At 29.8% G+C, this 60,116-nt stretch overlaps 1 protein-coding gene across 2 annotated transcripts; it reads left to right on the top strand.

Annotated features, from left to right (window-relative positions):
* Positions 1-14,860: 14,860 nt before the first annotated feature.
* Positions 14,861-45,362, top strand: LOC103580465 (T-box transcription factor TBX20). 2 transcript variants are annotated; one of them, XM_014440268.2, is made up of 6 exons: positions 14,861-16,043; positions 24,922-25,177; positions 28,217-28,490; positions 31,095-31,259; positions 43,637-43,713; positions 44,055-45,362. In XM_014440268.2, exons 1-6 carry the CDS (start codon positions 15,563-15,565, stop codon positions 44,653-44,655), a joined length of 1,854 nt encoding a protein of 617 aa, XP_014295754.1. In that variant the 5' UTR covers positions 14,861-15,562; the 3' UTR covers positions 44,656-45,362. The 2 variants fall into 2 exon arrangements, with proteins under 2 accessions (XP_014295754.1, XP_014295753.1); XM_014440267.2 differs by having other exon boundaries at positions 44,043-45,362.
* The last annotated feature ends 14,754 nt before the right edge of the window (positions 45,363-60,116 follow it).

Below are 60,116 nucleotides of genomic sequence, written 5' to 3'. Positions count from 1 at the left end.
GCGGCAATATAATGACGTATCTGAAGCGTCGGTAGGAGGAGCGATCACCAGGTTCTGTTGCTGCGTTATATCTTGCGCTCGGCTGTATGCTGTGTGTAAGATGCCGCTCAACTCGATCGCGGAACGCACGATTACACGCTATTGAGAACTAATTCAAATCAATTTACTTTGGCTGCTGCTCTCTATACTTCATCATCCATCCATCCAACAAACCAACCATCCATCCATCCATCTACCCACATATACATTTATATAAATATATCCAACTCAGTACACTGTACATCCAATTCGATTTTAAATTCAACTCAATTTCCCAATAATTAATTTAATTGTATAAAAATATGTTTATAATTTTATTATTTAAATTCAATATTCAGTCAATTAATAGAAATTTATTCTCTTTCGCAAGTTTAAAAAATGTATATATATATATATATATATATATATATATATATATATATATATACGATGTAAAAAAAGTGGTGTTAAAAATAGACTCAATTTAACACCACGCTGTAAAAAATATTTACATCGGCGGTGGTGTTATTTTCACACCGCTTTCGGTGTTGAAATTTAACACCGAGAACTTTAACACCTACACCGCTTGGACACCCTGATTTATTTTTTACAGTATATATAAATATATATATATATTTTGAAAAGACTGGTGTTAAAAATTGATTCAATTTAACACTACGTGGTGTTAAAATGAAACAACACCGGTGTAGGTGGTGTAATTTGATGGTGTTAAAATACCAGAGTTAAATCGGTGTAAAAAAAATTTCCCATATAGAAATTAGAAAAAAAAAATATATATTAAGGGAGGAATGGGCAAAACTGGGTACTTAAAGAAATACCAAGTATTCGAAGGCTCAAATTCACTGAATCTTTTTTTTTTAATGACATTCAAAGTGAATAGAAAAAATTTTTAGTTACCGTCAAAAAAAAAAAAAAGTTTTTCATTTTTGCAGGCAAAATGGGGTACCCCCTAAAAAAGGTAAAAAAAATTCTGGATTTTAAATGAATTTGATCGTTAAACTTTTTTGCACGAAATTTGCATAATGAAAAATTATTTTTTACATGATTATTGGCTACAAAAAAAAAATTTTCAATAGTTTTTATCATAAAACAAGTCATTAACATTTTTTCACTGACAATTAATTTTTGAAAAAGTTTAACAAAAAAGTTCCAAATAACGCTCAGTTATATTTACAAAAGTGAGTTTGGAATGTTTAAAAGCTATTTGAAATAAATATTTTTTTTTTTTTACAAAATTTTGGGGTACTTCGTTTTGCCCCCCCCCCCTTCGCTACATATAAAAATATGCAAAAATTTAATGAGTATTATCTGGAGGGAATTTCAATTTTGCTGCACTTATTCAAATAATTTTTTCTGTTATCCGTAATTTATATGAAAATTATACAGTTTTACTCTTACCATTTCAATCACCAATAATTTAATTAATTAATAAAATTATGGGTTAATAACTGCAGTGATCGAACAAGTAGAAATATTCACAAAGTTAAATATTTTACCACCTAAAAATATTTGAACACCAGTAAATTTTTTTAACACTGCTTTCGGTGTTAAAATTTAACACCGAAAATTTTAACACCTACACCGCCTGGCCTTACCCCGATTTTTTTTTTACAGTGTATATATATCGGTGTAGATAAATGTCTTTAGAGAATAAACTTAATCCAATTGATTAAAATCAAAGCTAGTTTGAGGGAGTTATATATTTTTAGGGGGATAAAATTCGTAGCACACGACAATTCAAGGGGTGAAACGTCAACGGATGACCCTTCTTTGTCTCGCTGATATTTTGGTAACAGTTAAATTCTTCACGGAGATTGAGATCCTGGGTAACGTGAGAGAGAAAGTCCCTTAAATATATATATTGAGATAGTCACGTATATATATGCATAGATGTATATAATATAGTTCAGTAATGTGTATAGAAACTGTGGCTATTTACTCCCTCTTATGCACCTCAACCCCCATATTATTTAGTTGGATGCGCGCGCCAAAGCCGTAAATCAAGGATTTAAAGCGGAAGCGTGTAATTCACAGGAGTTTTGACCGTAAAATGGTTAATCCTTTGTGACGTTAAATCAGCAATTGTCAAAACAAAAAATTTTTTATGCTTCATTAAATGAATATTTATAAGTATATACATACTTATATTTTTTATTTGTATTTTTATTGATTGAAATTATTTTTTTAAAAAATATTAATCGGTTACTCGGGAGACCGGGGGTGAAAATCAGATATCGGGTGGAAAATAAGGATGAAAATGATAAAAAGTTGAGATGAGAGTTTTGTAATATTTTTTAGTATTGATCGAGTTTGTTTGTATGGTGGCGCAGGTGACGCTTTTAAAACTTTTTCTGAATTGTCAATTTTACTTCCCGCTTATATATATAATATATGGTATTATAAAAATTCAGTATTAAAAAAGCTAAACTTGAGAGGAGGATTGCTTTAAAGTTTTTTTATTTTTAGATGTACGTTTGTATAAATCATCCGGGGTGGAAAAAAATTACTGGGCTTTATGCGAAAAGTGTCTTGTGAAAATTTCGATATATTTAAATTTCCCGGTTGAATTATTCTACAAAGAAATTTTTATTATCAAATAATAATAAAAAATTTATTGTTTGAAGAAAAAAAGGTTTTTAAATTGAAAATTATTCAAATTCTACTCCTTCATTGAACATTTATAAAATTAAAGTTGAAACTTTTTACAAATAAGTCATTTTTTAATTAACAGAATTTTTAGTCCTGAGAAAAAAAATTTAATGATTTTTTTTTCTCCTTTAATTTTTTATTTTTTCTTTTGAAAAAATTTTAACGAGTCTAAAATTTTTATTGAAAAAAATTTCGAAAATGTTAAAAAATTATTTAAATTTCGTGTGCAAAAATTCATCGAGTATCATTTTGCCCCGCCTTTTTTTATTAAAAATTATTTAGTTAATAAAATATGTTGAGTGTTTTTTAAAAAAACAATGAAATATGAATAATTTCTCAGAATACGGCGAGCGAATAATCAGTGACGATTAGCGAATTATCAACTGTTATACGTTTCGTAATTTATATAAATTACTTTCACCAGCTCTTATCATTACGCTTAACATTGTCAATACATATAATCTTCTCGCCATTAAATATTATCTTAGTAACTCTACTTGTGATTAAGTTTACATAAATTAAATCGGTTAACCAATCCAGTGAAACCAAATATTTATCGTCACTGTACACCATATCTCGTCAGCCATATTGTAAAATCGAAAAAATATAATAAAAATAAATAGCTGAAGTAAATTTATTATAACTTAAATATTGCTAAATAAATGAAGTAAATGCAAATATGAAATTTTAAAAAAATTTTCAATAACCTCAACAGTAACTCAATATGGATGTGAATAATGGGTCATATGATTATAAGCCTCAACTAAATCGACTTTAATAATAAGATTAGTGAGTCGAGAGAACTCAGATGTTGTTCAGATTTGAACCCCACAGGACATTTGGTATGCTGGTCGACATGACAACATGCTGCGTTATCAGAATAGCCTAGTATAGCCTTTACAACCAATATCAGGGCTAATGCGACGCGTTAACATTCGTGAGGGCGCGTCGAGCGTCGCATACTCGCAAGCTGTGACCGGACTGTTTGCTTTCTCGCATGCCACTACAATACACACAGATACAAATAAAAGGGAATCCTATAGCCCAAAGATGAACATATGTAATATATGTATGTATATGATACTATACAAGACTCTATTAGATATATCGACACATATATGGTTTGTCTACCTTGACATTGCCAGTGTATTCTATTTGTTCTACTGTACTCCTACTGTACGAACTTGCATCTCTGTTGTTGAATTTCTGCCTAGAGGCCTCATCACAAATGTGCTTGTCTTTCAGTTCACTCATATCACATATGTTGCGCAGAATCGGGGGGGATTTCAAGCTGTTTTGAAGTATATCTCAATCTCTATTGTTCTATTGCTCAATTTTGTTATATCATGTGGTGATCTATGTGTACATAAATATATATATATATATATATATATATATATATATATGATTGTCGATTGACTTTTTCGAGTGTCTAATTTCTTTGGGGTACAATGGGTGTCTTGAAAATCATGGTTCAGTCGTAATAGATATTTTTTTATTATTTATTTATTGATAGATTATTTGCAATAAAATAAAATTAATGTTACATATTATAAAAAATCGGGAGTAAATACAGAGTGATTACGAATTTTATTTAAATCCGAAAAATCACTCGGAAGTCCGGAGTTTGAAAAAAAAATTATTCCGCATGCAGAGTAAGAAGAGAGTTTGTTTTTCCAGAGTAAGAAGGGAGTTTGTTTTTCCAGAGTGATTTTGGAGGGAACTAGATTTTATTTAAATCCATATTCACTCTGATTCGGAGTTTTAGTATCAAAAGAAACTATCTTTTCGAGTGAATTTCACTCTAAACCGGAGTTTTGATATTAATTTCCCTTCGGAGTAAATTTAACTCTGAGGGGAGTAAATAAATAAACAGTCATCCGTTCCATATTTACTCCGAATTGAATCCATGTTCACTCAGCAAATTTTTTACAGTGTATAGAAATTTGGGTATTCGGTACTTGGACTAAATAAATAATCAAATTTTCTAAATATGCAATATTTCGTTTGCTATTTTTCAATTTCTTCAGACAATGATTTGAAAAAAAATTGCCGGGATTATTTCGAAAAATTCTGAATCCTGTTAAATATTTATCTTATTTTTAAAGAACATTAGAGTAATACCCGCAAAACTTGTAGTGTTTTTAATTAAATTTTTGAATTTTATTTGTCATTTAAAACACAAAAATTTTTATGATCACTTTTCTCAAATTTATTTTTAAGTCAAAAATTTAGAGAACGTCTTTATCAAAATTTAAATAAAAAATTGCTTCAATTTCTGTACCAACTTTTTTAATCAGCGCATTGTCAGCGAACAAAATTTTGATTAATTCAGAAAATTTTTGAATAAAATTAATTACAATGAATTAACTATTTCATCGAAAGCAAAAATATTTAAAAAATTAACAAAAGTCAATTTATTTAAACAAAAACGCGTACAGTAATATCGATTCATTTTTAAGTATTAAAAAAATAAAAATAAATAATTATAGTTCAATGAACACTTTAAGGAAATATTAAGTCATATATATGAAGAATATCCATATATAAGAGAGAACGATGATCATCAGTAGTGGATAAGAAGGAGGAGCACAAAGAAGGGAAAATAAGTGATGAAGAAGTTGAAGCTCAGCAAAAAGATATTTAGTGGCTCAGGAAATCTATATCTTCTACTGTTCATTTTATTTTTTGTTATTATTATTATCATTACTATATTCTTAATATTTTTTTTAGCATTTGATCATCTCTCTTCTCTCGCGGAGTCTTTCGTTGGCTCTTTTCGCCGTGACTTTAGCTCACCGCCCTGTAATCATTGGGAGTCAGTGGCGGCGGCCGCTAATTATGTTTCATAACACTTCTTACCCCTACCAATATCTACTCCCTTAAGGGCACCTCATCATTTATTTACATCATATTTATCCCGGGGGATACCGTGGCGTGTTCCCAACTGCACTTTCAAGCTACATAAGTATTTTCTATACAGATTATATTCTTTTCTTCACTTATACTCCTTCCTTACATACTATAGTCCAGTATATTTATCTATATAGATATATATACAAAGCTATACCATTTTTCGAGACGACTTGTTAGCAAAAACACTGAAACATGCTTCGAAATTTATAGAAAATCGATTAACAAAAAATGCTATTATCCTATCGTTAAATATTTTCTCATAGATAATAAAAATACCGGAAGTTTATATTGATTAGAAATTGCTAATTTTTATAGTTTTTAAATTTTTTTCACTGACTTAACGTGATTTTGAAAAAATTCAACGATTTATCTTTTGCTTATGAATTTTTTATTATCAAAGTAAAACTTTGTATTAAAATGGATATATTATATATTAAAACCCAATATTTTAGTAATTCAAAATATGTCATTTAAAATTTACTTCGATTTCATACGGATTAATTCACATTTTCTCGTCTTGCTTTTTGATATAATTGTTTTTAAATATTTAAGTAATTCAATTTTAATTAATATTCTTTAATAAATATTTACATATTTTACACTATAATTAATAATATAAAATCACTAATTTCCACATTTTCTCAAGACTTTTTTTCTATACTTGATCTGTACAAAAAATTCATTTATTTATTTAAATTAATTTGTTCTTAATCAATTGCGTCAATAATTATAACTAAATTTAATTAGTTAATCGTCTACATTTCTTCAACAAATGGCAATTATATTTAAGTACATCTAAACACTTATTTAGAGATGTCATAAAGAAAAAATTACAAATTAATTGCTATTAATTATTAAGAATTTTTTTTTAGAATTTTTAGAAATTAACATTTGTACCTACATGATTATTTTTTTGTAAATATTAAAATTGTTTTAAACCCGGTATGACCATACTTTGGACAAAAAATTTTCAAATTTCGAAAATGTCTAAGATTTTACTAGAAAGCCCATAAAATGTTTCGGCTCGAAGGACCAAAAATATTTTCAAATTTTATAGATTATAAAAAAAAACAATAAAAATAGTGTAGGGACCTATTATCAGTCAAGTTATCACTAATTTACCTAAAAAATTTGGTTTTCTTATAATTTTTTAGCCTGTACAAGTAAAATGCGAATACTTCAGACCTTCAGGATTTTTTATAAATTCATTGTGAATAATTTAGAAGAAAAAAACGGAAAAATTATCAATTTTCGAATGTTCCACTATAAAAAAAAATGTTAACTACGACTCTAAAAATTGACTGCAATTTTTTTGTCCATTAAAATAATATAGTTGTGTTAAAATTCGCCAAACATGGATATGAGTGTACTAGAGATTGTTTACCGAAATTCAATTAGGAGCGAAGGATCAACACAGCTCGATTAATTCAACGGCACACGTTAGATTCCAAAAAGGAGTTACTGTGTGTTGTTAGTCTTGAATGTGTAATACTCCTTCTATATCTATATATATAGATATACAATTGTGGTTGGAGACGTGGGAGCCACGACGGATTTCAGGGATTACCAAAGTAGTGCCGAAGTAACTGGGCTCGAGTTTCGAGTGCCAACTGTGATGTTCTCGTCTCCCTCAAACCGTCAACTATATATACTCACTTTATTTCACAAAGTTTCCGTTTAGGCCAGTAAATTTGTGGCACTTTTGCGGCCAAACAATTAAGTGGTCTTAAGTGCGAACCGCCCTTGTCCTTTTACTTCCTACCAGCTTTCGGTTAATTCCTTTTTTCCTACTTCTCTCAATAAAATATTTTTTTCCAAGCTAAACTTCCAAATTAACGACCATTAATAATATAATTAATCGCTCTAATTTATTTAATCACTTTTTTTATAAGCCAAAAAAAAAAACTAAATAAATAAATCTAAATAATTGTACGTTTGATGCTGAAGAGAAACGGCTTTTCTGATATTTTTGTCAATAAATCTATGATTGTTCACAAACGTGCAGCTCGTAAAATTAGCGGTAGACTTGCAGGTATATTTATAATTCTGTATGAAACACTGGAATAACAGTGTGATGGAAAGAGTGTGAGCGATTTACTGCGATTTTATTCACGCGGCCTCAAACACTCCCAACTCTCTCGTACTCGGTAACGATCGATCCATCATTAGAGTTTTGACGGGTTCGTTTGGTAAGTCGATCTCTCGAAGTACATATTTTTTATTTTTTTTTTAATATATATATAGAAACTCTTATGTACACTACAAACTATTGTTTTATTTTTTTTATTTTTTATCTGGACAATGTCACTATTGATATTTTTAAGCAGCAGTATTTGAGTATTTATTATCGAAATTAAATTTATAAAATACAATAAGTCAACTTCATGAAAAATATTAAATGAAAAATTGAATACATTATTTTTTATTTAAAAAAAAAAATCGAATTTACTTAAATTTTGCTTTTATGTCAATTTGAAGTATAGAGAAAAAAATCATTTTTTGGCGCAAGAAATATGTTGCACTAGGGGAGAGAGGGGCAAAATGGGCCCCCAAAATTTAAGGAGCCCATTTTGCCTCCAAATAATTCGGGACACTCAAAATTTTAAGTCCCTCCCCCCTCCCTCTATTAGGGGAGAGTGAGGCAAAATGGGCTGACATTTATATGACATATAAGCCCTCATTTCTTAAGGGCTCCATTTTTTCCCCCTTTCCCTACATGCAGAGAAATTTTTAGTAAAAATTTGATACTGTGAGAACATGTGGTTCATATATAAATTTTTTCCATGCAAACTATAAAATATACTCTTCAATAGCATTTAAAAGAAGTGCGATTTTTACTAAGAATATAGTAAAAATTTTGTTACTGGCTAGATGTCACAGTACCAAATTTTAGGGATAATTTTTACTCAAAAATTTTCTGCATGTGTGAATTGAAGTCAAAAATTTTCTCGCTCTAAGAAATTGTATGTTTTTAATTTAAAATATTTTACGTACGAAAAATTTCTTGGGACAAAAAAACATTTTTTTGGGGGTGAGTAAAAATTCTTTGCGTCAAGAAATCTTTTTTTTTGCGTACCAATTATTTTATTTTCGTACTCGTTTGCTCTAATTCCTAAAAATAAATTGAAACTGAAAAAAAAAATTTCAAACAAAATAAAAAGTAAAATCTTTTGATCATATGTGTGACTAACTTGGTCCATTTAAAATAAGATTGAAGCTTGTTCTCGGACATCTGGAGCTCACCGAAAGTGTGTCTTGAAAGCGAACTTATAATATCACCTACTAGTTATGTATATAATAATAATTTTATAATATCAGATAAACTAAAACTACTCTTTGGACTACTATACGACGCAAAATTTTAAAGCTTTGCACCCTCTCTTTCTCAATAACATCCTAAAACATATCCAACCTCTTGTCTGGTATATTATATTATTATTTCGCTATAGTACAAAGCGGCCGCCATCAAAGGTTTCAGTATGTTTGGACTGTTGGTCTGTCACGCGAGCCTGTTTAGCTCACCGCTTTGCTCGTTTAGTCTCATTTCTTACTTCTTTTTATCCCATTACAAAATATATATCTAAACGAGACTGTTGGCACGCGTGTCGATTCCTCATTTCCTCTATATTTGTTTCGTCTCTCGTTTATTCACTTGCGACGTTAAAATCAACCCCTCGAGGGTTTTATATTTATAAATGCCCAGGCGTTTACCTGATCCACCACCTTTCACTCTGTTACACATTCAAACAGACGTCAATCATTTCTTCAATAAGCTGTATTCATTGTTACACCTATTCCGTATATATACATCACTGTTATTTTGTTATTACGCTAAAAGATAAATCCTAAGTGATTTTTTGCGTGTGCCAAAAAATTATTAAATGTAATTTGTCATAATTTTTTAACGTGATTTGTTGGTCACATTCAACTTCATTTTTACAATAGTATATTTATTTCTATACCATATAATTCATTATCGATAATAATAGGATTCATTTTCAGACCTCAATATTTTATTATAGTCTAATGTATCGTTATTCAAATTATAATTAAATATAAAGAAAACAGGGCACACACCATTTCAAAAAAGTTTGGAAAATTTTTTTGCTAAATTTTGCTCATAGGACACTATTCAAATTATAGGATGTCACTGATGTAGTCCAAGCGAGACACTAAAAGACACGGTAGTGTTAAAGGGTTAGTAATTTATAAAAATAATAAATTACATGAAAGATCGTAAGCTTATGAGTGCACTGAAAAAAAAATTAAAGTTTGTTAATACAATATTTTCGTTGTAAATCTATAATAGTGTATTACACACCTAGTGAGGAAAGTAGGGCATTATAACACATGTGTGTAATTGCTTGTCCCAACCCAAGGACGGTGGCAAACTCGATGATTGCGGGAGGTCCTATTTTATGTATACTATGCTAATAGAGGGATTTCCTACTATTTAAAAATGATTTCTTAATGTTCAAGAAATCATGTCTTAACAAATAATTTCTTGAATACTAAGAAATCTTTTTAAATGCTAAGAAATCTTTCTATCAATGTATTTTTCATCAGATCTGTACTTGAAAGTTTGAATTTTGGCCTCTGCTTGTGAGAACAATGGCGCATGCGCTAATTTTCATCTTTTGTTTTCTCATAGGAGAAAAAAACGACTTTTTTCCTGCAAACAGAACAGGAATTTTAATTTTCGGTACAGGTATGGTGAAAATTTACTATTTTCTCCTAGTGTGGGGCAGGGGAGAAAACAAGATAATTTTAGGTAGTGAGGCTGACTGCTCGAGCCGAAGGCCAAGGCTGCCATCGCATGAAATTTGAAATCACTATCAGAATAGAAAGTCAAAAAAGTTGCAGGTGAGCTTGAAAAAAAAAACTATTAATTATTTTCTAACCTTAAAAATATTGAAACTGCATTTATTGGGTATTTGATGATTATAAAAATGAGGAAAATTAATTATTATTAATCTTTTAAAATTAAATATTTAAACTTACAAATTCATAGTTTTTCTAAAAGAAGCTTCCAAAGTGCCGCGTCAGAATAAATTTCAAATGATTCAATTGTCTAGCCTGAAAAATATTTTATTAAAATTCACGATTGATATCAAGCTTATAGAAAAAACGATCTTGGCGACTCATTCTTACAAATTTTATTTCATCTATTATTTTATTGAAATATAAATTTCTTTTTTTCTTATAGAACATCAAAGCCACAAGATAGTAGGTGCAGCAGTTATGGATAAGTGCCGCGTAACCGCGCGGCGATTTGTCCGGATCAGCGTCAAGCTAAGCAGATTATCCGAGTCCCCTTCTAAACGAGGTAGCGTGCAGTGACATCAAAGAAGAATACAGCATTCGACACGGGAGTTTGGTTTGTCTGGTCCATCGGGAGCTGTATTTGTAAATGAGTAAGTGTATTATCGCTTTAAAAAAAAATATATATATACATATATATATATATATAAGTATACACATACTCGCAGTTGTAGTGTACAGTATTGTCTGTTAGGTATTTCACAGCTATTTGTCTATTGTATGTATAATACGTATACATTTCTATATATATGTGTACGTATGTATAGGTAAAAAAAAATCCCACGAGTTCACTCCCTTATTCGTTGTATTATATACCGTAAACGACATCAGATCATCGGATATCGTTCACTCTTCTCATCGATATAAATCCCCTTCTACGAATTGTCCTCGTTCAATCTTGACACTTGAGAAAAAGAAACAAGTGTGTTCACAAGAAGTCAAAAGCAATCAAGATGAATCTAAGTTTTTCTGACGTCAAAAAGAAAAGACCAGTTAACTCATATATACATATATATAAAAATTCTGTAACCGTCACAAAGTCGATTCTTATCCTATACTCTATCCAGATTATATTAATACATATGTATACTTATATATACATAACGCACATACATCATATCTATTTGAAAAACAAATATTTTTTTTTCTTTAAAATTAAGTATATAAGTGGATGTATGATGATGAACTACTGCTGTGATATAAGTATCTAGTTCTTATGTTGAATGAGAAAAACCCTTTTAAGATTAACCTTCACCGTATGGGACCATATTGAATGTTTTTTTTTTTTTTCCACTTAATTTTATTTATTTACAACAAAATTGAGTCTTCCATTCACCGAAAATTTCAAAATAAAATAATATACATACACATATATTTTTAAAAATAAATTCCGTCAATAATTCATATGATTGACGTACAATTTTTTTTTTTTTAAATCGGAATTTATTAAATTTTTCACAATAAATTTAAAAAATTAATCATAATCATGGCGCAAAAATCAACAAAAAAATTTCAAAAACCGTGACCTGGATTCGAACCCGTAACCTCTATGTTGCATCACAATTCGACCTAAAAAAAACCTTTTACTTTTATTAATTTAATGAATTATTTTCGCGCAAACTTTTAAATAAGTATACTTTTTAAAATCCACTATTAGCTCTAATAAAGATGAAAATATTTAAGCTCGAGAGCTAAAAATTTTTATAAAAACAACTCGTATAAATTTTAAAAGCCTCTAATTAACTTAAGAAACTAACTCGTAAAAGTTATCCGAGATCCGAGACTTACTCAGGCGTTTCTTAACGGTTGTATGAAAATTCAAAAATATATATAACACATACATATATATACAAGTATATTAATCATACATCTCAAGTTTAGCGTGAATTAACGTCAAAGATGAACCGGTTGGTCGCACTTCCGGTCGTTTACTATTTCTACAGTAGTAACTTATTTAGATTCCTTATATTTTTTATATACCTACATATCAACATTTTTTTTCGGGTTTATTATAACGCCATTTGAACCACATTTATTACCATTACTGTTGCAAATTATGATCAGGTAGGATGTGACTATTAACGTGAGCAGACGCGGCGTAAGATATGTTTTTAATACGACGCTCCGGAGACCACTTCAAAGCGACGTGACATAAACAGACACTGAAACTACGCTATATCTTTATGTATATACTTTAAGCCAACTCGCTGATGTGCAGACAGCAGTCTCCATCTTCTCCATATATATTTATCTGTCATATCTTCTGTGTGATGATGCTGTTGCCCCGAGCTGGCTCTTCTCGATTCGCGTAAAGGAAATTTCTAGTTCACGTGTCTATAATAATAATTGTCAGCAGTGCGATGTTACCTCCTTGAGATACCAGGCATCAGACATCCAACAAATATTACTGTCATAAAAAAAATTTTTTATTCAAATAGTTTTAAAATTGATCACTTACTAGGAAACTAATAATTGTCTACTTAAAAATAACATACAAATTGCTGATAGTTGTAACTATTAAGTAGACTATTTGCTGGCAATTTATCAAATATACATCTTTTACTTTGTTGCCTCATGACTTCCTCATTACAGTTAATTATGGGCTTAAATTGGAGTATTAGATATTTTGGATGAATGAAGGAAAATGTAAATAGAGATTTAATATTCTGTCTGGGCTGGTGAATAATGAATATATTGGTGGAGCCTTTTGACTAAGAAACAAAGAAAGGAACAAAAGAAGTTTGGTTGAATAAAATGAAAATTACGATGAGAACGAGAGAGGTTTTTTTGTTGAGATGAGAGCTGGGCATTTACAATTTTAGCCCCTCGAGAATATGCAGTAATAACGATGAGAACAATAAAAACCTTGGAGAAGTCTTTGTGAGGAAGTGTAATGTTGGGCGCCAGTATCAGAACATGCGCAGAGCGAGCTAGTTTACAAATATATATAATATATTATAGGAGGATGAACAAAGGCGTTGGAAAACCAGGATAAAAGACCTGGAATAATAATGGCAACGTAATCGCACAGTGGTCGTTGCTACTTGAACTGATAGGTGTCGACTGTCATATAAAACCTGGGGAGGGGGTGAAGAGAAACACGAGATATTTAGTATTAAAAAACGTGATACTAAAAAATATATATGAAACACAAGTACAGAAAAGTATTGTCTCTTGTGAATTTGTATTTTCTCAGTACTTTTTTCTGACATTCTGTGGCTGTCCCCACCCACATTATCTGTATTATAAAAAGAAAAACCCCTATCGTCTATCCACTACTACTTTACATCGTCCATCTTTCTCCCACTACTGGTACTCGTTAATACAATATCGTACTCCACCCACCCAATGTCAGCCGCCCCCGCTGTCCGCCTGCACGTTCATCCCGTCTCCGCCCATTCTCACACTCCAAAGAGCGCGAGACTCATCCGCGGACTGCGTTTAAAGTCCGACGGTAAAACAATAAATTGCTACCTCTTACAAACGCGGTGGATCGTGAATTGCGAGATGTTTCTTTTGCTCTGGTGTGTAACACCATGGAGTAAGAGCGAGATGACATTCTGCCGAGGGCTAGTATAAAGTAAGGGGAAAGCGGTCTGCTCCGCTGTCAGCAATTGCCCCCCCACTACGATAACCGAGGTAGCAGCTCCCAGTGGTAGCTCCCTCTTCAGCACATCCCTTTGGTAAGAAAAAATGGCAGCTGCCCGGTCTCGCTTAGGTTTAGATGGCGCGTACGAGACCATAATATTGAGTATATAACATCACTCCCTTTTCCTCTCTTTCCCTTGTACGCTCTCTCGGTTCTTTTTTAGGTTTTTTAAAAGAGAGAGAATCTCTTGTACTCCCGTGCATCACACTTATAACTGTGGCTCACACCACGGGCTTCATCTGACGACTACGACGACGAGGAATACGACGACGCGGAGACTAAGAAGAGAAAGGTGATGTGTATATAAAAAAAAAGGTGTTGCCTCGGTGTATATAGCCAGTAACCAGTGGTGTGAGGGAGATAGAAAAAGAGACGAGGGTCGCCACCCGTGAACGTTCGCACGTACACGCCGTGCCTTGCAACGGGGTGGCATTGGTTTTGGTGGTGGTAAACGACGACTACGACGACGATGAAGATAATGGGTTTGTGTTGAAGAAAGATAGTGCCAGCAAAAGAGAATGTACTGGAGGCGTTGTGACAGGCTGCGGATCAAGCAATAACGACCGCTTGCTCACAGAAATATCTTTTTTGTGGGCGTGCCTTGATGTGCAGGAACCACGGGGGCGGAGCCAGACCCCGACACGCCCCTCGGGTTAGTACGCGGGTAATACGTTCTCATTGATGTCGTCGAGTAGCTTTAAGAGTGGGAAAGAAGGGTAGGACGCGGGGGGCGGTTGTGAATGCGAGCCATCCCGTCGCGGCGCAGGTCAGTCTGTCAGGCAACCGGTCTGTTACTCGGTCCAAACCGATCGTCTGTCCGCGCGTTCACGGTTCGATCCACCCCATTCACACTCACGATTTTTCAAAAACATCTTGGTCTTTCTGCTACTTGATGTCTGACCGGTGTGATAGATACACATGCACACATCCACACATACTTACACACACATACATCCATGTGTTCATAACGCGGTTACATCCTTTTGATCATCTCACTTTGTCTCAGTAACTCGTGGAGTACAACTGCGGCATCAGTGCTTAAGAGTAACGTTCAAGTGCTAACGTGGATCAATTGTCAGTTTGTGTTTTTTTTTTAAATATTCTATTAACAATCGGGGATGTTGAGCTTCTGGGTGGTGATCGGTAATCATAAACGATCTCCATTGTTTTGTTTGTGTTTATGACCCAACAGACCGTCAATTACTATCAACAATTTGATATCAGATTACAAGCAGCAGCTACTGTTGCTCCAATATCGAGTGTCTTTAAATTGGAAATATTTCCGGGACCAGCATATGTTTAGTGGAAGTGTATGACTACTCTGCTTTTCATATTTATTAATTTATTTATTTATTGAATACTTTGGGACGGGAGCAGCAAAGCTGGACAGGATTGGATGAGGTTGTGACGGTACTGATTAAAGTAAAACTTGTTGGTTAATATAATAATAACCAGTGTGGCTGGGTTTGACGGAAGTGGGTGTAGGTAATGTTGCTGGAGTCGCGAGGTCTTGCTGCAAGGAAGAGAAACGGACTGACCCTGACTACGTACGGCGGGGTGGGTGCCGGCAGCGAGAAGGACGAGGAGGACACATCACAGTCACTTCTCGGGGGTGGCGCCGACGGCGGGAAAATGCCGCGATGCGGCGAGTCCGAGGTGACCACTGCTGTATCAGCAACACCTGGAGTTATTCCTGACAGATGTACAACAAGAAGCGACGACGGTGCCGAGGGTGATGACAGCTCTAGTCCATCACCAAACAGCAGCCTTCTTAATAATTTAAATAATAATAATAGTAGTAGTAGTAGTAATTGTAATTCAAATCGACAATGCGCCACGGACTTCAGTATAGCAGCCATAATGGCGCGGGATTCACGGCAACAGCAACAACAGGCCCATCAGCATCAGCAACAACAGTCCAGGCATTCACTCCAACAGTCCATTGGCAGTGGGAAATTACATCAGCTCGGTAAGTTATTTCTCTTTCTCGTTAAAAAAAAGCTGAGTTATGTGTCACCACAAAATAATCCTCAGAGAATAATCCATCATTAACCACAGGCATATAAAATATGACATTTCCTGATGCCATTCTTGACAGAGAAATTAGTTCAGAATATTTCAATTTTGAGTTTGTTCCAACAGAGCTGTGAATACCTGAATTGTAAAACAGTAATAAGGGAAACTATATAACTTTGAAAAGTTATATATCAAATAGAACTGTAGCTTAAAGCTGCAAATAGCTTCTTCATCGTCCACTTGTCTTCGAGACATATATTCAAACCACACATGATGTAAAATGACAGCGCTAATGAACCGTCTTGGTGTATAACGTATATATAAGAAACTTGTGCCAAAGAGGCTACGTGCCAACCCGCATCTCTGTCTTATTAAACTCCACTAGCTGTTCCTTAATATTCATTATTTTTATTTTACTCTTCTTTGGTCTTTTTCGGCCACACACTATCCGCTGAACACCGATAGTTAACTGATTACACACTACCACAGCTATCACATACGATAATAACGGCAGTATATATTGGCGACGAAGAATATGCGGGAATGAAAATTGCTTCTGTTAAATCAGTAATAGTTAAAAGCTATTATCTTTATTGCTAAATATATAACTACCTACATAGCATAGAACATAGAACACTTATACACACACATCTATCAGACACTATCAACGACAATCTATTGGAATTAATGTTGACAGCACACTTATCATATTAATCGCTAATAGACTTATTTTCTGTCTTTATAAATTACAATAAAATATCATAAATTACTAAATGAAATCAACGACTTAATTATTTTCTAAACTTAACGAAACGTCGTACAGATGAGCTGGAAAAAGACATCTGGTGGACAAGCTAACAAGTTGGGAAACAGCTCGATGTGTTTTTTTTATCTCTCACTATCGGAAGACGTTATCGTTAATGTTAATAGCAAATCTCAAAGTCTAGCTGATGATTTTATTATCGACTACCGTGCTGCCATTAAAGTACATATGAGTTATTTTAAATAAATACACATATGTACTGCCATATTTGTTAGCCGAGTATCTGCAAACCAGAAATTACAAGAGTATTAATATTTATATTCAATAGCAATAAGATATATATGTACTTGTAATAAGCAATGCAGTATTTAACTTTTATAGCAGTATCCAGCTAAGTACCGCCTTACTCTCTGTAAAAACGGTATTGCATATCAGAATAATGGCAAGGGCAAATTACAGAATAGAAAACTGCCACGTGGATGGTTGGCTATTATACTACTCGTTTTCCGTTCGCGTTTCTATATAATTTAAACTCGATAACCTTCTATTCCTTTTCGCGGATCGCCATCATGACTAAGTGCAGCACGCGAACTTGCTTACAACTTCTTGATATACCCAGTTATCAGTTACTCAATAAATATATAAGACCATAATACACACAACAGTTGAACGGAAAAACAGTATCATTGTTTCAGTGATGGATGTCAATGATGAAAATGACTCGTTTCTTGACTTTTGTATCAACTGTTTCTCATAGCAATCACTATTAACCGGCAATTAGGTGCATGCGTCTATAAAACATACAAATGATTTGGTCAATGATGATGATGATGATGAGGATACTTGTGCTGGTGGTCTTCCTGTACACACAGACTCGACAAATGACTCTTATGAAACACAATTGTGTGTATGACATACATTATTTTTGAATGAATTATTATTAGCTGATGCACTTGTGACCTGGACAATAGTACTCCAAGCATCATCAACACTTTTTTTAAATAAAACGCTGAGTCATCTGTAGGCTGTACTCTCGACGTTTAAAATTTAAAGTCATTCTCTGGAGGCCAGCAGTTTCAAGCAGGTTTATTTGTCGTTACATGGCACTGCATTGAACATAGAATACATCCAATTTTTATCGGGCTTTGGAATGCAAGAATATGGAATTTATTGAAGACTGGCCGAAGTAGCCGTCATCGTCCTGGCAAAATCCAGCAGGAATCCCATCGATCATTTAGCCATGTTTAGAAAAAATATAAAGCAATTTAGCTGGTTTAGCAGATGAAACTCTTGGCAAGTTTCCTTGAGTTTCCTTCAGTTTAACAGTTGGAGTTTTGGCAACCAGCTGAAGAATTGAAATCCACGTTAGATTGGTTGTTGGGTAAACAGATTTACTGTAGTAGTGTCTAGAATAATCTGAGAGCCAGTTGAGTGTCCAGCATCAGAGACGATGGCTTGATGCCACGTGACTCTGCGGTCTTGGCTAAGCTGCTAGGGTGTTTTATTACTTTGGTCCACCGGCGGTCAATCATTCTTACGACCACACCATCTGTTTTAAGTCTAATCATGAGCAACTCTTCAGTCGACTAGTCCACTAATCTTTTTAATTCCGTCAACTTTATTACTTGTTGCAGTTTTATTAATCAAGAATATGCTTCTCTAGATTCTTTACTGCTCATCATATTCACTTACTATATTTACAGCATACTTGTAGCCTTCTTTAATATTTTTTTCTTTCGGCACTCCTGCTATTCAGTTGCATCTTTCATGATGACATTCTTATGCGCCTTCTGAATCTTGTCGTAAATAACAGCCCACGCATTTTCACACAGTACCTTTTTACTCTTCTTCGTCTTCTTCTACTTATGCTACGACTGTTATTTATTCATCTCTCATTCTAAATAAGTTGGTTTAGTTGGCCATCTTTGTCATCATCTTAACTCTTTTCATAGTCATTTTTTATTTTTCGGATTTTGTCCTTTACTTTTCGTCAGTCGTTTAACACTAGCGTTGACGTTGTTGAATAAAAATACATTGAACATATATCTGTGTATACATAATATTTATAGAAGATATAGACCACACACGAGTAAGAAAATGAAGAAGCAATCTAAGGATAGACACTTCTCTCGCCAATTAAGAGATACTTCAGTGTTGCAAATTTAGAATCAACTTTTGTTTTATTGGAATACTCTGTCACTATTTACATTCAGTGGTTCACTTTTTTTACCATTCTTTCCTCCATAGACTAAGACAATTTTGCACACCTCGAACGCAGAAATTTTGATACCTTTTTCTCACAAAAAATTTATGGAAATACTATACATCGCACTGTAAAAAAAATATGGAATTGGGTTGAAAATTGGGGTTGAATTCGAAGTAATCACAGATTTAATTTAAATTCGCATTCACTCTGCAAATTGTTTATGGTGCATGACTTTTTCCAAAAACTGAATATTTGTGAAATATTTGGATTTGAAAATTGACTAGGGTCACATAGACTCCATGTGATCGGTAAGATTTAAAATTTGTAGATTTTGTCACTAAATCTTGAATATTAATTAACTTGGGCAGAAAGTGGGCAAAATGGATCACTCGAAAATTTGATAAAAATTTTTTTATTTTCCAAAGTTGTTTTCAATTGTCATTTATGACTTTTACAATCATTTTTGTATATTTTTGAGTATCCAAAATTTTTTTGAATACAATACCAATTGTACTGCATTTCTGTTTTTTTAATTTTCTTTTTATTGGGTAGTCCATTTTTGCCCACCCATGGAACATTTTTTTTCATGACAACTGAAAATTTGGTTCAATTGCTTCGAATGGAGATGAAAAAGGTTATACCGTATTCAAATGCACAAAAATCCATTATTTCCATAGCGGTTTCATTTTCCCCGCCCTTTCCATATGTGATACAGTAAAAGCATTCATTTTTCAGAATATGTTCTCGTTGAATTTTATTGAAAATCACTTCAACAAGTGATATAATTTTTTTCCAAAATTAGGTCTTTCCACCGTTACCTATTTTTTTTTTTTTAATTTTCACCATGAAATTCTTGGCATGTCTATTATATATTTTTCATCGGTAATTTTTAAAAAGAAATTTTGAAAGTAAAAAATCAACATATGCTACTGTGGAGACAATTGGTCACGCGTATGTGTAAAAGAAATTTTTCTTGGGTTGTATCCATCGTCGATGGATGTCACCAAGTAGATGGCACGTGTGACACATAAGTTATGTATGCAACATATGGGACATTTTAAATTTGTACTACGGAAAATGAATTTAAGTATATAATAATATATTAAATTCAATGCCAGAAGTCCTTAATATATATCCATTGCCATACTTATATATTTATGTATAATAAAAATAATAATGTATGAGAGTAAGACAAAGTGGACCGACGGCTGCTTGACCTATTGCTTCTTGGCATAGCCAATCATTTAATGGATATTATTTACGTAACGGCGGAATACTTTGCATTGATAAAATAATATACATATATATATATATATATATATTCATGTTAAAATTGTCATATGTAGACATATGTGTATATAAAGCTGTGTTTCATCGAGAAAACCAGATGGGAGTTAATGTGGAAATAATTTATATTTAATTAATATGCTTTAGTTTTAATTTTGATAAAAATATTGAGAAATTTCGTTTTTTTTTTTTTTTTTTCGTAATGTTTGAGTAAATGTGATGAAAAAAAAATTAATATTAGTTACAATATTTGAACTTTAACAAGAATAAACTTTATGTTTAACATTATTATCAAAAATTAATTATTAATTTACAAATAACATTAATTCACGAAAGATAAATCTCGGAATTGAGGTCAAATTTCGGAGCCATTGTGAATATTTTACTTAATGTTTAAATTACGGATAAAGTTATGGAATTAAATAAAAATTGATAAGAAATAATTTTATAGAGAATTTAATTTGCTACAAGAAGGTATTCATTATATTTGGACGTACAATCGATATTTGGCCTGTAAAATATATTTTAATATGAAAAAACTATATTTATAAAAAATAATATATAATTTACTTGAATTTAAATTTTAATTGCAGATTAAGTTATGGATATAGGCGAAAATTTATCAGGAACATTTTTATAGAAAATTAAATTTGCTAAAAAAAAGTACTCATTGCATTTGGACGTACAATCGATATTTAATTAATAAAAGTCATTTAAATACTAAATAATCTATTTTTGACATATATATATATTAAAAATTTATGAAAATAAATAATTTTTTGGAATTGAACCAAATTGAAAATTTTTTGAAAAAAGCGCAAATGTGATGTATATTTTCTACACAGAAAAAAAGTCTTTCTTGTCTGAAGAAAATCTTTTCTCACCCCAAGAAAATTTACGACACTGAAGTTTGCTGACGTTCAATAACTTTAGGATTTTTTTCAAAATAATAAATTAAAAAAAAAATAATAATTTTAAAAATTGCGCCTCTAGATTTTTTAATTTTCTACATATGCATATTTTTAGTTTTTTTTTTTTTTGTTTTTTTTTTTTTTTTTTCAAATCGAATTATTGAAAAAAAAATCCGAAAATCACAAAATATTTTTCTAATCAATTAAACATTTTCTTGGGGCGAGTAAAAATTTTTTACGTCATAAAATCCTTTTTTTTTGCGTAATAGTAAATATAGTACATGTTGTAAAATAAAATTACAAAGTATATAATTTATAAAATTATTTAAATTTAAAATCGATGCAAGTATGTAATTTATTTCTCATTATTTAGCAACGTGCGTTAGATAGTGACGTTAAAAAATAGCTGCTAAAGAGGGGGTGTTTAAAAAAAAATATATTTTAAAATCACGTGAATTTTTAACGATTCATTTGTATGCATATATTTGTATATATATGTGCATGTATATTAAAATCATTAAAACATGTTCATTGAATGGAGTCATGTTGCTTTACGCGTAAACTTATTATAGGTAAGTTAACGATAATAAAAGCACGCATAATAACCGGTGTTAGTTAAGCCGCAGTGCGGCATATCTCGTCTCAATAACTCTCTCTTATTATTTCCCTATAGTTTTCTAAGGCTCAGGTGCAGTGTTATTAATTTACCGTCAAAGTATTGAGATGTTAAATTTATTTTATGTCTTAAGTGTAGTCAGTCGTCCTTTTTTTTCTAAATAAAGTTATTTTTATGTAAAAAAATATTTATCTTTTTTTAAGAAAAATATTTATGTAATTATAAATCTACTTGATATTGAAAATATTTAATTAAAATTTTTAATAATTAAATTTTAATTACTGCGAGTCGATATTGAAGGAAGTTTTCATTTTAGACGTGAATTTAATTGAAAAAAATTTTTTATGTAATTTATGGGAATTTTTTGAGAAAAATTATGGGAGTAAATAAATTTTTTATATGAATTTTAATGTTCTTTTTCAAATTTGACCCACTGGAAAAAAATGTGCTTCGAAGCAATGTTCAATTCTCTTATCAAAGTCGCCAACTCACCCTAGTCAAAAATTATTTCGAATTTAGACCTCAAATGAAAGATTTTCCATTGCAATGACTCTGAATTTCGAATGGAAGACGTTTCGGTTGCGCGAATTGACATCACATTTTTTTTTCTCAGTGCTTAAAAAATTATTTTGTATCGGTTATAAAATATAAAAATAAGGAAACTTGCGACTATGAATTAAAACAAAGTAAGAAAATATTCAAATTTGAAATTTAACCCGCTGCAAAAAATTTCTGATGAATGCGGATTAAATCTGGAGTAAATTCCAAGTGTGAAGTAAATTTTACTCTGAGGGAATTAAATAAATAAAAAGATCCGCTCCATATTCACCAGGAATTTGACCCGCAATTTTTTTTCAATCCAAATATAGTAACTGTTAGTAAAATTTCTAAACCGCATTCGAGTGAAACTCACCCTCGAACTCTCTAAACAAGAATAAGTGAAAATAAGTGAATATTCACTAATTCCAAGTGCAAACCTAACCTCTAATTTCAAAAAGTGGTTCGGTTGGCGCCCAGAATTAGTGAATATTCACTTCTTTCACTTATTCATGTTTAGAGAGGAGGCTTACACCCTTCTTGTTCCAAAATGCAAGAAACAATTAAGCGACTATTTAAATAAACAATATAAGTAAATAAAATAAAAACAGTAATTAAAATGCACAATAAAGCAGATTAAAAATGAAAGTTTTTTACAATACGTCAATCAGAAAAGTACTTAGAATAAATTTACCAATTAAGCTCGTTTACTCGTCGCGGCTCGACGACTTTAAACTAATGAGAGTAAAACAACAACTGTCGTAAAGTAAAAGCCACAGCGTAAATGAATAATTAAATGTTTTTATCTGAAAACACCGCACCAGAGCTATTACACTCCGAATACAACACTTTTTTCGCAACAAACTATCTACCAGTAACTGTTAGGCGTAGGTGTTATTACATCTTTTGCCAGCTTACTGTCTCTCCTCAATATTTCTTTCTCACCTCAACCCAATATCCGTACTCAGTGCTCCATAACTAAACATTATCTTCTTCTTGTCTCTCCTCTCTCCTCTCTGTTACTCTCTTACTCTTACTCACTAATATTTCTCTCGTTCACTCGTATCGCGCCGAGCAATTAGTCCCGGCGAGCCTAATTGCGTTCGAAGCGCTTTGAAGGTGGTTGAAAAAAAAATAAAAAAAAAAAAGTAACCGAGTCCATCGAAACATCACATCGAGAGTGAGAAAGAATTTGAAAGACTTAACTCTTTTAGATCCCATCTTTCTCTCTTATTTTTTTTTTTTCATCTCTTCGAACGGTAGCCTTCAATTCGATTCGCATTTGCTCGTATATTTCCTTTCAAATTTTTTTTATTACTTTATTATTATTTTTTATTTTATTTTTAATCTTTTATATATTATTTTCTTTTGCTACTTATACTTAAATTACCGTACGGTAATTTAAGAAGATTATTCTCAAGTAGTTATATTAAATAAATTATGTTATATATATATATACATATACATATATGTATGTTAGATATATATGAGAGACACTAATTAGGAGTGAGCCGTTGATATGTAACTGAGGCATGAATGAAATCTGGGTGTGTGTTTACTTGGCGCGTGTGACACACACGACGTCATATGTATATGTATATATATATATATATGAATGTACTATTTCTGATGATAAAACGGATGGCTTCAGTGGAGAGTAGAGGGTTAGGAAGCTTGGGGCATATTTGTGTGAATGAAAAAAAGATGTCAAGTTAATAAAAACAAATAAAAATATATGAAAACAAATAAAAAAAAAATGTTATAAAAATTGGGGTCTTATTGCAACGGCTTGACGACATGTGGGTGGATATGTGAGAGACCACACTCTCTTAGTATTTTTTTTTTTGCTCTTACATCAGTTTGAGTCTTAATGTTTTTTACACACTCATCTCGCGCCGACAATGTTTTTTTTTGTCGGTTCATTATCGCGGCTGGGTCGCGCATGGTCGCATTCAAAATATTGCTCATAAAATTTAAACCCAAAAAGAGGGAAGCTTTAGTTTTTAAAGTAAAAAATTTTTTAGGGTAAATATTGCTGCTTTTAATTATTTTTGGTGATAATTTATATAAATATCAAAATTTTGTTATTTTTTAGCCAGTTTATATATATTTTTATAACTGTGTAAATTTACCCGATTTATTTCTTAAGATGTCCGTCTTGCCCATTTTTCATAAAATTTCATATCTGACAAATTTTTACTTTTTTTTTTTTGTAATAAAAAATTTATCCTATTTGTGGAAATTTTTTATATTTTAAGTGTTAAAATTATTCTAAATTTATATAAGTAATCAAAAAATATTTTTACCCACAAATTTGTGGGAAATTGGGCAAAATGGCCATCCTAAAATATCCATCCATCAATATAAATTTTTTTTTAATATTTTGTCATGATTTTTAGTCAATTCATTTTTAGACGGATCAAAAAATTCTAGTTGACCATTTTACCCCTTTCTGCCCTGTAGTTAATTAGCCGACTATTAATTAATTTGTATTTATTTATTTTTTTACAGAAAGAGAAGCAAGTGGATCAGGAATAAGTAGTATACCTCCCCCTTCCCAAGATTCCGTGGACATAGACGACGAAGTAGAAACCGACGATGCCGGAAGTACCAGCGGAAAAACGGCATCACCTTCGACCAACCCTCTTCTGCAAGAACACTCGAATTGCGAAGAGCTGAGGCACGTCGTCTGTCATCTGGAAACAAAAGAACTCTGGGACAAATTCAACGAACTCGGAACTGAGATGATAATAACTAAAACCGGCAGGTAATCAATCTTTTAACCCTTTTATCAAATTAAAATGCCAATAAGTAAGTCCTTCTAATATATCTATATAAATGAACTAAAATAAATAAATATAATTTCTTTATCCAAACCGTAACGAACCCGAAGCAATAAAATATATCACGTAGATCGATTAAGTTATATCAACCCTTTAGTCCCAAGGGTCAATTGTTCCCCAGATTTTACTAATCGCAAGCACCAGTAGATTTGGTATATAGTAGATACTACATCAATGTCTCTACTCAGCCGATGTCAACGTCAACAAGCGGCGACTCTTTCTCATTAACAGCCTTGATCCGTGAATTTCTCTCTTTCCCTTCTCCTTTAACACTATCCAGCTGAGCGACCAGAAACAACTACACCAGAGACTCTCCTCCTATCCACAGGGGTCGAGATAAAGAGCAAACTGTTTGCTAGATACTACACACAAGTTAAAACCCATCTGAAAATTCAATCACGACCATACACTTTTATTAGTCTGCTCTATCATTTTTATTTATTTAAATTAAATAAATTATTTTATTAAGGTCTTGGGGGTTCTGAACACTTATTGTGATCTAGACACTAATCAATTATAACTACAATTTTGAGATTCTAACTGACAAAGTTCACTTGTACTTTATAAATTAATTAATTAATTATAATTAAACTACCAGAAATTTTAAGAACATTATCTATGTGATCCTGGGTCAAAAAAGTAACTTGATTTTGACTTATTTAATTTGATTTCGGCTAGACTTACTTTTTTTAGCTTCAATATGACTTTTCTAACTTAAAAATTTAAGTAAAATTCAAGACGAGATTTTAATTTGACTTCGTTAGCGTAAATCAGTAGTAAGTAAGAGAACTTAGTTAAAAGCAAGTCGAAACAAAATGTGCTTTCATATTTTAAAATCTTTTCTATGTATTAAAAAAAGTACTTAAACTTGACATCCTTTTGTCTTGTAAGACTTGCTTTGTTCAATACTGAAAATCACTTCAAAATTAAGTAATTTTCTGACCCGGGTCCTAGTTGATAAAAGAAAGCTGATTTGACTGAAATAACATCAATTTGTTGTGTATTTTGATTTAAGCTGATTTGACTGAAATAGCATCAATTTGTTGTGTATTTTGATTTAAGTCAAGTTTGAATCAGTCATAAATATAAAATGTATACAGCAAAAAAGCTGCTAGACCAGCTTTTACTCAATTAATTTTTTAACACATAAAATTGTTATTCTATTCCAAAATAACACTTTTTAAATTTTACTCTCAAATTAACACACAAAATATGTTAAAAATACTGTCAACCATCACAAAAATATTTTTTGAAAATTTTTACTTTTAACACATACATGTGTAATTCTTTCTACACTCACTTCGTATATTAAAATAACTCATAAATAAGTGTAAGCCGTTCGTTTAACACACAATATGTCTTACTTTTGACGAATACTTTTTCGCTATGATAAATATGATTATAAATGGTGATTCGTAAGTAATAACTGATGTAATTAATCATAAACAAAGTAATAAAATATTAGGATGAGTCACCTAACAATAAAGAGCTTTGTAGTTTCGACAGTAACATGAAAAAATCCTTGAAAATTGATAAAATTTTTACAGACAAACGAATGCACAGAACTCTTTATGGTAAAAACTGTCGCGTACACTTTCGATTCTAGAACATCGATATTCTAGATCTATGGGTCTGTGGATATGGTGCTGAAACCGAGGGTCAACTCTTGTTTTTTAACAGTGTACATAATATCGTATACTACAGTAATATAATAATTATAAAAAAATGTATGTAGCATAGTAATGAAGACTAGCAATGTGAACTCGAGTAAAAACTACAAGCGTAAGCGCAAGTCGACGCGCGCCTAATTGTCCGGTAAACTTTTCCTCAAGAGTTAGCATCGACTAGCTGAAGGAATACTCAGGAGTCAAGAAAGACAATAAGAAGAACAAGAAGAAGATGATCAAGACACAAAAAGTAAAAGAAAGACAAAGAAAGTTACTTCACCCGGTTGAACACTTACTCGGGCGTCAGTAATTAGATCTACGTCCCAAGTTTCTATCTTTTCACCCGTCAACTTAAACCTTCATTAGCTGAACAATATAACAAAATTTATTTCCTTTTCCAGAGCTTAATCTCCGGACTGAACATTTTTTATTTAACCAAAGAAAGATCTAAGTGTTGATTTAAAAATAATCCGTTAATAAAAAGGATTAACTATTTACGAAATCTTTGACACATCAATCTTAATTGCAGATTAATCTCATATATATTTATTTGTCACTGTTGTCGCGTTAAATTAATTAACAAAGAACAGTTTGATAAATAAAAATAATTATTCACATATGTAGTGAGGATGCATTTATTGGATGAATGCACTTATAAATATAAATATAAATATATACATATAACGATTGAGTATAAGAAATAAGAAGGACAGAAAAGAGGGACGAAGACGAACGAAAAGATAAGATCGGCGGGTTGTCCACCATATATACATTTTTAGTGGTCAACCAGCAGGAGTCCAGACACGGTATTAATGTTATTTTCATTCCTTGGAGGCAAAACATTTACGTTTTAAATTGTATACCCACATATTTATAAATACGTGTGTATAACTAGCCACCAGAAGTCATAAGTGGGCAAGCGGTGGCGAGAAGTCTGATTGTGATCATGTATTAAAAAAATATTTCTTTTTTTACACAATAATATGTTTGTCGTGATGTAGGTGTGGTTAATGTCAGCCAATTGATTACGGCACACGTGTGCTACATTGTCGCTTTTATATATGTATATATGTATATATATGTGTTAAAACTTTTGCTGTTTTAGTAACAAGTTAACCAGTAGTCCTTAGCAGCAAGATCTTATCAGCGCTTATGTTTCAATGTCTTTGAACAATTAGTCATTGGTAGATCGGGGTTAGTTGGTTTGATTCCGAGGGATTTATCATATTATTGTACTGTGGATATGAGATATGCGTGTAACGGTAAAGTATATGGTTTGATTTAATTTTGTTGCAGGAGGATGTTTCCGACTTGTCGGGTGTCTTTCAACGGGCTGAGGCCTGACGGACGATATGCTGTGCTGATGGACATTGTGCCGGTTGATAAAAAAAGGTATAGATACGCCTACCATAGAAGTTCGTGGTTGGTGGCTGGAAAAGCAGACCCTCCAGCACCGGCGAGACTTTATGTACATCCAGATTCACCCTTTACTGGTGAACAATTGAGAAAACAAATTGTGTCCTTTGAAAAAGTTAAACTTACTAACAACGAAATGGATCGACATGGACATGTAAGTTTTATATTTACTAATTAACTGAATACCATATTTTTTTGGGGCTTTTTAGTTTTGACAACATTGAAATATTGTATAGTATTCCATAAATAAAATCTGATCATAAATTGAAAACGGTATTTTCTACTTATGGAATAGTAATTTTTCATGTATGCCGGAAGTAAAAGCTGCGGGATCCATTTTAATAGTTTTGATTTAATTCTCACTATTTTGAGATCCGTTTTTTTCTATGAACTATTTTTATATTTGACATATATGAAGAAAATCATCAAGGATTTAATGATTTCATCATATTTTTTATTAATTTATTTAAAGCCTTCAGTTCGCGCTAAAAATTTTTAAATTTTATTTGTGGAAATTTCATATTTGGTCTATTATAGAATAAGTTTAGAAAGTAAGCAAGGAAAAAAAATTAACTTTTGTAAAAAAAATATTTTCTTAAGTAGTAAATGATTGAAAATTATTATATTATTAATTTCAAATTTAAATTGAAGAATAATTTTTTTGACGGAAGAAAACTGAAATCTTGAAATTTTTGCACTGAAAAAATATTTGATTGAAAACTTGCAGTATCAAAATTTGATAATTTCTATTTAAAAATTTGCGTTACATTTTTAGAAATGATTAAATTAATATCGGTTTTATAAATCAGACAGTCTGGAGAGTGTCAAAATTGGATTCATTAAATTAATAATGTTAACAAGTGAGGCATTTAATATTCTCATCACATTGATAATACTCTAAAATTTAGTATCGTCTGCCCGTTAAATCATCCGATATAAATTGTCCAACTCGGATTAATAAATTGTTAAAGATCCACTTAAATATTTACGAGCTTATTTTCGGAGCATTGTCTCATATATACATACATAAATGTATATTCTCAATTTTACAATACTCCATTATTCACCGAAACGTTTAAACAATTTCCAATAATAAATTTTATTACTAAATCATAAAATTCTTTTTCATTTTCCATTTTAAGAATTGCCGATTTAATTTTAAAAATATTATCACAAAATTTTAATTTATCATACTATTTTGACATCTTAACCAATAAACTATCTTTATAACAACATATACGTTAACTTAAAGAAAATAATAATGACAAAGAGAAAATATTTATTGTTTGGAAATTTTCTAAAATATTCTCAAAGAGAAATCTTTTTTTAGTGTAATTGAATAAACATTTTGTTTGATTTAGCAGACGTTTATTCCTCGTTCATATATATATATATATATATATATATATATATATATATATATATATATATATATGTATGTATGTATGTATGTATGTATGTATGTATTAGGGATACGAATAAAAGCAACCTTAAGTAAACTGAAAATCCCCATGAAAGAAATTTATAAAAAAAAATATATATATATATATATATATATATATATATATATATAAACATGTATAAAATATGTATAAAAAATATATTTTTAATATTTAACTTTTGGCCAATTTTTGTATAGACTTTATATATTTTAAATATATTTAATATATTCCCGTATGAAAAAACAATATATGGTTAAAATATATAAAACCATATATGTTTGCACCAAAAAAATATATGATATATTATAAAAAATCATATAGCGATTTTAGCCGGTTTAATATAAAATTATATACAGTAGCAAATATATGTATTCCATATATGTAACTTATATGTTTTTTATATTAAGCCATGTATACATCTACGTTTACCTTATTATATATTGTATAGATATATTTTTTTTTATAATCAAAAAATATAAAATTTTTATATGAAATGAAATATATGGTAGCATATAATTTATATTATATATGGCACCATATATTTTATTTGTTATATTTAAGCGTATATTTAATTCAGTGTATGTATATGTATATGGGCATATTATATATTCGCTTCAAATTAACTAATTTCGATAATTTTATCTGCAATTTAAAGAGTATATTGAAATTTAGATCTAATTTAATTGGAGTTGGTCATACGAATAAGAAACTTTTTTATTCCATACACAATATAAATATATGTTTTGTATATGATCAGAATATATTTTTCAAATATGATAGAAATATATATTTTTATGTATGATAAAAATATAGTTTTCGTATATGACAAGAATATATATTTTCATATATAATAAAAATATATTTTTTGTATATGATTGACATATATATTTTATATATGCTAAACATATACGAACTCGTATATGATAAATATTATATTTGTTAATATAAAAAAAATATATAAGAAAATATAGTTAAATTGGCCACATGTATTTTCTGATATTTATCATATATTTTGACCCTATATATTATTTTCATAAGGGTATATTAGAATATATAAAAAAAATATATTAAATATATTTTTTATAATTTTAAATATATGTATATATATAAATATATTTTTTTTATACTAAAAATATATATTTTTTATATTTTAACATATATTATTCTTAAAAATTTTTCCATGGGGGTAAAGCAAAAATAAAAATAATAAATTTGTTAAAAAGAGGGTAGTTTATTTGTTGAGGTTTAATAGCAATGCGTTTATCGCATTATTAAAGCATCAATGTAAATTAAAGATGATTTTTGAAATTAAACAGCTGGTATTAAATTCAATGCACAAGTACCAGCCACGTATACACCTGGTGAAGCGACCGGACTCAGGTGCCAAGGACCCAATAGAGGATCTTGAACGCGAGCCACACAAGACCTTCGTATTCCCGGAGGCCATTTTCACCGCCGTCACCGCCTATCAGAATCAGCTCGTAAGTCTCATTTTTATTTACACGCTATTCATTTTTATTTTTATTTCACATGTCTCTTGTCTCTTTGCTACCGTGTCTTTTATTATATTTTTATTTTCTCTCGTCCTTAATTTTTATTTTATTCCGTCTGTTAAAACTCCTGGAAGTTTATTAACTGCTTCCTTATAAATCCACAACTTGCATCAATAAATACTCAAAGGACATGTGCATATTTATGTGGCTTTTTGACGCATATACTAAAGCTATAAAGATATAATTGTTGATTATCAACTTATAATTAATGAGCTTTTAAAAAAATTTTTTTTATTTATTTATTTACCGGGATGTAACCAATCAAATTACCCATAGTTCGGTTTCATAAATTTTATACTTTATATATATCAGGATCAACACATTATTCTCAAAAAAAAAATTTATACTCACGTCTGACACTTGGAATTAATCGAAACATCAAAACCCAAAAATCAATTGTTTGCGTAATTTATAAATACATTTAATTATTGAAAATTAAATACATGCTGTATCTTAAAGTCAAACTTCTCTACTTACTCCAGCATTCTTTTAACCCATACACATACCTATAGCCTTCACACAAGATGAAACGAGAGAATTAATTCGCCTCGGTCACTCCAGGCAAGACGTTGACGAAAGAGTTATATGCTCCTGCTTGAATTTTTATTAAATATATTTTTGATCCTTCATTTAATATATATTTCTCTTTTCATACATACATTCCCATACACAGACATATCACTTATATATATGTAACACATTTATATTCTTTGGTCATTTTTAATTCCTCTTCCGACTCCGAGACGTTTAAATTGATTTTTTGCGATAATCTTTAAATGCATGCGATTTATCTTTTACGGTTTGTTATTTATTATAATTATTACCATTATTATTATTATTTAAACGATAAATAATTTTTTATTACTCATTATCATTCAAAAATTGTAAACTTACTATTTTATTTATTCATATTTTCCATATATATATATATATATATATATATATATATATATATATATATATATATATATATATATATATATATATACCGAAAAAAAAAAATTTCCCGTTGCAAAAAATTTCTTGTGTAAAGAAATCTTTTTTTTTTTCATGATCCTGAAGTTAGCAGGCAACTGATAATTTTCGGACTATGTTTTTCAACAAATCAATTAAGAAAGAAAAAAAAAACAAAAAATATGGACATGTAGAAAATTTAAAAAGCTACAGGTGCAATTTTTTCAAAATTTTTTTTTTTATAATTTGGCAATTTTCAAAAAATTCAAAGATTAGACATCGGGTATTTTCGGTATCATTTTTTTTTCTATGTGTATATTTATGCATACATATATATTTATATAAATATAAATGTATATCATATTTTTTAAAGTCCTTCCGTCTCTATATATGTAGTTTTTTTTTTTTTTAAACTTAGACAGCAGGGCTCCAAATTACCATATTTCATGATGGTCGTTTAGAATGGTAGCATCTTGGGTGGTCTGATGCACATCACTAATGTTGCATTCTCAGCGACGTATGTCATATTTATTAAAAAATATGTTAAGAATGTAATACCCAGCAAACACATGCTGGGTAATTTTCATTCGAAAATTCCAAGTTATTAATTTTATAAAGGATTTACTTTATACTCTTATCTAAAACCGTACACATACCTATAGACATATGTATATATAAGTATAAATATCTAAATATATAAGAACATAAATAAAAAATAATAAATTTACGACTTTTCATTCAACGCGATAAAAAAAAAAAAAAAATAGGTGAAAATATATTGAAAATACGAATGGTCTAACGGGTGGTCTTACTTCCTCTGACGTGAGTTTCGTGACTTTATACGACGACAACAGCCCTAGCTGTTGATGATGATGATGAGGTGCGAAGAGATGCCTCAGCAATTACCCAGGGTTTCTTGGTTGGACTTACTCATTCTCGCGCCACTTTCTTCCTCACTTTTCACGTCTGTTCACTACTCCTTACTGTCATTATCGTCTTCTTACTCTCTTTAATATTCAGTTTATCTTATTTATAACTATCCATACAACTATTAATAATATCTTACACCAACAGAAAAAATAACGTTTAGAATCATCGTTTTTTTTTTTCCTAAAAAAATTATGCTACTGAAAATTTTCAATTTTATATATTTTTGGTTTAAAATGCAAAGGTTTCATTCGAAATTATTTTTCTAATCGAAGAAAATTTGCAGTCAGTTTTTCATTTTCTATTTTTTTTTTTTTTTGAAATTGTGTTAACAAATTTCGATTTTTTTTTTGTTAACGGATCAAAACATCATTTTGCTACACGCGCGTTAATAGAAATGTTAAAATTCAAAATTATTTCAAACATTCTATTATAATTATTAAAATTTGAAGTTTTTTTTTTCTGCGCAATAGCAGTTTTTTCACTCATATTTTTATGTATGAAAAAAAAATTAGTTATTATTTACCCAGAAAGGGGACAAAAATCCGCAATCGCGCCGAATTCACCCCCGATTTTTTACAGTGTGAGTTTTTTTCGGTAAAAAATAAGTTAAAGAAATTAATAAGATATATGTATATACTATTGAAATAGTCTATGATTAATTATTTGACTTACGTTCAGTGAAAATCTTTAATAAAAAAACCGAAAATTGATTGAAAAAATAAAAAATATATAAAAATAAATATTGAAGTATTAAAAAGACAAATGACATTTTCCAACATATGTGAGCGTTGTTTGTCAACCTAAATAACTGGCTAGACGTCTGTCAAAGTCAACATATCCGCGTCTGAAAAATATTTTAGTTAATGACATTTACACTTAACAATCTGCCTAATTCATTTTAAAATTATTTACTTGGTATTTTTTACAATAGTCCATAAATATATACAAATTACTAAATTCTCCATACATCTATATATATTTATATGTATATATAAATACCTAAAATAGATTGATGGAATAATCCTCTCAGAATTTTGACATGATCGCCGGCAGCAATTCGCACGTCGGCATTTCTTATGTCTGTTCACTCGCCGAAACGATCAAGTGCCCAGTCGTTTAACAGGATATTTTTTTTTTCTTTCATTCCACTTCCCTTGAGCTACTCATATATAGAATAGAAAGAGAGTGCAGAGTGTAAGGAGACAAGAGACTGAGTCCTAAAAAAAAATGAAAAACCCATAAGAATAAAATATAAAAATAAATAAATAAAAAAAAAAAAAAAAAAAAAAACAAAAAGAGAAAGGTTCGTTGCAGTAACTTTTTGCTTCCTTCCTCTACTCATGTTCAACACACGCACACACATTTACTGAATCTCATAACGACCTTTTGCGACCGACAATAATCCTTCTTTCTTGCTCGCGCCACGTCATAATTCATAACTTAACTGCTCTCTCCTTCTGGACCATATTTTAAACTTACAATACTTAACTCTTTATATTCATTCCCCATATTATTGTTAATATTACAAAGCTCCTTATTGTTAGCTTACCCATCCAGAGTATTTTATTATTTTATTCACAATTAATTACATCGGTTATTATTTACGAATTGCAATTATGAAAAAAAATTGAAAATTGATAATCAATAAAATTTTTAAAAATCATTTATCTAAAGATATTTTTATGTCTGGCTGTTAAAAATTTTTTCAATTTTTTGATGATAATTGTCGAGGAAATTTTATAAAATTTAATGGATGTCAATTTGTTAATACAGAATTTACCAGACATCTAATAGTTTTTGAATTTTAAAAATAATGATAAATAATAAAAATAAAAATATTTCATAAAATTGCACATGTAGTTTTTTTAATTCTCTACAAGTTCATATTTTTAGTTTTTTTTTTTTTTGCAATTTATGTGTTGAATAAAAAATTCGAAAATTTTCAATTGTCTGTTGATTTCCAAATCACGATAAAATACATTGCAGTTTAAATTTTTATGATATTTATGACTTGGAAATTTGAAGTTCTGTAAAAATAAAGTATATAAATAAATTAAGTTATAATGACATTTATATATATTTTAAATTTATGACTGATTTGAACTCGTTAATGATCTCAATTAATTTGCTTTAAATTTAAAGGAAAATTTTTAATAGTGCGTGTTTTTAGTTACGTCATAATGCATATAAATATATATATATATATATATATACATATACTAAGTTATCATGATATAAAAATCTATCAAAAATAGATTTCGTAAGACTTCGCAATTTAGTTGAATCTGAAAAGTTAAATTACAGAGTAGAGATTTTCAAGTGGTGATTGTTGAGATAACCAATGGTTGATGGACAAATGGTCTTAAGTAGACACTCACATATATATAGATATATAGGTATGCATAGCATTAAAGATGACAAAGAGGCGCTACAGGTGATTCATTTTGTGCAACCACAAGGCGATTCGCCAAAAAGTATCAATTTAAAATGTTGACTAAGGAGACATTGGCCACCAGCCAAGTTATCTCTAATTGCCCGACCACTATTTTGGAAAAGAAATTAACTTTATTAAATAAATTATACACGTATATATTTGTTAATTTAATTTTATGTTTCGCTTTATAAATTATCAATAAGTAATTCAGTAAATCTTGATAAGTTTCATTAATTAAATTTAAATAATCGTCATACATTTTTCTAATAATAGTCGAGGTCTAGGTTCCATTTTTTGATCAAATTATTTATTCAACCCTAGTCGCGTTTTGCCCGACTTTTCCCTACATAATTACAGTAAAATTAATCGGGTATATATCTTTAAAAAATAATAATTAATATTTGGTTCATGACTTGTTTGTACAGAAAACGATTATCTTGGGACGGAAATTAGCATTTCTATTGGATATCAATCGAAAGTAGAAAGCTGTCACCCGTTCTCTTTAAAAAATTATAAAGCATAAAAAATCTGGGGCGCATTAGCAAACCTTAGGTAGTAATACATAACTTGTGGTACGTCACCGGTGCGTGTTGGCGCACGTGAAAAGGGGACTTAAAGGAGGAGCCGATGGTTTTAGTGGCTGCAGGCGTCGGCGGTCCAACGAAAGAAAACATAAATAATCGAGTTCAAATGAGACAGGAGGCACTTTTTGAACCACACAAGAAGGCTACCCCGTATTAACCGATATACACAAGAAAAAGAGTATTAAACTTCTGATACATCGACTTTACACACAACAGCACTACACGTATCATAAAGCGTAACACTAAAATATCATATATATATATAGTCAGCATCTTTATCCGAATGCTCAGCTGTAACGTATTTCTGTTACCTCCCTCATTCATAAACTCAACTAATTCGACAGCTAATCACACGTCATCTATTTCCGTCATTGCGCCCCCACATTAGAACATACTTTAAAGTTCATATGTAAATAATGACTAAAGAGTAATTTAAGACTAAAAAAAAAAATAGAAAAAAATGTTAACAAGTATATATGCGCTACATAAAACGCAGTATCATTGCTATATTAGTAGTCATATATAGGGGTGGGAGGGACAAAACGGAGTAAATCTTTTTTTTTTTAATGATACCAAAGTTAATAGAAAAAGTTTGCGGGCAAAATGGGGGGGGGGGGGAATGGGTCCCCTAATTTCCATAAAGAAAAATTACATTTTACATAATAAAACAAAAGTCATTTAATATTTTTCGACTAACACTCAATTTTTGAAAAAATTTTTTAAAAACTTTAATAAAAAAATATTCAAAATAATGCCCAATTATATTTACAAAAGTAATTTTTGAATGTTTAAAAAGCAGAGAAAATAAATCAATTTTTTTTTTTTTATCAAATTTTAGGGGTATCCCGTTTTACCCCTTCATCACCTATATGTATATATGTAAATTACTCCTGACATAAGAAAAATTTTTTATTACAAATTCGAAAATTTTCCGAGGACTAGAAAAATTTTTTTCAAGAAAATTTTTGTTTTCAATTTTTGATGCAAAAAATTTCTTGGGGTGAGTAAAAATTTTTTGCGCCAAAAAAAAAACTTTTTTTTTTGTACACACACATACACATAAATATTTATTATAATATGAATGAAACAAAAAAAATTAATATGACGTTTTTAAAGATTTACTTAAAATGCACTAACTTGAGCACATATATTAAGATACTCTATAGCTTTTATAGGTTTTATTTGTATTATTGTGGCCACCGTGGTTGAAAACTCAGAAACGACTTATGCCGGTGGCCGTTGGAAACTTACTCCCTCAATGAGCGTATCTCTATTAAATCTATTATTAGAAACCTCACTAGTGCAATTCTCTTTATTCTACTCTCTGTTCTAGTACTGTTACTATTATTATTATTATACATATGTATGTGTGCATATTTATATGTATATGTAAATGTTTAGCAAGTTTACGAGGCATATCCCTTGCATTTAATTTCAATTAAATCACACAACTTCATTTACATTATTATTTTGCAGGAAACATTTCACTTTTTACGTTTGCTTTCATTTATTTTTACGAGCTAAAGCTGCGATAAAAATTATTTTGTTAAATATGAGGGTATTTTGAAAATAATTGTGAAATTGGGTTAAGTAAATTAGTTATTTTAATAAAAATGTGCAATAAATATCAATAAATTCATCATAATTTTATCAGTATTTTTCATATTTTTTAAAACATAAATTTCGGCCTTATAATTTTTTTAAAAATTTAAATCTACAATATCACTAGATCTAATAAATCTATTCCGATCTTAGTCACAGACCTAAAAAAATTTTCAAATTTTTTACTATAAATTCATCAAATTTTTTTTCAAATCAAAATTTTGATTTTTTACAATTTGATAATTTTGAAAGCATTTTCAAAATTTAATACTTATATCAATAATATATAAATAGACCCGTGTAAAAAAAGTTTAAAAAACGTTGACGTTTCCAGGCTTCAAAACGTGACCCAATGACAGACTTTTTTTGAATTTCTGAAAATGCAATGAAAAAAAAAATAAATGACACAATACTATTCAAATTAACATTTTTAGACTCTTTTATAAGCTATTTTCGACTGTCCATAAAAATTGCCAAGTTTCATATTTTTTTTTCAGTGCAAAATATGTTCAGAAAATCTTAATAATATCAGGATATTCCTTGATTTTTTTCCTTAATTTTCAAAAGTTCGTTCAAAAAAAGCTCGTCGTAACATTTTGAGGCGTAGAATAGTCACCTTTTATCAACATTTTTTTTCCCAGGTACAATCTAGAAATATGTGTACTTAGCAATATTATCGTAACCATAAAAAGTATTCATAATAACGACCTATTTTTTTTTTTTTTTTTTTGACAGTAAACGGAGAGAAAATTATGGTAACTGTTCCTAGTACGTTTATGAAATGTCATCCCATACCGTTATGGTAATGATTACTTGGGATTATGGGATATAGACCCATACTTTTTGGGAAAAGTTTCCATAAGTATGGGAACAATTCCTATCATTATGGTAACAGTTCCCATATCGCATGTGAAAGAATCACGGTAATGATTACCATACTCATAGGAATAGCTCCCATAAGCAAATAGTAATCGATCCTATGACCACATTATAATGGTTCCTAAGTGTATATGGGAATAAGCCCTATATATTATGGTAACCATTCCCATAATATTATTGTAAACATAACCATCATATTATGCTAATGGTTACCATAATATTATGGTAATCATTTCCATAATGTATGGAAATTATTACCATAATATTATGGTAACCATTACCATAATATTATGGTAACCATTATCATAGTTACACGGTAACGATTACCATGATTCCATAGGAATGATTACCATAATATATATGGGTGCCGTTCCTATAATCAACATTTGAAAAAAACCGATTACCATGCAGTATGGGAACCATTCCCATAATATATTGTAACTGTTACCATAATATTCTCTCCGTATACAAGATTGAAAGGGTGTGTAAATCTACTAAAATATTTTTTTATATCTTACATATTTTGAATCTTCACATCCATATATATCTTTTTTTACCATAAATCTATGCACTCACATCTTGCAATCATCAAAGACAAGAGCATTTAGTTTAAAAGTACAGTCTGAGTTTCTGACTGTTGGCGGTCCAGTTTAAAGTTGTGTTTTAAACGTCTTAACTCATGGTTACATTTCGCTGTTCGATCGTAAATGCCCAAAAGTTGTTATATGCGTATGGTGTGTGGTTCTTCGTCTTTATCAAATGTCATTGTCGCCGTCGAGGTGCCCACGTGAATATAATTTCCGATGGTTTTCATGCGTAAATAATAATATAAATACATATATGTATATTTAAGTATTAACATACATTTATTATTATAAACTATATACATCCATACATTTAAAAGTTATAAACTCGTGGATAGGAGTCGTACGGCAAGTGGGCCAGATGTGTTGGCTAATGATGTCAGCGGAATCGTAACTAAAACCTCCGGCGGTATACTGAATTTTGTGTGCTTTACTTCGGGTCTTTGAAGGAAAGAGTCTTATTACCCAGATCCAGACGACTACGACTACAACGTTGAGGGTAAAATGCTGCACGTGCTCAGTTTATATTCCTAGTCTACTCTATAGAATGAGAGAGACTGAGAAAGTGATATAGGTTTAGTGAAGCCGCGAAACCAGAGGGTAATTGGACCACCCATAAAATGCATTTCTCTTCCTCATTTACCACATTTTCCTTCCGACACATTTCTAACACCATCAAGACCAACACGACGGAAAAAGGAAATTAAGCAGCTTAAAGAAGCGTACTTAGTTAAAATAACAAATTCTCGTGTGATTGGAAAATTTTTAGATACTTTGTCGTGATAATTTTTACTTCTGTTTTTATAAGAAACTGTTACTAATTTTGATCTGGACCATGTGTTTTAACATTCAAGTTTATCCAAAAGGATGTCAATTTGGTAGGATATTAATTTAACTGTAGAGTTTTTAAAACTGATGGCGAAAAGTCACGCCATCTAGTAGATATTTTTGTACTAAATGACACTTGGAAAATTTGGAAATTAGTAATGATTATTTCGATTACTTGCGTATATATTTTATGTCATATATTGAATTTTTTTATGATTTAGATTTTTTTCACCAGAAAAAAATTTCAGCGGAAATTTGAAAAAAATAAAAAATTTCAATTGCGGTTTTATTCAACTGATTTTTAATCGCAATTTTTTTTTTCTTCAATAATATTTTCAAAATTTTTATCCAAATATTGATAAATATTATAAATTGGCATTTTAAGAAACATTTGAAGAAATTCTTTTATATGTATGATGGAGTTTTTTCATGTGAGAACACGTGGCCATCTAGCGGACATTTAATAACTAAACAACAGGTCATGCAAAAAATTTTATAGATATTTTAAATTTCCCGCTATGAAAATTGAAAATTTTCAAAAAAATGTGTTGTTGGTTAGTGTTCGATTTTCATAAACCTGAGTTTGAAAAGAGCGGGGTTTTGGGGTTCGCTCACACAGTCAACCGTTTTTCAGATTTTTTTTTTTTCAATTTATTCTAAATTATGATCAGAAACTTAAAAAAAAAATATAATAATAAAATTACGATTTGTTAAAACTTTAATGAGAAATTAGTAAATTAAAAATGTTATAAAATTTATTTCCCGAAAAGGCCGTTAAGATTAACTTGAAACTAAGGACAAGATCCGTCTACAATATAATATCTTATAGAAGAGAAGCTGTCAAAAGAGACATGCCACCGTATTCCGCCTCAGGTTTTATTTATCCATCTTGACACTTCTGGATGATTACATCAGAGTAAATGATTAATGAAACCCGAGCAGAGGTGAACACACATCTCAAGATCACACAATTAGTCAAACATGTCTCCATATCTGGATAATCTTAAAATAACTAATTATATGGATGTATCAGTTTTATCTTAGCTCAAGTTTAAAACACTTACCATGTCCTTTATTTCCTAACACCACAAATTCTAATCCTACAGTGTTAAAAATTTTGGTGTAAAAATGGCCCCCGATAACTTTACACGGCCATGTGATGTGAAATAATGGTGTAAAAAGTCCTTGGTGTAATTTTAATACGGTGTAATTGACTTTAAGTACACCACCCTGAATTACTTGGACACTGTAAGAAGAGTGGTGTTAAAAATGAACTCAATTTAACACCACGTGGTGTTAAAATGAATAAACACTGGCGTAGGTGGTGTAATTCGATGGTGTTAAATTGGTGTAAACAAAAAAATCACGTATAGAAATTAGAAAAAAATATTTTCAACACCGAAATAATGGTGTAAAAAGTTCTCGGTGTAATTTTAATACGGTGTAATCTACTTTTGTTGCACCATCTCGTATTACTTGTACACTGTAAATAGAGTAGTGTTAAAAATGGACTCAATTTAACATCCCGTGGTGTTAAAATAAAATAACACTGGTGTAATTTCGTGGTGTTAAAAAACCGGTCGTAAAAAAATTCAGGTATAGAAATTAGAAAAAAATATTTTTAACATCGAAAAATATATTAACACCGGGAAATTTTTTAACACCTACACCGTCGGACTTACACCGTTTTTTTCACAGCGTAATAATTTTGATTAAGGAGCAACAAAAAACAATACCACCTAAATTTACGACAATATTTGGTGTAGTTTCTACACCAAAATCTTTACACCACATTTACACTACACTGAGTTGAAAAATTTGATAGCATATTTCATATTAATATCAGATATCTCTATAAAAAACCATTAAAAAATAATTTTAATGTAAATTGAATGTCCCCAAGACGGGACAATTCAATCTGTCAGTGGTGCTTACGAATTAACACGTGTCTCGCCCACGCATTATGTTTACTAACACAAGCACACATGAGTACAGTGAGCCTCTGGCGGCCGGTTTAGTGACTCAAGGCCACCTGTACATCCGCCGTGCGTGTCGGGTGGGCTTGTGGGGTAACGCGAAACACCGTGGGGTCCCTTGTCGTGCTCTATAGACTTAGGGTAAGTTCGCGAACAGTCTTCAAGAGCCTGTTATAATGTTAATATATACATATATATAAAATAAACCAAGAAATTCACTGGACTCTCCTATTAATTTCACATATACGGCTGCTTTGGTATACGTTTTAAAAGCTCTCATACACATAATATATTTATTTGTCGTAATATAGGGGACATTGGACGTCGTATAACTCGACACCGCAACACTAACACCAACACCAACGCATTGCTATCACACTATATAAAATAACAAGTACTGGTGTAAAGAGAACACGTTAAAGCCTTTCTCAAGGTCTCCAGCTTCTATAAGATCCTTTTCTTTCCTATAAACTTCAAGTAATACTACACTGATTGTATAAATAAATATAAAAAAAAAAATATATATATATATATATAAGTAATCAGAGATTGATAAAGTTAATTAAATTGTATATCATCTGGTTTCACATCAAGTATTTAAGTATTAAGATAAAATAAAAGTATATAAAATTAAGATAAGAAAAAAAAATATATAAATAGATAAATATATATGTATGTATATAAAAAAGATATAAAGGGGTTTAACTAGAGTGTAATCGTGATTACGATATATCTACGACAGGACTAAAGAGATTTGTTGCACTTGGTAATAATTGAAACGATCGTCGAGCAATCTCAATTCACCCTATTTTATTTATATATATATGTATATATATGTCTATGTCTATGTATCAGGACTGGTAGATCTTGGTATCCTCATTTCCACTTTGTGATTTTGTTTTGCTATATCGTGTTGTGTATCCCTACCTCTAATTTTACGAGCCGTTGACTTCCGATCGATTTTGGGGATGAGTTTAAATGTTAGTGAGTATGAGTTTAGGGTGAGTATATATATACATATATATATATATATATATATATATATATATATATATATATATATATATATATATATATATATATATATATATATATATATATAGAGGAATGAAGAAAGACAATATAAAAGTATATATAATGAATATAAGTGTTAGTGTGGGTGTATAATAGGCTTCTATGAGGCGTCGGGTCGTCGTTTTCAACGATACGGATCGTTGACGCTGTCGCGACGCTGCTCGACACAATCCCGGGACGAATTGCCATTCGACGCGCTACCCGACGATAACGAGGACCCTACAAGGACGAGAAATCAGTTTCATCTTTTTATATATATGTATATGTATATGTATTTTATATCAGTATATACTTGGAATAGACATTCGCGAGAAAATTGTACGGGTAATAAAACGCGAAGATTTTATTCCGACTTCAATTTCATTCTCCCTTTATTTTTAAATTTATTCTTATTATTATTATTTTCTTTACAGTATACGAGGTAGTTGCTAATGTCAATCAATCTTTTTACTGCTTTCAGATAACGAAACTGAAGATAGACAGTAATCCGTTTGCAAAAGGCTTCCGGGACTCTTCACGTCTTACGGATTTCGAGAGGTGAGTCTTAGTCTCATTATTGATAGAATTATATTTTTTTTTTTTATGTTTTCAATTTTGTTTTTATAAAAAATTAAATTTACTTTTTTTACTTTTGTATTTTTACAGAAAAAAATTTGAGAAAAAAATAAAATAGAAAATTAACGAAAAAAAAATTTTATTGAATTTCAAATTTTTTTTTTTGTGTATAAATTTTGAAAATTTATCGCTTTCTTAATATTCAATCAATTGATAAAATATTTATGGCAATTTTGTTATTAAAAAAAAAAATAGAATTTAAAATTACGATCAATAAAAAAAAACTGAAAACCAAAAACATAATCGAGCAGTTTTCCTTTCAGGGAAACAATGGAGTCAATGTTAGCAGAGCAGCAGTCAATGAGATTTCCTCACCGATTTCCATTTGAAATGGAGCAGCTACAAAGTGGCGCGAATAACTTAAGCCTTGAAGAGAAAGCTTTGTGGGCAGCGCGGTCACAAATTTTATTAAGAGCAGCAGCGGCCGCGGCGGTGGGTCCATATGCGCAGTTAGTCAGTCCAGCTCTTGTGTACCCAAGTGCCTCGACAGTTGCGGGATCCAGTCATCAGCAGCAGCAGCATCAGCAACAACAGCAACAGCAGCAGCAGCAACAACAACTGGGTCATCTCTGGTGGGCATCATCACTCGGACCGACACTTTTCGCGGCCGCGCATCATCACCAGCAGCAGCAATTGGCTGCTTCGAGTTCTCAACAAAATTCACCCTCTGGTCCAGCGGCACCACGGCCTATATATCCCTCAGCACTTGCACTAGCTCATCATAGATTTTCTCCATATCCAACTGCCATTTCCGGTCGTAAGCCCACTGTTACTTCAGCACCTTCACCTTCAGCTTCTAGAAGAGCTACACCTTCACCTACTGACAGTCTTTATCGTGAAGCACAGGATTTATCACCCTCGTAGTCATCGACTAAATCATTATCACTCTTATCATCATCATCATCATCATCATCGTTATCATAATGTTCTGTGTTTTCTAATAAAATTAAAAAAAAAAAAAATAAAAAAAAAAAAAAAAAAAAAACTGACACCAAGTGTGAGAAAAAATAAATTTGTTTTGTTAATTAAAATATTTTTATTTATAATAATATCAAGACGTTAATCAATAAATGTGCAAATAAAAAAACGGTCGAAGAAATGTAAAATAATCTGTATATTATTATATTTAATATCAATGGTGATTTATTAAATTACATATTATTGTTATCGTTATTTATGTTTTTCCTTTATTATGTATTATTGATATTATTATTATTATTATTTTAAGATAACGAATGTTATCGACGTACCTGAGGATTGTTGGTAATAAATGCGGATATAATCTCTAGAGAAGATAATTTATGTAGATTACTAACAATTCTCAGCCGTTATATATATAAATAATTATTGCTATGATGGAAATAGAGAGTAGAGTCGAATGTTATTGATAAATAAATTAATTAATTGATTGATTAATTATGTATTGTTAAAAAAAAGAAGTAAACTGCTTGTGTTAAAGAAAACTGTATTAGCTATTTTAAAGAAACGCTATTATGCAAGCTGTTTTACCCTGTAAATAAAATCCCGTGGAAAAAAAAATAAACAACAAAAACTCTTGTACTGAGCATATATTTTTTTTATTAATTATGATATTTTTTTTTTACCCTATTCCTTTAGTTTAAGGTAATTTTTGAATGCTGCAAAATTATTGGGGTAAGAGTAGAATTTGCTATTTTTTTTTTTTTTTTTATAAAATTATGGGAGAGGGTAAAATATCGACATGAGATTTTTTTTAATACCTTCTTTATAAAAAAAAAAAAAAATAAAATAAAAATATGCACATGTAGAAAATTAAAAAAACTCTAAGTGCAATTTTTTAAAATATTTTTTTTTTATAATTTATCGTTTTTAAAAAAAATCCAAAAATTATTAGATGTCTAATATGTACAATAATTTTTTGAATTTTTTACAAATGACAAATTTATGAGAAAAAAAATATTTTAGAAAATTGAACTTATAGATTTTTTTAATTTCTACGTGTGCATATTTTTAGTTTTGTTTTTTTACATTAAATTTTAGGAAAAAAAAAAGTGAAATTTACTCCAAAGGGAAGTTTATTTTAATATTAGAACTTCGAATCAGAGTGAGTGTGAATTTAACTTAAATTCAAATCATTCCGATGAAATAAAAAACTCTCTATTTACCCCTATGCAGGGTTTTTTTTCAAACCGGAATTCGAAGCGATTTGGATTTGAATAAAATCTGACTCAAAATTCACCTCCAATTTTTCGGTGTAATTTTTTTGATACTAATTAAATTTTCAGTAAAAGAAAAAATAAAACTAAAAATTTATTCGCACATTATAGATATTCTATTTGATATCAGTACACAAAAGTGCATGTAAAACTTATCAATAATTAATTCAAATTACCCAGTAGAGAACATTATAGTTCATGTATATATTTATACATAAATTGCAAGTCCCTACGGAGCGTTGAGTGATTCTTTCCTTTCTGCAGGGTAGCAAACATAACACATGCATACACCCTCATATATATACATATATATATAATACAAAGCAATACAAGGGTAAATGTTAGCGGAACAATTTGGCCCAAGTTACAGGATATTTGCGTTACCGCTCTTCTACTAAATCACGCGATCCGTTGTCTGTAATTATGATTCGTTGAATGAAATGTCAAGGAAACGGGGTAAAATGAGATTTTTTTTTAGGCTATAAAAGATTTTTATTTTTTTTTCTAATTTCTCTATCTGAATTATTTCTCTGAGGTAAAATGGGCCCCCAAAAAAAACAAAGTTTGGTCGAATTTTTTACACTAAAACACCGGCCCATTTTACCCCAGTCAGTTTTTTCCAGTTTTCAATAAAATAATAATTTTAAACAAAAAAAAATTTGTCTCTTGACCCGAACACTACCAAAAAATACACCGTCCAATTTTGCCTTAGTTTTAAAAAAATAAATATCAATAATCAAATAGTCATTTTCGTTTGATGATTATGATAATTAACATTTTTTTGACGTTTTAATTTTAACTCTCAGTATCAGTATTTTACAAAAAAAAAAAAAAAATTAATAATAATATCCGCTAAGCTATTGAGGAAGCTAATTTGCCAAAAAAAAAATCTAGAGTTCATGTCACCATCATAAAATTACTTACGAAAGAAGTCTATAGTCTTCGGTATTTTGTCTGCAGTATGTAGTAAAAAAAAAAAAAAACTAAAATACATAATTTCTTAGATGGATGTATGTACATCATCAAATTGTATAGATGGTGATTCGTGTGAAACTTCCGACAAGAAAAGGTGTCGAGTCACAGAGTATTAGTTGCAATGGAGTAAAAGTCACGCAGTACGCAGTTAATATTGGTACCTATGCATAACAGCTTTGAAGCCAGCTTACAAACAACAATAACAATAACAATAACACCAATACCACCATGAGTACCAACATTAGTGTACGTAATACATCTCCATGTATTTTCATCCACAAGTAACATGAAAACATGTGCGTGCGTGAAATGTTGAGTTATTAGTTACTAGTTTCTAAGTTTAACAGAAACTTACTGCTGATGAACTTCGCAGGTTTTGTTGTAAGTTGGTCATCATTATGTACGTGAATTAACTCGCGAGCTGCCGACGTTAAATATCGAATATAAAATCAAACTTCAAGACTTAACAGGTTAAATTAAAATTGCTACAACGGTGGAAGGCCAAGTCAATTGCCCTGTGCAATATTGTAGTGTTCAAGAGCAAAAAGATCATGTACATTGTACATTAGTATGAAATATAACTGTGCCAAGGTTAATGACAAACAACATTGAAAATAATATCCAAAGAAATTTTCAGGCAAGAAATTTTTTCTGTGAAGATAGAAAAAGTCTAGTTGTAGTGTTTATGATTTATTTCATGGAATGGTAATTTTAAATTTTCATGATTTTTAGATGAACGTGTAGAGAAAATACATCATGGATGGAAATATGTGAATAGAAATTATGTTTTTTTATTTTTATGTTCGGTGCAATAGTATTTCTATTAGTTGTTAAGCATCAGGGTTACCATAAGAAACAAAAATTTGAATAATTAAAGAAATGAAAAATCAAAAAAATTTTAGATAAAGTTGATATTTACTTATTTTTGATGCAGAATATATATAATTATTGTCATTTAAAGCAGTGGATTTTATAAAAAATATAATAATGATTAATGCTTAAAATATATATTTATATTGTGATAAACATATACCAGCTCAAATGATTAGTAATTTAATAATAAACAAATTTATTTAAATTCCAAAAATTATATATTTGGAAAAGAACTCATTTTTGCTACATCATACATTTTGGCCACATTCTCAAAATATTTATAACCGAGTTCAGTCTTATTTATGCCTCAAAATTGAATATGTCGCACAAAATGAGACCTTTAGTCGATTTTTCATATTCAAGACTAAATTCAAAAATATATTCATACTCAAAAATGAATGGTTGGTTAATTATGACTTTTTGGAAAAAATTTTGAACCATAGTGTTACCATTTTTTGAAAAAAATTTCCGAAGTTTTATTTTAGAATTTGTCAATTTTTTGAAAAAAGTTTAGAAAATAGGAACGAGCGAAAAACCAACAAATATTTCTAGTTACAAATTTGGAAAAATTCAACTGAAGAGTCAAATTTGTAAATTCACTCTGCATAATTTTCTTTTCGAACAAAAGGTATTTTAAGATCTGAAATTACTTCAAAATTTTTCTGTTCAAATTCGGAAGCCTTTATTAAATCAAAATTTGAACCAACATTTTTATAACTTACCTTCTTTAAGATTTGATCTGCATAGATCTTACTGTCCCATTATTCAGATCAAATTTTATAGAATGCATTCAAATCTTCGTAGAACCAATTATTTTTTTTTTTTAATAACTAAAATTATAAAATTTGATCTTACACTCAAACAATTTTTTTCCATACATCAATTGCCTTGTAGTTTTTAAGAGCAAAAAGTTCATCACATTACATACCCTGTAAATATAAAATATAAGTATGTCAAGGTTAATTGTCGTAGTGAACATTAAAAATAAAATTAAAGAAAAAATGATTAAACACGGAAAATTAAGTAGCGGCCTTTTGATGCGAAATGAAGGCATTATAAAGTCATTAGGATTAAAACTCCTCCTTCTCCATATACATTTCGTACTCGGTCGTCTTAATAAATTTTGTTACCTTCTCTGCCTTTCACATCTTATACAGTATTTACTGTAATTTATGTGCTAATACATCGCAATATTTTATATGAATAAACAAAACATTAACGGCCTCACTGATGCGTACGGAAATAAACTCAGCAATAGCCTCTTTTTACTTCCCACTCACACATCAAAGCCCAAGAACAGGAACAAAGAATCTAAACATCACAGTTAGTTCTCAATTTGACCGCGGCGCTGTATTTTTATTCTAGCCGAATATGGTAATAGGTTAGCTTCGCTTTAATAACAAGTTAGTTAACTGATGCCCAGATCCATCTACTGATTCTCGATACGTTGATGCTCATCCAGCGTGTCTGTTAAATCTTTAATTACCCAAGTGTTCTAGGTGTACGCCAGGTCAGGTACTGAGGAAAAAGGAGAACATGATGAGTAGTCTTGCATTAGCCTTAGAAGCACCAAGAAAAAGAACAAGACTTGGGTAAGAGTAAGACGAAGCTTGTTCGCTTGTTCTGGACGTCAGCCGGCAACGTAACGCCCACTTCCGCCGATAGAGGTACTTTATTCTTGCAAGTGGAGAGGACTTGAGATTATTTAAGATATTCATTGTTGTTTACTTTCAGAGCCGTGGATTAGTCTATTGTCATTTTGTAATAATGTACACGCGGATAATTTTACGGTTGTAATTATACAGAAGCTCTAGGCAACCGTGAAACAATTTAATGATCTAAAAAGATATACTACTTGTTCGAGTAATTTTTAATCAAATTAAATATAAATATACTCTAGGATATGTAATTAAAAATTTCGCTATTAATGCTGATTTTTATCATAATTTTATAATGTTATTATATTAATATATGAACATTTATGATTATATATGAATCACATATGATCATAAATGATCGTATGAGTTATAAATGTTCATATATGACTAACATATAATTATATATGAACATGTATAAATCATATATCCGCACATATGAACATATAATTTATGTGATGTGTAGATGAATTAGACAGGAACATTTACATTCATACATGTTTGTATGTGATTACGTATGTTCATATATGACTAATATATAATTATATATGAACATATATAAATCATATATCCGCTCACATGAACATATAATTTATGTGATGCTTAGATGAATTAGACAGGAACATTTACATTCATATATGTTCATATGTGATTACATGTGTTCATATATGACTAATATATAATTATATATGAACATATATAAATCATATTTCGGCACATATGATCATATAATTTATGTGATGCTTAGATGAATTAGACAAGAACATTTACTTTCATATATGTTCATATATGATCACATATGTTTATATATGACTCATATATAATGATATATGAGCATATATAAACATAAATGTTTGTATATGATGCTTAGATGAATGGGATCAAAACACTTCGTTTCATATATGATTCCATATAACCATATATAAATCATATATGAACGTATATGAACTATATCTTAATATATGATGTTAAGATGAATTATACAAGTACATTTACTTTCATATATGTTCGTATATGATCATATATAAGTCATTAGTGTTTATATATGGCTCATATATAATTATATATAAATCATATACCGACACATTTAAATATACATGTTTGTATGTGATGCTTAGACGAATGAAATGAAAAATATATCTTCTCATATGAGCATCTATTGAGCATCACATATGAAGATATAGTTCAGGTACGTTCATATATGATTTATATATGGTTATATATATTCATATACATAAATGTATATAACCATATATAAATCATATATGAACGCATCTAAACTATATCTTCGTATTCGATGCTAAGATGTATTATACAAGAACATTTACGTTCATATATGATTTATATATGGTTATATATATTCATATACATAAATGTATTTAATCGTATATAAATCATATATGAACGCATCTAATCTATATTTTCGTATGTGATGCTAAGATGTATTATACAAGAACATTTACTTTCATATATGTTCGTATATGATCATATACGAACAGTATGTCGTCAGATATGAATATATATGTTCAAATCTGCTGCTTAGATAAATTGGGCAAGAATCAACATTCTTATAAATGTTCGTAAATAATCATATAGCATCATATATGATTCATATAGCGTTATATATATAATAATGTATGAAAATTTTTCCATAGACAGCTATTTGTATAGTAATTTTTCTACAAATTTATGTAGAAATTATTGTAAAATATTGTAAGTGTAATTAATTAAGTTGAAGTTGATATTAAGGTTGAGGTTTAGGTTAAAGTAAAACAGAGTAATTTAAGATTATGATAATTAAAATTACGAGGTGTGTAAAAGTGCTCATAAGAGGATTGAGAGCAGTGTGTGGAGTTAAATACTGAAGGTATATAATAGTTGTAGTGTTACATTAGCTAGATGTAGACTAGCATTAATTATGTCTGCTTCACAGGTGCCAACAACTCGATTATCAGCAAGCGATCCGATCTGATCGTACTGGGGTTTGGATTGTTGTGTGTGCCGACTGCTCGAGATATACTACATTTATATACATATATATACATTATATATTATATATATGTTACATTAGACGTGTAGTGGAATAGAGTAGCGAAAAGAGTGTTGTTTGAATACAGCAGAGGAGGTTTTACATGCGATTGTAAGTATGTAATGTGTGGATATTTATGTATGTTAGTATATATTTTAGATGTGAATACATATATTCATATATCGCGTGGGCGAAGCTAATATTTTGTTATTTGTTACTTAAACTCACGCATCAGTAGAGCTGTAGAAACAAGTGTGTGGTCATGATCGTGGTTTATGAGAGGGTTACTTACTTTTTGTGCATTCTCGACCATTTATTTAGTTTTTGTTGCTCGGAATTAGAGACGTTAAAATAATGTCGTTGGATTACGACAGTATCGCGTGTGATAACGCTAGTATTTTTACTTTTATTTTCATAATAATCAACAGTAATTATCGCGTTGAAGTATGAATTTTTTTTATTCACGTGCTTTTATCTTTATTTTATGCGATGGGCTGGATGGTAATTTTTAAAAGTATGTTTTTATGGTTAATTTTTAATGTATGATATTTTCTTATGCTGTATTTTAACTTTAAAGGATGTGAGATTCATAATTATTATAATTTCTTTTGAATTACTATGGAAGTGTAGTTTTGCTCAGGAAATTTTATTGTAGATTTGATAACAAAAAAATTTGCTGATAAATCATTTTTATGGTATCCGGTAAAAAAAATCATCTCATTTCCTTTACTGTACATGGAAAAAAGAACTTTGGAAAAATTACAGTTTTCAGTGCGAAAACAGGATTCTCGTATAAAAACTTCAAATATACTGTAATAATTGAAACTATTTTTAGTAATTGAAAAAAATGGATTTCTTAAGGCAAAAATTTTTACTCACTTCAAGAAATTTTTTGCATTTAGCATTGAAAATAAAAATTTTCATGAGCCATGGAAAAATTTTTAGAGGCGAGACAAAATTTTTCATGTCCTAAAAAAATTCTTGTTTTTATTTCAGAACGCGACATTTTTTTTGCGTGACCATGGCAGATCTAGATTACGGTAAATTACGGTAATTACCATAATTTGCCGTAATTTACAGTATTCGAAAGAATTACGGAATTTCACAGCAAAAGTGAAATATTTTTACCATAAATTTGCAATAAGAATGCAATATTTTTACCATAAATTTGCAGTAAGAATGCAGTACTTTACCGTAAATTTTCGGTAAGAGAGCGGTAACACAGCAAAATTGCGGCATGCCTACGGTATTTAACCGTAAAGTGAAGTATTCCATTCTAAAAACCGCAAAAATCCCGAAAATAAGGATAAATTGCTGCATTTTACTGCAAAATTCTGCAAATTACGGCACGTTTACCCATGGACACCGTAAATTATGGAAAATGCGGTAAATTACCGTAATACGAATCTACCAGAGTAAGAAATACTGCTTTTCTGAGTGCAATTATAGATACCAAATTTGACAGTTTCTGATGTATTTCAAATCGAATGAAACTTTACCATGGACTAAATTCTATTAAGAAGTGAAAAAATTCTTACATGAAACTGTAATAATTACAATATGTTTCAGAAATGATGCAAAGTTTACAGTTTCGAAGTAGAACACTGCTGATATTGGGAACTGTATTTTCTCCACCATTTTTTTTGACGATTTTTCCAGCCACAAAAGTTGGCTCAGTTCAAACCCAGCATGGTAAATTTTCATCAAATTTTTTTTTTCTCTCATACTCTATTATTCCTTAAGAAATAAATTTATTTACAGAAAAAAAAAAATAAAATTTATAAACTAAATGAAATTTATTCCACTGTAAAATTAAAATAATACAAGTATTGATTTAGTCATTGATATATTTATACATATATGTTAAATTACGCAAAACTGAAGTTTTGTGTATGGATGAGAGAATTGAAGAGGAAGCAGAGTAGAGAAAAGTAGAGAGAGAATATTCTGTACAGAGATTGCACAGCTGCGAATATCGCACGGATTTACAAATTACATGCATACACATATATCTATATATCTATATATCTATATATGTGTGTAGCAATTTGATACAACGTTACACATATGGAGTATAGAAGCACAGATTTGAAAATACATGTAGCTTACCAGAGCACGTATTAATTGATCGAATTAATTTGCGAACGTGTTGGATACGTTCGGCTTCCACAATTCGATATACATTGTACCTTGTTCACCAATTACTGTGCAACTAACACTCTTAAACACATACATGTATACAGATATTACATGTACAACATATATATATATATATATACATACATAAAAAGGCAGATATATAACTCCCTCCTCCTACCGAAATAACACACCCTAAATTTTGTTCGCTGATTTTACGCGACGGTTTTAATCCAATACGATGCCCCTTACAGCTCGTTGCACACTATTATTATTTCCGCAGTGATTCTTGAATTAATTTAAATTTTAAATATATTTAATGTACATTATAAGCATGTAAAATATCATTTCGAATTGAAATTTAATATTTTAATAATTAAAAGAATTGTTTTAATAATTAATTAATACGTACCTTGTTTCTGTATGTGCTATGGTTTTGTGTGCTAAATATATATGCAGGATGACATGTTTTTGAGTCGCTAGATCGGCGACAATGGACCACTTTGTTCTCTAAAGTATAATTTTAAAATAAAAGTCAACTCTAATTTCGCTTTTGTCGATTTGATTTACTGCTGAGTTTTGGCTTAAATATTTTTGCCAGCTCGTTTTTACTTTACTTGTTTTATTTAAATGTTTTGACTTTTTTCGTCTGCATACTAAAGCTTGTAATATTAAAGTTTGTTTTAGACTTTTTATTAATTATTTATTTTGAAGTAGCGGAGATTGAGGCACGTTGGAACGAAATTATTTTTAAAAATTACTGTTAATTAATTTATACATATATATTTATTTATTTATCACTTTAATTGCCTACACTGTAAAAAATTTTCATATTAAATTCGGAGTAAAATTCACTCCGAAAGGAAGTTTATTATAATTTTTAAACTCCGGTTCAAAATGAAATTAACTCTTAATGGGAAATTTTTTTTTTAAATTTTAAATTTTGAATCAGAGTAATTTCAAACTTAAATAAACTCCAGGTTACTCCGCTGCAAAATCCGTATGTGGAGTAATTTTTTCTAAAACTCCGAAATTTCGAGTGACGGACTGAATGTTAAAGAAAATTTATAATCACTCCGAATTCAAACCCGATTTTTAATTGCATAATTTTTTTTTCAACAAGAAAATTATTCATTTTCTATATTTCTCCCCCCCTCCCCGCCCCTATATTTCATATCACTTCAATTAATTATAGTTTCAAAATAAATAAATTTAAATCAAATTTTAAAATAAATAAATTTAATCAAATTAAATAAATATACAAATTGGTTTTTCCCAAATTTTTGCTGAGACCCATTTTGCCCCGAGTGCTTCATGTCCCATTAAAATACAGTTTTGGCTCGATTCTTAACTGAAAGTAATTTTTTGATGCAATAAATTCTGTATAAAAAATAAAATAAATGATTTTTAAATTAAAAAAGATAAACTTGTGGGAAAAATAACATGTCCAAATACTCAAAGTTAAAAAAGAATAAAAGCCTGATGTATTAAACATAAAAAATATAGACAGACGTCATTGAGCACTTACCGATCTTTATACGGGTGATATCTCTTGCTGAGAATTGTTCGAGATTTCAAAGGAAAAGGACTTATGGATATCATCAATGTGTCTATAATAATGCGTTTTTTTTTTTTTTGTTCCTTGTATCCATAAGTACATAAATAAAATGTATACCACACTTCTGTGTAATGCTTAGTGTATACTCATGTTGAGCGGCATCAATGTCACGCGTACTAACCGATCGATCAATCGTTTTTGAGTGGATAAGTTTTTTTTTTTTTTTTTTTTTTTTTTTTAGAATATTGTTGATTACATGAGTATAAGATGAGAAGCTTTAGAAATCTGCGGGTAACCATCATTTTCATTTTTTTTTTTTTTTTTTTTTTAAATAGTCTTAATGATTATTTATCGTTGTTTAATAAAGTCTAATAGATAAATATATAACAAAACAATTTGGGGACAACGGAAATGAAAATTTTTTTCTCATTCAAAAATGTACATTTCCATAAAATTTATATTATTCAAATTTCTTATTTAATGTAAATGATGGTAAGAAAAAATTATGGTTGGAAAACTATGGTTGGAAAACTATGGTTGGAAAAAAAATGTCAGAAGAAATTCAAAGAAATTTGTGTTCTAAAAAAGTTAAATAATAAATTTGAAAGCGTTGATACATTTTTTATGAATTTCTTCAAATGAATAAATTATTATTTATGTCGAGTGATATGAATTGTCGTTCATTCAAAATTACAAGCGCTTTTGCATTTAATACTGCCAAAAAAATTTACCAAAAATTTAACTGAACAATTCTTATAAAAATTAACATCGATTTGCATCACCAGTATATAGGCATTACAAATAAATTATAATTATTTTTTCCATTGAAAAAAAAATTAAATGTAATTTATTAATTCAAAAATAAAACTTTTAAATCCTCATGACACCGGCCCAATAAACGAGTAGTCTTTTCATGCCACTCTACTAATAATTTCACGGTTTTCAAAAATCTATAATCCCAAAGTCTGAGGTAAAGTAACTTTCAAACAACACACTCTTCTTCCCGCTTTATTTCACCTTAAATTTACACACATTAAAAATCTGCTTTTCTGCTTACATATCTTTCATTTTCTACGTGGCTGTGAAAATATTTTGAGCAACCATTCATTTCGGTACTCTTTGGATTCAAAAAAAAAAAAAAAAAAAAAAAAAAAAAAAAAAAAAATTCATACATGCATCCTATATTTTTATCTTACAAAACAATATTACGTACAACAAAAAAAAAATATATGTATATATATAATTCGGTTGACATGTTATGGTTTTTCAATTATGCTACTGTTATATTCCTTAAAGACGCTAAAAAAATCTATATATATTTATAAGAATTGTGTAACGATAATAACATAAAGAACTAAAATCGATATCTGTGAAGTTTCGACAGCAAATCTCTTGTTCATCCTTCAACTTTTTGTCAAGAGTGTTTTTATCCTGTTAAACTGTCATGATCGATGGTAAAAAGATGAGTGAGGAGTTTTTGTCGTGGTTTATTTTGTTGTCAATCAAAAAAAAAAAAAAAACATATATATATATGTATATATATTCAATAGTATGACCTATTAATATTTGCACATTAGAAAATTTTTAAGGTAAAAAAATATAAAAAAAAGAAAAAAGTCGAAGGAAAATAAATATAAGAATGAAAAATATATATAAGAAGTAATATATTGAATAAAAATGTGTAAAAATATATGACAATAAGAAGTCAAAATATACATTACATGGAAAAGTAAATTCTTTGTATAGATAAATAGTAAAGTTTGTTGAATGACAATAGACATGGTGGATGTTGTCTAAATAGGTTGGAAATCGTTGGTGGCCGTGGTGGCAAACGAGTAGTGGACAAAATACGTGTGGTGTCCGTGACGAAACGCGCGACTGCAGGTGGCCCACAGATGCCAGGGATTACGGGGTTTTATATACCCCAGCGGGATATTGATCCTATTGTGCTGAGCGTCGAGCCAACAGCGAGAACGACACTGTGAGATGTGTGAGAAGTGAGAAAGATATGTATATATATGTATATATATGTATATGTATACATGTAAAGGTGAAGGTGGAGTTATAGGTAAAGGTATGGGTATGTGTGGTTAGATAGAGAAAGAAACAAACCAAGATGATGATCGGAGTTAAGTACACGAGTGAGGAGGATGACAAATAAAATAATAAAAGGTTATAAAAAGATGTGGATGGTTGCAACTAACCACGCAAACCTATTCTGATTTTTCATGCATCTTTACACGCGTGATCACCAATTAATTTACTATTAATTTATACTCATCATGGTTTTTATTTCTAAAACATTTTTTTTTTTTTTAGGAACTGAAAATAAATTTTTTTTTCAAAGCGGATAATTTATGAGAAAATTAACTTAGTTCGTAAATATTTAATTAGCGATCTGCTAAAATTTTTGTAAAAATTTGTGTCATTCTCAGATGAAAGTATTACTGGGTCAAAAGTTCATTTACGGATGATTATTTGGTATTTATTTTTGTTTGAGAATATGAATTTGATATTAGACCTTATTTTTGTGAAAAATATGTCAATGGTAATTAATATTTTAAATGTCATTAATTTTTGACTCGGAAAACTTTCACCTAGAAGGTATAAATTTATTTTTTATAGATTTTGCATTCACTGTTGATATTTAAGAGTTTGATAGCTTAATAATAAAATGTATTTACTGAAAAAAATTACATTGGATTAAAGCCGATGGTTATTCGAAGTTAAGTGTGATTTCATGATTAGCTTGACCTTTCAAGTTAGAGGAGGTTTTATTTTTAAAAAAAATCAACGCCAATTTCATTGGAATGTTTCATATTTATATACATATATGACATCAAATTCATTAAATTGATGATAATTTTTTTGAATTAAAGAAAAACCTGAAAAATACTTTTATTTTTTTTTTCTCCTTATAATCATATATTTCATTGATTATATATTAGTTACCTTCAACTTTAATATTAATTTTAAAAACAACCCCTATTTCTAGCTGCTATGATTTTTTTTTCTATTTTTGAGAAAAAAGAGATGACCAAAAAACATCTTTTTTAACAAAATAAATCGCATGATTATTTATATATAAATTTTCAAAAAAAAATACGAACTGATGTCATGCAATTTGAAGTCAAAGTCACAAGAAAAATTTTTCGACAAAATTTTAAGCTGCCCGATTTCTGACCGACTCTCTTGTATTCAAATAAAATTGATGTATTTTATCGCAATTTTTTATCAGAACAAATTTCGGATAAATTAATTCCGAGATTTAATTTCGAGTCTTGAAACCTTTAAACAAAGACTTAATTTACATTTTATACAAAAGATAATCATGATTGGGTTTAAATGATTTAAAAAGGAAGCTGCTCATTCACTCGGAATCACGACATCACGTCGACTAGATGAACAAGTTACGGTTCTTTGAGTTGCTTTCGTGTCTGAAAGCTTTTGTCTTTTTATCTAATCTATCATTTCACTCTTCCAACACTTGAAAAAAAAACCTTTCGATAATCTAAATATAACATCCATTTAACGTCAATCAAACGGCACCCGAACGATAAAATATTTTATCATGACAAATAAAAAATTTCGATTTAAATGAGAGTGACAAATAAATGGTTCTGTCGATAGGTATGTATATTTGTATATAGTTCACAGCAGATCGAATAAACAACACAAAACGGGATTCCGTAAATTCCAATCCTGTTGGGGCCGTTACACTTGGAGAAGCACGAGCCGTCAGGAAACGAGGCAATTTGCCTGTCGCAGACGAGAAAACGAGCAAACCTTTTTTGCTCTGACTTCAACTGCTCGACTCTTTACTACTCTTATTGCTCTGAGAAGCATGTTCGATTTTTTTAGTCTCGAATTGCACGGGCGTATCACGATGGCACGCAACTTTACGAATTATCTCGTATGTATACACAATACTAAGGTGCAGTGGGAGTTGGTAATTTCCGATCAACAAAAAAAACAAACCCAAGAAATCTATCGAGAAAGCCAAAGGGCCTGAGAAGTCAATCTTGTGCAAACACGATAACGGGACTTTTATTTTTTTTTTTCATCACTTTTATTGAATACTCAAATAAATAATAAATTTTTCTTATAACGACAGCATTTTTAGTTAAGAGAAATTTTTTAAATTCTCATAACAAGAAATTCTGTAAAAAATTTCAGAAAAAATGATGAAAATCTATGAGATTAATTTTTGAATTCAAATCAGGGAAAATTTTACGGATCGACAGAAATTTTTAAAATTTTAGTTTCTTAGGCTGCCGCTAGATGGCGAGTGGCTAAAATTTTTGGTCGCGATGAGAGACATGATGTAAAATTATTATATTCATGTGGTTTGAAAAGTTCAAATTTGAGTCCAGTGTTTTTTTTCTGTATATCGTAAAGACATGGACAAATCAAAGTATAAGCATAAAAAATATATGAAGCCATACGTAATTTGACTTTATTAATAAAGAATAAACTTTTCAAACTGAACTGAATAGGTCGAACTTCGTAATAAGCAAAATTTCTGATTGAAATAAAATTTCAGTTTTTGTGAGCTCTAATTATTTTTCCTGCTAATTTTCCAAAGTTCAAATTATGCACAAAAAAATTTTGATTCACTCATTTTTGAGAACAAAAAACCACTATTTATTTTACTTTTTTTTTTTTAATTGATGGGCAAAGTTTTGAAAAAATTATTTCGATCAACTTTTATGACAAAATTTGAAATCTTCAAAAATTTTTTTGTACATAAAATTTTCAAGCTAAAATATTTATTTAAAAATTTTAGAAATTAAATTTGAACCCTGTGACTGCGAGCTAAACTCGCCAATTCTCGACACAATTTTTAAATTTAATGACCACTTTTTTTTATCGCATCTTAGAAAAAAAAAAAAAAGAGTAATTAA

This window comes from Microplitis demolitor, chromosome 7, assembly GCF_026212275.2.
Source record: "Microplitis demolitor isolate Queensland-Clemson2020A chromosome 7, iyMicDemo2.1a, whole genome shotgun sequence".
Classification (NCBI taxonomy): domain Eukaryota; kingdom Metazoa; phylum Arthropoda; class Insecta; order Hymenoptera; family Braconidae; genus Microplitis; species Microplitis demolitor.
This window is presented reverse-complemented; position numbering and strand designations above follow the sequence as displayed.

Coding starts and splice junctions, on each gene's coding strand:
- LOC103580465 (XM_014440267.2), top strand. CDS start 15,563: ATGTTGCTGGAGTCGCGAGGTCTTGCTGCAAGGAAGAGAAACGGACTG. Junction 16,044..24,921: donor TGGGAAATTACATCAGCTCG/GTAAGTTATTTC, acceptor ATTTTTTTACAG/AAAGAGAAGCAAGTGGATCA. Junction 43,714..44,042: donor CGTCTTACGGATTTCGAGAG/GTGAGTCTTAGT, acceptor ATAATCGAGCAG/TTTTCCTTTCAGGGAAACAA.